Here is a 72,089-nt window from a genome sequence, read left to right as displayed (position 1 = left end):
TGCAGTCTAACATTCAAAGCGAGCCACTCACATACAAGTCCGTCGACACTGTTCTGGAAGCAGATGAAGCGCTTAATTATCCAACAGACTTTTTCAATTCACTCGATCTGCCAGGGATGCCACCGCACGTAATGCAATTGAAAATCGGCGTGCCAATTATCATGCTGCCAAATATCAACCAGCCAAAGCTTTGCAACCACACGTGGCTTGCAGTAAAAAAATTAATGAGCAATGTCGTACAAGCAACAATCTTGACAGGACCTTTCAAAGGTGAACATGTCCTCATTCCTCGCATTCCTATGATTCCAACAGATATGCAATTTCAATTTAACAGATTGCAATTCCCAATTCGATTGGCGTTTGCAATCACCATCAACAATGCTCAGGGCCAATCTTTAGAATTCACCCGTTTACATCTACACACGGATTGCTTCTCACATGGACAATTATATGTTGCATGTTTTACAGTTGGCAAACCAGACAATCTCTATCGCTGCACACACAATGGAACAACAAAAAATATTGTATACCCACAAGCATTGTGAAATTAAACATATTAGAAACGTGCGCTTCCTCTTTTCTTTCTTTTCCATTTAACCAGACTGAGCCACAGCAACGCGTGGCCGGGTAGAGCTAGTTACAAATAGATTTAAGTAAAGGCAATGTGCTACATAGAATGATGCAAAGTGAGCAGCGATTAATACATGATTGGAGAACAGTGACACCTACGGGTTTGAACAAAGAAGTGGAGTGGGGGAATCTATAAAAGATAGCAACAGGGTAAGAGTGAGTATAACCTGTATTGCGGTAACACCGCTTTGCTGATGTCACTTCCGGCATTCCATGGAGGGAGCCATCTTGGCTATTGCCCAGAGATATGAGAGATTGTAGAGAGTGAGGTGAATATAGTTTTTAAGTAGGGTTACCATACGTCCAGATTTACCCGGACATGTCCTCTTTTTGAGGACATGTCCGGGCGTCCGGACGGATGTGGCCAGCCTGCCCCTTTGTCCGGATTTCTGGACAAATGGGCTGGCTGGCGGGGGCAGAGGCGGGCGTGGGACTCCCTTCCCCTCCCCTTACTCTACTATCCCTGGTGGTCTAGAGGTACCTCTTCGCTCTTTGGGGCAGGAAAGAAAGAGACCCCTCTTTCCTGCCCGGAGCGCTGCTGCTAGCTGTCCTGCTGCATCCTGTGTGAGTCCGGCTCTCGGCGTTTCAAAATGGCCGCCGAGAGTTGAAGTCTCGCGAGGCTGTTTCAACTCTCAGTGGCCATTTTGTAGCAGGTAGGAAAATCACTTGTTCTGGCCACTGGAGGACATTTTCAGTTGGTGCTTGGGGATCCCCTGCCAGCTCAGGTATTTATTTTATTTTTTGGGGTCGGTGGTGCGGGGCAGAGGCAGAAAGTGCATACAGGGGAGAGGGGTGAGATTGTATGCAGGGCAGGGAAAGAAAGCACGGGGCGGGCGGGGGGGGGGGAGAATTGTATGCCCACCCAGTTTGGGCTCAGGCCCACCCAGAATACTGTGTCTGGCTACGCTCACTGTTGCCAGGGTTGCGGTTTTCCCGCCCAATTGGGCGGCTTTCCGCGACCCGCTGTGGGAAATTTTTGCCCGCTGCGGGTCGCGGTTTTTGATTTCATTGGGAGGGTTGTTTTTTCTTCGCCGGCTGCGGGTTTTCTTGCCCCGCGGGGGGCGTGGTTAATGACGTGTCAATGACATGTTAACAATGTGTTAATGACGTCGGTGACGTGGGCGGAGTTGGTGACGCCGGGGGCGTGGTTGGTGACAGCAGGGTGGAGCTGATGACGGCAGGGGCGGGGTTGATGATGGCGTGGGTGGATCTGATGACGGCGGGGTTGATGATGGAGGGCGCGGGGGTGTGCGGTTTTGGGCGGGTTTTCAACTGGTTTGGGGTCGGAAAATTTATTTAAACCTGGCAACCTTGGCTACGCTACTGCTTTCCAGCACTTAAAGGCAGTTGTGGGAGGCCACAGGAGTTTATTACTGTGAAGTGGGAGGTGAACTGCCAGCCCTGCTTGCTGCTGGAGTGCCAGCAGGAGGAAAGGTGATGTGTTCATTGTTTTCTTTTACTTGAGCTTTTGAACTGAACTTTACTTAAATTTTTGAGCTGAACTTTACTTGAACTTTTGAACTGAATGGGGGTTTGATTGTGTTTTGTGGAACTGGGTCTGAATTAAAACTTTTTGTTTGAATGGAGTCTGGATTAAAGTGTGGTACTGCACCGGAAATCTGTGCCCTGAACTGGACTTCCAGTTACAACCCCTTTACAATATACATTTTAAATAAAATAAAAATAAATAGTACTTACCTTTTTTCTTGACACAGGCTCTTCTATTGTTCCTCCAGAGATACTGTTTTATCTGGGTGCTTCTTCTCCCTTAGTGCAGCAAGTTGCTGTTTCAAGTCTAGCTAGCTTTGGGGGACTGCTATCCTGGAGTTGGTGGCTGGGTGGGTCACTTAGCCAGCAGCATCCTGGTTTGGTTGGGCCCACTGGTGGACACAGTCAGCCTCTCCTTACATCTCCAGACTCATGTGAAGGAACAACCTCCTTACTCCCTGGTCTCCTGTCAGGGTTGCCAGGTGGAAAATTTTTTTCCCACCCAATCCAGCCTAAAAACAGCCCAAAACCCGCCCAAACTCAAACCCCGCCCCTGACACCCCCACCCCCGCGTCATCACCCCGCCCCGCCATCATCAACCCCGCCCCCGCCGTCATCGGCCCCGCCTCCCCCGTCACCGGCCCCGCCTCCCCCGTCATCGGCCCCGCCCAGAACGTCACTATCCCTGCCCAAAACGTCACTAACCCCGCCCCCCGTGGCCGAAAAAACCGCCCGAAAAACCACGGAAAAGAAAAAAAAGAAGCCCAAAAAACCGCGACCCGCCGCGGGCAAAAATTTCCCGCGGCGGGTCGCGGAAAACCGCCCAATTGGGCGGTAAAACCGCCCACCTGGCAACACTGTCTCCTGTGAATAGGGTTACCATATTTTGTCCCCCAAAAAGGACACATGCCCCGCCCCCTTTCACACCCACCCACCCCTTTCACGCCCTGCCCCCTGTCACACACCCTCCTCTTACCTTACTACTGCCCTGGTGGTCTAAGACCTCTTCGGGACAGGAAAGAGCCCTCTCTTTCCTGCCCGGAGCGCTGCCCTGCATGCATCCTTCCTGTTCGTGATCTTGGTGCCGATTCAAAATGGCCGCAGAGAGTTGAAGTCTCGCAAGGTCACTTCAACTCTTGGTGGCCATTTTGAATCGGTGCTGAGATCACGAACAGGAAGGATGCATGCAGGGCAGTGCTTCAGGCAGGAAAGAGGGGGTTCTTTCCTGCCCCGAATGCAGAAGAGGTCACTAGACCACCAGGGCAGTAGTAAGTAAGGGGAGGGGAGGCTAGCAATCTGCCCGCTTGTCCGGATTTCTGGACAAACGGGCAGATTGGCAAAACCCACCCGGTTGCCCGGACATGTCCTCAAAAAAAAGGACATGTCCGGGTAAATCTGGACATATGGTAACCCTACCTATGAAGGAAGACAGTGGGTTCTGGCTTTTTAGACCCTTTTTATTTCCCTCCACAATTGAAGGTGGCTCTTCCTGTCATGTGATTCATGGAGGAGACCATTCCACATCACATCCATCCAGAGTTTTACTTAGGAGGAGGGACTCCAGTATCACTATGTTTCCATTTTGAGCTATAGAGGGTATATATCTGAGGCCTCTGCTACATATGTAACTACCAACTATTTTCCAGAGGTGGGAGGAAGAAGATTGTCAAGCTAGAAATGTTGCTGTTTTGTCAAACCTGGAGCCTGTATCAGTTGCAATTTCTATGCTAATATCCTTGCATACTTTTTGGGTAGCTTTGATACTGACAATAACCCCGGAATAATGGAGTTTTTCAGATCTGCCTCTCTTCCCTGGAATTTGAGAGCTTAAGCACTGAAGCCCAAAACAAACACTGGAAGAAATTTTCTCTCATGGGACAGGGGTCTGATATGACACAGTTAGAATCCACTGAAAATGGTAAACTAGCAGCCAAATGGAGAAACCCATTAGCTCTTTCCTTACACTTAAATGATAATTTTCGTATAGCATGAAACATTATATCAAGGGAAAAAATGACATTAAAGTCTTGCTGATACATTTTGCGAAATCTGGAACACATTTTAAAGATTTTTTTTTTGTGAAGACATACAATCTTGTATGGTGGATGCATGAAGAACCAGTGACATGTAAAAAAAAACTGGACATCAATGTTCATTTTAACTCTATAATTTATTGTATGTTAGCGTTCATGCTGAGAAAACTGTTTATGTTCTAACTGCTCTCATCAGAATATGGAATTTCATATATTCCTTCTAAATTGGCCTGTAATCTTTTAGGGCTCTTGTTTCATCTCATCCTGCTTGTATAACCTTTGATAACATCAACAAGCTTAAGTGGGGGTGGGGGGAGGGAAGAAAATGTTTAAATAAAAAACCCTTTTTGACAGTACTCAAAGATGACAAATATTTTGGTGATGATTTAGGATGTTATTTCTATGATATACAGTGGGGGAAATAAGTATTTGATCCCTTGCTGATTTTGTAAGTTTGCCCACTGACAAAGACATGAGCAGCCCATAATTGAAGGGTAGGTTATTGGTAACAGTGAGAGATAGCACATCACAAATTAAATCCGGAAAATCACATTGTGGAAAGTATATGAATTTATTTGCATTCTGCAGAGGGAAATAAGTATTTGATCCCTCTGGCAAACAAGACCTAATACTTGGTGGCAAAACCCTTGTTGGCAAGCACAGCGGTCAGACGTCTTCTGTAGTTGATGATGAGGTTTGCACACATGTCAGGAGGAATTTTGGTCCACTCCTCTTTGCAGATCATCTCTAAATCATTAAGAGTTCTGGGCTGTCGCTTGGCAACTCGCAGCTTCAGCTCCCTCCATAAGTTTTCAATGGGATTAAGGTCTGGTGACTGGCTAGGCCACTCCATGACCCTAATGTGCTTCTTCCTGAGCCACTCCTTTGTTGCCTTGGCTGTATGTTTTGGGTCATTGTCGTGCTGGAAGACCCAGCCACGACCCATTTTTAAGGCCCTGGCGGAGGGAAGGAGGTTGTCACTCAGAATTGTACGGTACATGGCCCCATCCATTCTCCCATTGATGCGGTGAAGTAGTCCTGTGCCCTTAGCAGAGAAACACCCCCAAAACATAACATTTCCACCTCCATGCTTGACAGTGGGGACGGTGTTCTTTGGGTCATAGGCAGCATTTCTCTTCCTCCAAACACGGCAAGTTGAGTTCATGCCAAAGAGCTCAATTTTTGTCTCATCTGACCACAGCACCTTCTCCCAATCACTCTCGGCATCATCCAGGTGTTCACTGGCAAACTTCAGACGGGCCGTCACATGTGCCTTCCGGAGCAGGGGGACCTTGCGGGCACTGCAGGATTGCAATCCGTTATGTCGTAATGTGTTACCAATGGTTTTCGTGGTGACAGTGGTCCCAGCTGCCTTGAGATCATTGACAAGTTCCCCCTTGTAGTTGTAGGCTGATTTCTAACCTTCCTCATGATCAAGGATACCCCACGAGGTGAGATTTTGCGTGGAGCCCCAGATCTTTGTCGATTGACAGTCATTTTGTACTTCTTCCATTTTCTTACTATGGCACCAACAGTTGTCTCCTTCTCGCCCAGCGTCTTACTGATGGTTTTGTAGCCCATTCCAGCCTTGTGCAGGTGTATGATCTTGTCCCTGACATCCTTAGACAGCTCCTTGCTCTTGGCCATTTTGTAGAGGTTAGAGTCTGACTGATTCACTGAGTCTGTGGACAGGTGTCTTTCATACAGGTGACCATTGCCGACAGCTGTCTGTCATGCAGGTAACGAGTTGATTTGGAGCATCTACCTGGTCTGTAGGGGCCAGATCTCTTACTGGTTGGTGGGGGATCAAATACTTATTTCCCTCTGCAGAATGCAAATAAATTCATATACTTTCCACAATGTGATTTTCCGGATTTAATTTGTGATGTGCTATCTCTCACTGTTACCAATAACCTACCCTTCAATTATGGGCTGCTCATGTCTTTGTCAGTGGGCAAACTTACAAAATCAGCAAGGGATCAAATACTTATTTCCCCCACTGTAATGTGGTCTTTTTTTTCTGATAGTCATTTTCCTCCAGCAGATCTGGAACCTTTTCTAGCCTTACATGTATAAGAGCAGGAGGTGATATATATTTTTCCAGAGCACATGCACAAGCCTTCTGTCTCACACAATACTGAGTTTCTCTTTTGCACAAGAGTGATAAACAGCATTCTTAACTCCTGTTTTATAACCATCAGAGCTAATACAATTTTTTGGCTAAATTAACTTTTGACTACAGAACACATATTGTGCAAAGGTGAGTGGTAAACAACAAGTTTTATACAGGACTTGACTGAAAAAAAAGACTACATTACATATAGCTACAACCAATACAAAAATATAAACATATAGACAGTTAAACTAAACAGAGTGTGTCTTTAAAAGTTGGAACCTGTCCTGACCCAGGCCCATTTGTGCAGTCAAATATCTCCTACATAAGTACATAGGTATTACCTTACTGGGACAGACCGAAGGTCCATCAAGCCCAGCATCCTGTTTCCAACAGTGGCCAAGCCAGATCACAAGTACCTGGCAAGATCCCAAAACAGTACAATACATTTTATGCTGCTTATTCTAGAAATAAGCAGTGCATTTTCCCCAAGTCCATTTTAATAATGGCTTAAGGAGAAGCTATCCAAACCTTTTTTAAACATCTGGGACATCTATTGGAAATCCATTAATATAGCAAACAGCAACAGTTGTATTCTAGTTTAATTATTTCCCCTGCAATTAAAAAAAAAAATCTTTTAACTGGACTATTCTAAGGAAATCCATTAATATGCACTTTGGATTCTTATGAGACCAGAAAGTGACTGTGAACATCCAAAATGGGGAAAATGTGTCCAATTTTCTCAGCACTGGAATGATCTCCATGCTGTGTCTCTGCTGCTTTTGTTCTGCCACCACTGAAGGGTGTGGTTTCCATTATAAACAGACTGTACTGCAGAGAAATGCCAACTTTAACAACTTTTAAACTGTTGAATGTGTTTTAAATGCTGGCCATGGTGTCTAAACTGTCCATATATATTCAGCACTGTGTTAAATATGTACATTGAGCGGTGACCACTACTAGCTATACAGGTAGTGGTGGTATTGAACTGCTTTCTGAAGAGCTATGCAGTTTAAGTCAGGATGCCCTTTAGGCTTTTCTAACTTTATCCACATGGCTGTCTGGATAGTGGCTGAATATTGCCGACTATCGGTAGAGGTAGGTGGAACGTGCATACTCCACCTTCACTCTTCCTTGGCACTATCCAAATACCCCCTAATTCTAAAGAGTTGGGTATGCAACTTTTCTCTTAGGGCCAAATTCTATAAGTAGCACCTGAAAATTAGTGCTGAAAATTTAATGCACTTAGGTGGTCTTTTACTAAGGCGAGCTGGCAATTTTAGCATGCACTAAAAATAAGAGCGTGCTAAATGCTAAAGACGCCAATGTATTCCTATGGGTGTCTTTAGCATTTAGCGCACGCCTATTTTTAACACGTGCTAAAAACATCAGCACGCTTTAGTAAAAGACCCCTTGAGTGCGATTCTATGAGGGTTATGCATCCTTTATAGAATCACGCATAGTGCATAACTGTGCCTAACTATAGGTGCCTGCAATTAGGCCTGCTATGAGCAGGGCTAGCTGTAGGTACCTACAGTTAGGTGTGATTCTATATATAACACGCATAAAATTTAGAAACGCTCCTAGCCATGCCCAAATAGTTACACATGTTAGGATTTATGTGCAGATTGTTATAGAATATGATATGCGTGTAAATCATAATTAGGGCCAAATAGTGCTGATAATTGGTTATCACCAATTATCAGTGCTGAATGGCTCATTATTCAATTAAAATTATGCGTGTTAAATTGGTGCGCACCCAGTTTAATACACAAGTCTAGGTACCCTATACAGAATTTGGGCATTAGTGTGCAATGTTCAACGTACTATTTTTAGAATAAGGTTAGTTACATGCCTAACTTAGTTAATTAGATGATAATTGGCTTTAACAATCAATACCAATTATTGGTGTTAACTCACTAATTGGCAGTTAAGTGTATAAATGACTTTAGTTGGTATTCTATAAACTGGACATGCAATTTCCATAGCACACAATGGTAAGGAGGCATGGACATGGGAGGGGCATAGGCAGGTCAGGGCATGCCTAGGAGTTATGTGTGTGGGTTATAGAATACTAGCAGTTATGTGACTTGCTGCCTACAGTTACGTGCAAGCATTTGGCTGGTCTTAGTGGTCATGCCCTAAGTTCTGTGTGGAACTCCTGTCATAGAATTTGGTGCTTACATTTTGTGAACTTTTGAGAATTTATCCCATAGTGCTGGGGGGAAGAATTTGTAAGAATTTTCAGCACTGCTATCTGTTAAGTACCATGGAAAATTCACAGCCCAATAGGGCACTTATCTGAATAGCAGCTGCCGCCACCCAGATAAATGCTTTTGAATATCAGGAGGCATACTTTAAGTCAGACATGAAAATGGACATGAGGTAGAAAATCAAAATGTTAACATTTGTGCTGTGAACATTTTTTGTATGTCTGTTTGCTACAGTGCGATCAGTGACACAGTGAGGTCAGAATCAGGCATCAAATGATTTTAACAATCCCATGATAAATTGTAGACCAATTGCACTGCTCATTATGTTCTTACAGTCTTCTAAATAAATATTATATCCACATAAAAATTATAGACATGGAAAATTCCCCACCCTTTACTGTATTTTATAGTGTAGGACAAGGATTCCCAAACGTGGTCCTGGGGACACCACAGCTAGTCAGGTTTTTAGGATTATCCACAATGATTATTCATGAGACAGAGTTGCATGCACTCCTTCCACTGCATGGAAAGCTGTGTCTCATGCATATTCATTAATCATGACAAAAATGAGTATCCTAATTTCAATCTAGTTACAATCAAGTTGTCAGCACCCAACACAAATTTGTGTTTCGCTAATCATGTCTTCAGGGGCGATTGACTACAACACAAAATACAGTGAGGAGAAAGAATGCTAATTAAGAGCAAACTCACTACTCCATTCTAATATCTGATACTAACACACTCGCGCAATCATACCTGTAGATAAACAAAAAGATTTTTGGCTTTTTCCCAGATAAAGCTCCAACCGGCTGAGGAGGAATGGGCGCCTCACTTCTCAGAGAACGCCATGCATGCACAAATCTTACACAACCTTTGACATAGGGGCAGAGCCAACCCACCTATAAACCAGCCCATTCTAGCTACTTGTTAAGCTCTAATCACAATGTTATGCGTAGAATTTACTTAACTTCTAGGACTGACTGCGAATATTCCTTCGTAGTGTATGCTATTAATTGCCCATGCGGGTTAATGTATGTGGGTCAAACGGTGAAAAATATTAAACATCTTGCTCAGTATTTCAGCAATATTAAATTGCTCAAAGCTGAGATCCCCCTAGTTGAACACTGGATCAGTGCCAGACATGACTTGAATGATGTCAGATTTGTAGTTTTGGTTAAGTTTGATCTGAGCAAGGGGGGTAATGTGCTGCAAAAGATGACACAAGTGGAACAGCGTATTATATTCGAATGGAAATCAGTGACTCCTACCGGGCTTAACAAGGAGGTAGAATGGGCTGGCTTATAAGTGGGTTGGCTCTACCCCTAGGTCAAAGGTTGTGTAAGATTTGCACATGCACAGTGTTCTCTGAGAAGTGATGTGCCATTTCCCCAGCAGCCGATTGGAGCTTTATCTGGGAAAAGCCAAAAAACTGTTTAAGTTTATCTACAGGTATGATTGTGCGAGTGTGTTAGTATCGGATATTAGAATAGAGTAGTGAGTTTGCTTTTAATTAGCATTCTTTCTCCTCACTGTATTTTATAGTCATCACCCCTGAAGACGCGATTAGCCAAACACAAATTTGTATTGGGTGCTGATAACTTGCTTGCATGAGGACGTTGAGCAAAAGTGAGGAAGAGGGCTGTTCTGTAAGCTTTATTTGGTGGCACATTTCGGTTTGGCAACTTGCTGAATAACGAGTTGCAAGAAGTAATATTGTGACGCAAAGGCAAATTGAGCACAGTTCAGGAGTTTGTATGAACATTTTTTCCATGATCTTGTGTCATTTTTTGTGAATGGAACAACATCGTTTAATGATATGAAGATGGAACTACCAATGAGAACATGAACTATTTTGTTAGCATACATGTTTGTATTTTATGTTAACATACTGTACATTGGTAGAGACATTAAATATATATATATGTTTGAACTGATATATCCCGATCTGGAGCTCTGAAGAGATATGCTTGAGTGTGTGTAGTATGAATGAAGTTTGGGAGCAGTGAGGAGACTATTGGGTTTTATAAATGTATATATATTTTGTAAGTGGTATAAGACATGTTTAATAAAGTATTATGAATTGATTTTAAGAGTGGATAGTGGTTACTTGTAGTAGTGGTTTCTTGTGCTATATGCATATATATTTTTTTTCTTACATTTGTACCCTGCACTTTCCCACTCATAGCAGGTTCAATGCGGCTTACATATTATATACAGGTACTTATTTGTACCTGGGGCAATGGAGGGTCCCTGCATAATCTTTAAGACCCTGAACCTTCTGCGGTATGAAATACATAGATACTTGGTTATCAGTCTGAATTAAGATTATGCTTCCAAACCATGGATCTCAGGGAAGATAAAGTGCATAAAAAATTGGTTGCCATTCTAGTATGCATAGATTTTTCTCTCTGAACAACCAACATACTTGAGTATGAAGATGAAGGGGGTGAGCTACCAACCCAGAAATTGATGCATTTGTTGTGAGAACGACACTGTGATATTTCTGGAAGGAGCAACTTTTCTGGAGACTTGACAGTTTCTGCCACTAGAGAACACCTTATAAAAAGTAAAATAGTAACATAGTAAATGTCTGCAGATAAAGACATGCACGGGAGGGAGATCACGTGATGAGCTGAGGGGAGCGGACGTGGAACAGCTCTTCTCTACGGCCTAGCCCTCTCACCCGCGCCCCGCATAAAAGGCCACGGGCCCTAATCACCACCCCAAGCGGAGGAGAGTGAAGGGGTCTTTATGGACCAATTTGTCATTCGTTCAGTTAAATATGCCTCCAAAAAGCGGCAGAAAAGACGCGACCTCTTGACAACAAGATGGCCGCGAGCCAGGCTCTCGAGAAAAATTCTGTGGAGTTCACAGACGTGCAACTTCAACAGCTGACTGCAGTGGTGAAGTCCGCGATGGAACCCCAACTCCAACAACTTCAGCAACTCTCAAGCCAACTCACCTCTTTCGAATCGCTACTGGCAGAAACTGTAAAGCGAACGGGTGAGTTAGAGCAGCAGATGTCGGCGGTGGAGGACGAGGAGGCCGGAATGGCGTCGTGATTGATGGACCTCACAGATCTGGTGCAGAAACATACCCAGTTTGTGGATGATCTGGAAAAATCGGTCGCGGCGGGACAACCTATGGATCATCGGGTTCCCGGAATATCATTTATCAGAGGTGTTGGAGAAATGGCTGAAACTAGAATTCGCTTTGTCAGACAGTGTAGAGCCATTATGCCTTGAACGAGTGCATCAAGTTGGACGCAAATCAGGCCCAGCGCAGCGACCGAGAGCAATTATGATAAAAGTCCATAACTATATCCACAAAGTGGAAATTCTACAGTGGATGCGGCAGAAGAGAGACACCTTGGATATCCTGAAAACCTGACTGGCTGGGGTGCCCCCAGGATCAGGTCTGGGAATCACTTGTGTAGGAGGTATAGTTCTTTCAGGAAGCTCAAGCACACATATTTTATGGTCATTGTATATAATGGAACATGACATGCATCAATGTCTTAGGGCAAAAGCTTTTCTTTTCATGCACTTGGTGATTGGCAGCATACTGAGAAAAGCACACAGTTTATTGGAACATATTTGTCACAGGGTCTGGGAATTATGTATAAGACCCTGGTATAGGAGAGGCTAAGTTTAATATGAGATGGAAAATTGTGACCAGGATTGAGTAATTGAGCTAAAGGAGTGACTTCTGTAACTCAAATTGGTAGCTGCCGTGTGTTGAGCTGATCATTAGCTGTTAATTTCCAAAACCTCTAAAAAGGGAAGGGTAACGTGTCATGCGTGTATATGTATTGTGTGCAGGTATTTTCTTTGTCCCTAGTGGTTTCTAGGGCAATAGAGGTTAAGTGACTTACCTAGGCTCACAAGGAACCACAGTGGAAATCGGACCCAGTTCCCCCAGGTTTTCAGCTCACTGTGCTAACCATTAAGCTACTCCTCCATTTAGGGAAGGGATTTTGTTCATGCCCTTTTCACTTGTAGCTCAAGGAGGGTTTACAATCTGAGTTAGAACATGAGACAATGGATGCTTAAGCTACTTGCCCAAGATCACAAGGTGCATCATTGGCATCCCTGGTTCTCAATCTGCTTCTCTAATCATTAAGCTGCTACTCCTCCACTCCACTAAGAATCAATCTGCAGTACTAACACATGCACCCCTCACAGCCATGATGATGAAGTGCAGGACCCATAAGATGTATTACTGGGCAAAATTCAAGTTGGTGGCAGTGAGTATGGGATCCATGGTGTCGTAGAATTGAGAGCTCAGTGAGTATAGACATCTAAAATATCTCAGTTTTAGTCTCTAGGGATGGGCCATCATGTCCAATGACATAGAAAATGACAGTGACATATACCATGTTGCATGTCATTAAGAACTGAAAAAAGCAGGAAAAAACACATTTTGGGGAAAATTCTATAAATGGGCGCTGAAAATAATTCAGTGCTCAACACTATTCTATAAAGGGTGTTCTGGGATGAGCATTCTTTATAGAAGAGCATTGAGTGCCGAATTCTGAGCTCAACTTCGGGCATGAGGACTCACATCAGCTGACATCTGGTATAAATCCTGGCACTCAAATTGAGTGCAGCTTCCTGCTATTCTGTAACACTGTGCACATCTTTTGTGAATGCCTCTACCCTACCCTGCCCTGCCCCTCCCCCTCTTGAGTTTTGTGTGATCCAATTTATGTTCACATTGTTACAGAATAGTGCCTAGCCAGATTGGTACCCGTCATAATTAGTGCCAATTATGTGCTTAACTCCAATAATTAAATCATTGGTACCCATTAACTAATTATTTTGGGCACAGATCTGGGATTCGCACCCAATGTTGGGTGACACTTTATAGAATCTGGGGGCTGTGTTTTTTCATTCCCCAATACTAGTGTGCACTCTTTTGCAAACAGTGAGATCCTTTTACTAAGCCACAGTAAAAAGTGGCCTGTGGTAATGTGGAGTGCATCTTTTGGGTGCGCATTGGGCCAGTTTTTATCACCTGGGGAAAAAGGGCTTTTTCTTCAATGGGCTGGAAAAAGGGCCTGTAGTAAAACTGAAACCAGCATGCACCTATTTATGGCTTGAGCCCTTAATGCCAACCATTGATCTACAGGTAAGGGCTCACATGCTACATGCGCGGTGACTGGTTGGTGTGTGTCAACTGCCAATTAACGCTGGAAACACTGCATGTGGTAGGAAATAAAAAATAATAATTTGTCCATGCATTATGGGCGCATGCCAAATCTGAAATTACCACTAGGGGTGCACGCTAGCCTTGTGGTAGTCTCATTTTGGCGTGCGCTGTATGCACTGCATGCGCACAAAGCCTACTGCACCTTTGAAAAAGGGCCCCAGTGTGCACTATTGGGAAAAAGAGCACACTTTTTCAGAAAGAGAGTGCACTAGTTCCTAATAGTGGAATTATTGCACAAGCATGAATTAATGTGCATATAACCAAATAGAATGAGAAAGAGTGTGCACTGAGTTCTCTGATAATAGTGCACATTATTTAGAAAGAAAGTATACAGCATCCCGTAATGACAACATGGGCAAAAAAACTGGATAAGATAAAAATCCCATGAAATAAAAATTTTGCAGCTGCCCACTAGAGAATGAAATGGGGACGGAGAACAGCAGTAACCGTGGGGATGGGGACAGATCCCACAGGAATGGAGACAAACTTTGTCCCCGTGTCATTTTCTAGTTGGAAGCGTAGAGGGTGGTGGTGGGAAGAAGGGTTATTATAGCTGCTCATTGTTATTATTGTTTTCTATTTGTAATTTATACACAACAGTTGCACAGCATATTGTTCCTTTTTATACTTTAATAAAAAGATTTAAATATAAAATCATAAGTGTTCAAGGCTTCTGTAGATGAGGACAGAGCCCACGGGGATGGGACGGGGACAGAACCTGCGGGGACGGAGACAGGGCCTGTGGAGATGGGGCGGGGATGGAGACAGAACCCACGGGGACGGGGACAAAGTTTGTCCCCGTGTCATTCTTTACTGCCCACCTCATTAATCTGTTGAAAAATTAGCACAGCTTATGGATGGCTGGCTGACCTCATAATTTTAGGTCAAACATCTTGATGACCAGCCTAAAGGTTTGCAGGTAAGTGTGGGATGAATCAGAGGCATTCAGGGACCAGAGCTAAAAGATAACCAGATAACATCGATATTCAGCACTATCCAGTTGTCTCTATCCACTTAAGTAGGACTGAATAAATAGTTGTCCTAAACTTAAGTGTATAACTTATCCGTTTTAGTATTGTATATTCCGCAGTCTGTGTTAAATGGATGTCAGTTGAAAATCTGCTGTACCAGTCATCTAGTTATTTTTAATTAAATTAAAACCCGCTGAATATTTACCATATCCATTAGAAGACATTGTCCCTTTGTTCAGTTGAGTGCCCATTGCAAATGCACTATTTTCCAGTTATGTCTCCATCTTCCCTCTAGAAATTTGTCTGTGGCATCTCCTCAAATGCAGCTCTGAACACCTGTGTGAGGGACCTTTTGACTACATCTTTGAATTCATGGCCAACAAAGACATAGAGGATGGGGTTGATGCAGCTGTTCAACATAGCAAGGCACTTAGAGATTGGGATGGCCACATAGAGGACTGAGCGAGGGAGGCGGTGGACAGATATGCGTGCCAATGCAAATGCATGATAGGGCAGCCAGCAAAGGAAAAAGGAGAAGACCACCCCAGTGATCACCAGAAGAGGCTTACTAGATTTGTTCAGACGTTTTTTCCTTATATTGAAGATGAGAATGGCATAGGAAATCAAGATGATAGTCAAGGGAATGAAGAATTGGTACAGGAAGATACAGACTGTGAAGACATCCGCTTCTTTCCTTTCCCAGTCTTCAAAGATGTCAAGATTTCTACAGGAGCTCCGGTTCTGTTCTGTCGACATTTCTGAGAACACATAAGACCCTGGGACTAAGGCAATGGAAATGACCCAGATAATCAAGCAGACTGTAGATATCATTTTAGTTGTTCTGTAATTTTGACACCAGACAGGGAACAACACAAGAACACAGCGGTCTATGCTGATGGCACTAAGCAGCAGAATACTGGTATAGATACTAAGGCCAAAGGTGCAGTTGACCAACTTACAGAACACAGGGCCAAATGGCCAGTTAAGATCTAAGGCCAAATACAGGACAGTGATGAAAATGAGAAAAGTGGAGATGAAATCTGCGAATGCCAGGTTGAAGAACCAGACAGTGTTGATGGTCCTTCTCAGCTTGTATCCCGTGATCCAGATAACTGTGCCATTCCCAGTGACTCCTATGAAAAATATGAAGCTGAAAGCCACAGCTGTGATTGTCTTCATTGTTTCACGTAACATGGCAATCTCACCTTCTGAATATGTCTCATTCACCCAGTTACTCTCTGAGGAGGATAACAGGTTTCTAAACAAAAAAGAAATATATTAGTCTACCTGAGAGCACTAACCTTTGTACTGGACTTGTTTATTGATAAGATCATGCACTATAATGACTACCATGATTAGGATTTAATGGGATATGCTGTGTTGTACTTCTCATTGTTCCAATCAAGAAAATGACTCCTTGTCATGTTGCAACCCTTGTCATTAATTCTCATTGTAGAATATCACGCAAACACTGCTACCCCTGTATGGAATCCAAAGCAAAATGAAGCAGCAAGTGCTCAAGAGAGCCAAAATTTGGTTGTGTGCATATATAGCCTCATTTGCTCACTGACTCACTGTGGAGAATTCCTGGCTGACCAATGTCCAACAGTTACTTGGTTTTCTTGTTACCTGGCACAGAAATCTAATTAACTGAACATCTAATATTTTATATTGAGTATGTATTTCAATTTTTTAATTTCAATTTATTTATGACCACAGTTCTAGAAGGTCAAAGTGGCATTATATTACATAAAACATATAAAATATGAACTAATCATAAAAGAAATAGTAAAAAGGTGCAGTTAAGAAAAGGGAAAATAGGGATAAGGCGAGGCCAGAGAAAGGGGAGAATTCCTCTGATTATTATAGGGATAGTGATGAGGATGATCATAGTTCTGAAGATGAATTTATGACAAGAAAGTTAATGATGAGAGGTTTATTTCAGGGAGCACAGATTACTTGGAATACTCCAGGAGGAAGGGGTAGGAGGATGCAGTGAGGTTGTCTTCTATGTTTGTGCAGCGCTGCGTACGCCTTGTAGTGCTATAAAAATGCTAAATAGTAGTAGTAGTAGGCCCAACTAGATTCTCTTCTAGGGAGGATGGTATAGCTGGACCTAATCGAAGGGTTAATAGTAAGTGCTGGAATTGTGGAAATAGGGGACATTATTATTTTGAGCGTATAATTGAGATTAGCAATTTACCCTATAATACACCCTTATTCCCTGTGGCAAAAGGTGAAACTAAGTGGAGGACTGTACATGATTTGAGAGATTTGAATGAATTGGTTGAGTCAGAATACCCTAATGTAGAAAGCCCAGCTACTATTTTACAATCTTGTATGATATAATTCATATACAAAATCTTAAACCATATAAACAAAAAAACATAAATAACTAAAGCATAGAACCTAAACATAAATTCATTTAATATGTAAAATCAACCCACAATTAATGCCATAAATAAATTATTATGGTATCTAAAACCATAACATTTCTAACCCATCACTAAAATCAAAGTAGCCGATATATTTTTTTTTTTATTTCAATTTCTGTTTATTGTGAGTCAGATAATCAATTACAGCCAAGTAAGTGTAGAAATAAAGCATTATACAAAATTTGAACTTGTTGTAACAACCAGTGCAACTTATGTTGAGAACATTTAAATCTTTAAAGTAGCCGATATTTAAAACCATTTAACTGGCCAGGAATGGTACTTAACTGGCTATCTCCCACTGAATACTGCCGTTTAGCAAATAGTCAGTTATATCATGCGATATAACTGGCTATCCGCCGATATTCAGTGCATCACCAGCTAAGTTTGATGGCCAAAAATAGCAGGTGTATCTTTTGCTTGTTTAAACTTAACTGGACAGCGATGTTTAGGAGGGACCTTTTCAGATGTGCTAATTCAGTGGATCCTAAGCACAACTTTTGCCTTGAAAAGTCAACTGCTGACAGAGTGAAGAATGTAGGGAGATGGACTAGAGCCAGTCCATCTCCCCACATCTGAAGAGGTTTGTCTATTTTTCACGGCCCTGTGCTCTGTCCCCCGGTTGGCAAGAGGAGTTGGACGTAGCATTTCATACCTGCTGCTTCCTTCTCTACTGGTTTTCCTTTGCAGTCAGAGCCCTGTTTGTGGAAGTTTTAAAATGTATTTTTATTATGAAGGGGGACCCAACACAGTTGTTTGACTAGGTCTCACCAAAGGGTTAATCCTGCTCTGTCTGTCATTTGGACCTGAGATTTCAAGGGTCAGTTGTGCTTACCTCTCTAGCCTTCAAAGTAGAGAGCTGCATGGGAATGGGGTTTACGGGAATTATGTGGTTCCCGCAGGACTTCTGCAGGGATCCTTTCCAAGTCCATGGGACTCCTTCGGGGATGGTCGCAGGTCCTGCAGGGTTCCCAACCTTTTCTTGTGCCATAGTAATTATAATAGCACTAACAAAATTAATGGATATGGTTGATAGCATTGAAATCCCCATATGCACTGAGAGGCTACCGTTGAGTTATTTTACCACAAGTCGGGTTATTTTAGCACAGGGGATGGGCGGGGATGGAAAAGATTACTTGCGGAGACGGGAGGGGATAAAAGAGATTCCAGTGGGGATGAGTGGGGACAGGTGAAATTTCTGTACTCATTCAACTTTCTACTTTAAAGTACCACAAAAAGCCCAAACTGAGATTTAGAACCTGTCACCTTAATTTGCTCCTCTTGTAAGTGTTGTATTACAAAATCCAAAATTTACAGTTGATATGTAATTGCTGCATTAGCCTAGCTAGAAAGGAATTTTTTGAGGGGACAGTGGGTAACATGAGTGGGCACTTTACCCATTTCCTCTTCTTTCTTTCTTTCTTTCTCTCCCTCCCTCTACCCAACTTAACAATTAAAATACTATAGCTGTTAGGGATACCCAAACCCTGCCAGCTGAAGACATCTGGAGTCTGCTGATCCCACTCAGAAAATTGTGGCAGTCAGCTGCAGCAGCTCAGTTAATGTGCAAGAACAGAGCATACCCATGTTGCTGATGTTGGTGGTACAAAATGCAGCCAATGTTTGCTGTGCTTTGCCTGACTGGAGGTGGCAGACTCTAAATATCTTCAACTAGTGGGGTTGGGGATCAAGTTGTTTGGTGGGCCTAGGCCAGCTGAGGTCCACCCTGATTATACCCCTGATTTGCTGGCACTTAAACCAGTGTAATCCCCTGTTAGATTGGGGATTACTAGAAGAGTAAGCTCCCTGGAGACAGCCACTGGGGGGAGTGACTGGGAGGTCCTTGGGTGGCCAGAAGCCCAGCCCAAGGGGAGTGGTTTTCAAATAAAATGCAGAGATAGTGTCCTGGGACTGAAGAGTGACAGGGGCAGGAGATTGGAAGAAGATAAAAAGGCATGTTTGCTTATTGGGGGGGGGGGGGGGGGTCTTTGGTTGCCCAATGGTCCCCTACCACTGCCCTGGAGTAGAAAAAGGGAATCCTAAATAAGAGAAGTGTGACAACTGGTTGTACAGGGGAGTTATGGCTCAGCAAAGTGACAACTGTGGAGGAGGAGAGCTACGGGTGGGCAGAGGAGAGACCCAGCATGGGAGCATGGGATCGGAGCCAGGGAGTGCCCATCCCAAGACCAGGGTGGATCCGAAGTAAAGGTCACCCTGGAGGGAGGTCAGGCCATAGGGGTCTGGACCTGAGAGTGGGAGGGGAGCTCAGCCTTTGGGATAGGCTTGGACTGGAGACTGTAAAAAGTGTATGTGGTCCTGCTGAAAAAAATTTGTAAATATATCCAAGGATGGAGAATACAGGAGTTCCCCTATGGAATACCAGGAGGATTGTGGTTTATGTTTAAACAATTTTTATTGAACAAGCAAAAAAACATTACAACCATAAGCCTTTGAAAGTTGTTCAATTTTCCATTCCATCGACTCCCTCCACCCCCTTGGGAAACCCGAATCTCACATACCTGTATATATTATATGTATAGAACAAGAATAACAAAATTCAAATATTAGAACAGCAAACCCATCAGTGCCTAAGTGGAAGAAGGCCTGGACTCTTAGACCCTCCTCCAGCGATACCTAATAGTCCTATAAATTAAACAATTCTTACTAATCTGATTATCACACAGTACCTTCACCAAATTGACATCCGTCTCTGTCCCTTCTGATTCTGTATCTACTATGTCTCCTTATTCCAGCTTATAACCCTCCCCCCCCGATCCCCACCTCCCTCCCCCCTCCCCCCATCCCTTCGCTCATGTATATTGATAAATATTGTATCTTCATCCTAGCACTACAGTGCATTCAAGACTAAACTTCTACCTGTATGAGTTAACGAGTCTATATACTTCCCCCAAATTTTGAGAAATGCAATTTTCTTTTTGGGTCCACGTTTAGCCTCTTTTGCCTCCCACATTATCAACTGATGGATTGAATTCCTCCAGTTCCAATATTCTGGCCCAGTGTCCATTGTCCAGTGTTGCAGGATACACTTCTTTGCCAGCAAAGTAAATTTGCGAAGTATTAGGGCACCCCCGGGTGAGATCCCCCCCACCGATCCCGAAAGATTCAACAACAACTGTAAGGGTGTGCCTGCTATCTGATAGCCTAGCACGTTTGACAGATAATTAGTTATTTTCCCCCAAAACGCCTTAATTTTCCTAAAATTCCAAAAACCATGATAAAAGGAATTTTCTGTTCTCTCACATCTCCTGCAAATCGCTGTCTGAATCCCCCCAAACTTTGCTAATTGAACTTGGGTCATGTAAGCGCGATGTATAAAACGAAAGGCACATTCCCTATACTGAGCTCCACTGATCATACTTGATATCCCTTTCAACTGCCCAATAATGTCCCATGTGGCCAAGTTAGTTCCTAAGTCTTTTTCCCAACGTTCTTTTAATTGTGTGAGATTTTTGTGACCTGTTTTCACCTACAGTGCCTTGTGCAACCCTGAGATGGACGGTGTTGTCTCTAAAATTCCCTCGAAAAAGTGTTTTATCTTTGTTTCTAAGTGCTGAGTAATACGGTCCTGATTCAAAGACTGAATAAAATGCTTAAATTGCCAAAATGCATATACATCGCCCCATTGTATATTATCAGGCCCTAATATCTGCTCCAGTGTCTTAAGCTTGCCATTTTCACCCAGAACATCCCCTAAACAGGTCAATCCCCGTTCTTCCCAACGTCGGAAAATTGGGTTTTCTATACCTGCCGCAAACATAGGGTTCCCCCTAATAGTTAGAAGTTCCGTTACTCCACTCCCAATACTTAGTCTACCCACTAGGAACTGCCAAGCCTTCATCAGCGGATACAACAGTATATTTTTCCGATATTTCCATGGTATTTGAGGTCTCTCCAAATGTAGTAGTGATTGTGTACTAAAAGGCTCAAAAAGTGCTGCTTCTATATCCAGCAGAGTATAATAGCTTGTACCAAAGATCCAATCCTTAATATGCCTTAATAAACAAGCCATATTGTACATCTGCATATCCGGCAATCCCAATCCCCTCTGTTCTCGACCACCCAGCATCAACTGGTATTTCATCTTCGCTTTTTGTTCGCCCAGCAGAACTTCACCACGAGCTTATAAACATTAAGGTCCTTCTGCATCAGGCATATTGGTATAGTCTGCAGGACATAGAGCCACCTGGGAAATATTACCATACGAACCAGACAAAGTCTCCCTATCAATGGCAGTTGCAGTAGAGACCAACTTTCTAATTGAAGCCTAGTTTGGTCCAACAGTAATTTTTTTATTTTTATTTTAAAGATAGTTTAATATACATAATATTCAAACAAGAATAATAATACACAATTATGAAATATCATAAGGAAAAGAAAAAAAAAAGGAAAAATTAACACATTTCCATCGTCCACAATTTTACAAGAAATGATCCAAGAATTTAGAAAATTATCAAGCTATGAATGAAAATCCCATGCTTTTAAACAAATCTATTTAAATCAAAGACTGCGCCTTGCCTTGTGGACTCACTCCAAGTTGCTATACAGTGTTACATTCAGGTCTAAAGTTTCACAACAACACTGTCTTTACTTTTAAGAAAATTATCCAACTGATTAGGTTCAAAAAATTGGTATTGCTTAGTGTGGAGTAAAATCCTACACACACAAGGAAATTTCAAAAGAAAATTTGCTCCCAGGGCTATTGCCCTTGGCCGCAAAGCAAGAAATGACTTACGTCGCTTTTGGGTTTCCCTGGATAAATCCGGGAAAACCCGTACTTTTGAACCTAGAAATAAAGAATTCAAATGTCTTAGGGAAAGTCTGAGAACTGCATCTCTATCTAATTCTAGTGCAAAGGTCACCAACAAAGTGATTCTTTGGGTGACCACCTCCAAAGAAGATTCCAGGAAGGCCGTTAAGTTCATTGGATTTTGAGGGTTTAAATTTTCTGGGACTGGCCCAGTGCCTTGAATATAATATGCCCTTGTAATCGGTGGCAATGAGGTCTCGGGCATTCCCAGAATATCAACTAGATATTTCTTAACCATTTGTACAGGTGATATAAGAGGTGATTTTGGAAAGTTTATGATACGTAGGTTAAGTGTCTTGGATTGATTTTCCAAATATTCCATGCGCTTAGAAGCAAAGTTCCTTTCTTTAATTAAAGATTGTTCCACAAGTTCCATTTTTTCAACTTTTTGAGAGAGGCTTTTTACTTCAGTCGCATGAACCTCATTAATTTGAATTTGTTTTAATGCAGCTTCAGCTAAAACTTTAATACTTTCTGTATTCTTTGAAATAGATGATTGTAAAGTTAAGAGAGTTGTGGAATTTAAGTCCCAAAGTGACTCTAGGGTCACTACAGCAGGTTTTTCAAAATTCCTCTCATTAAATACCAGGGGAGACGCTTGAACAACTCGTTCCAGGGTACTCACAAGTGCAGAATCTGCCATAGGAGCTGGTTTCTGCTCTGGCTCATCGGGTTGTTCAGGAGATGTTCTTTCTGCCTCCGTCAGGTTCCCTCCCTGCTCGTTCCCTTCACCTCTTCGGGCGGACGCTGCAGGACTTGACTGGAAGCTCTCACTTCCTGGTTGAGGAGGTGCTGCATGAAAGACAGGGCTAAGAGAAGCCCCGTCGCCACTGTCGGTCAGCGCAGAAGCGCTGACACCAGCTGCAGGAGTGGAAGTCAACCCGGCACCAGACGCTATTCCAAAGCGTTCAAGCGTCGACTGGGAGAGCGGAGGTCTACCGCCAGGGTCTGAGGGAACATCCCTGACTTTCCCTCGTCGCTTGCCCATCTCAACAACGGGTAAGGAAGCTCTCTCCAGATCAGCTGAGCGCAACTTAGATCGCATCCGTTAGCGCTAGGTCAGACCGTCGCCATCTTGGATAGCGATCCAACAGTAATTTAATATTAATAGAATAAATGTCCTCAGTTCTAGGAGTTAATTGAATGCCACTTAAGGTAACGAAATGCACCCTTCGCCCTCTTAAGGGGAAAGCTGCCCTGCCATGTCTCTAGTATGTCTACATTACTAGCCAACGCCTCCGATTTTTCTAAGTTTAATTTAAACCCCGAATAAGATCTAAATTTGCTATTTATCTCCAACAAGGCACTCAGGGATTCTACTGGGTTTGTAATCAGAACTAAGAGATCATCTGCAAAGGCAGCCAATTTAAATTCCTGGTTGTTAATCTTTACCCCCCTCACTGCAGGCATATCACAGATGTCTCGAATCAGTGGATCTAGGTAAAGTGCAAATAGTAAGGGCGAAAGTGGGCACCCCTGCCTAGTTCCCCGACCTATTGGAAATTCTTCTGTGCAACTGTCGTTTACCACTATTCTAGCTGTCGGGTTAGTGTATAAAGTTTCAATTGCTCTTACAAACCACCCCTTGAAACCATAGGCTGCCAAGGTCTCAAACAAATAATCCCAATTCACTCTGTCAAAAGCCTTCTCGGCATCAAAGCTGACCAATAGCTCTGGCTCTGACTCCATCCCCAATTTCTCTATTGCCGCTAAGATTTTCCTTAAGTTCTTGGAAACTTATCTTCCTTTGACAAACCCCACTTGTCCCTCCTGTACAAGTTTTGGCAGTATCTTCCCTAAACGTTTAGCCAGTATTTTAGCAAATAGCTTCATTTTGCAGTTCAACAGCGATATTGGACGATAAGATTCAGGTAAGGTCACATCTTTCTTAGGCTTGGGAATTAAAATAATTTGGGCCGTATTTAACTGACTAGGCACCCGCCTTTTTTCCACCCATCCAGTAAAAACCTCCACCAACACAGCTTCAATCTCCGCCCCCATCATTTTATAAAACTCAACTCGCATGCCATCTGGTCCTGGTGCCTTCCCCATTTGGCTATTAACAATTGCCCAGTGAACTTCATCTGCAGTAAAAGGGGCATTTTAATATTTTTGTTCTTTATCCAAGATTGCTGGATGTTCCACTCCCTCCAAGTACATCTTGCTCGGGATGCCCGAGGTATCTTCTGCCTTATATAACTTCTGATAAAATGTTTTAAAAATGTCACGAATCTCCATATCTGTATGGCACAATCTACCAGTCTCATCTTTTAAGGTAGTGACCGATTTTGAGGCTTGTTTACGTGCAATCAATCTAGCAAGCATTTTCCCACCCTTATTGCCATACCTATATAACTGAAACCTGTAATAATCCTGTGATTTCTTCTCTCTCTCATGAATGAGTGAGTTCAGGGCCACTTGGGTTGACATGAGATCTGTTTTCAGCTGGACAATTGGCCTTTCCCCATGTGCTTTTCTCAAAATCCTAATTTGCTTCTCCAGTCTCAAGATTTCCTTGTCTCTAGCCTTTTTAAATTGACTAACATAACTAATGATCTCTCCCCGTAACACAGCTTTTGCTGCTTCCCAGAACATCGTGGGGTCCGGTACAGTGTGTTCATTAAAATGTTTATATTCCCCCCAGCTTTTCATCAAATGTTCTCGGAACCCAGTGTGATTAGTCAAGTAAGAGGGGAATGTCCACCGCCTATTCTTAATTCCCAGTCCCCCCGGTGTCCACTTCACCCAAACCTCCGCATGGTCCGAGATTGCACATGGGCCAATCTGGAGGATTGTGGTTTAAAAAGATTTGCATTCAATGTTGGAGAGTTGATATGGTTTGATGTTCCTGCTTTTGTGAAGTGGAAGAATAAATGGTCTGAGTTTTTTCATAAATTGCTGACTCCAGCATGAACTTTGAACCTGTGTAATTGTCTCTTGAACCTGCAGAGCACCATTCTGGAGCTTGAACACTCACTTCAGCCCGACCTGTGGGATTTTGATAGCCAGCCTTATTCACAGCAATTTCCCTTGTGGATTTGTATCTCTATCTCTTTTGGTTTACTGGGGGAGAAGAGGTAATCTCACTCACTAATGCTTCTTTCCCCAGGTGGAGGCACCAAGCGCCAAGTGAGTGAGGGACTGACAGAGACTGCCTGCGGGAAGCTCCAGCCAGGTTGTACCCTGAATCCAGAAGCACCCAGGACAGGGATGTTACACCTGCAAGATGCAAAATAAGCACACACATGTGTACCATCGCTCACACATGGAACACCGAGTGAAGCCACTCTTGTCTTGCATATTTTTTTTCTAAAATGGCCGTTTCTGCAGTATGTGGCAGCCTATACACCTGAACTCCTGTTTGTTCTTATATGTACTTTGCAAAAGGCTCTGCATTCAGTGACCCTTTCTAAAACACCCAGGAAACTTCCTGTATCTTGACTTAGACATACTTTGTCTGACCTAGATGTTCTAGGCAAAAAAAAAAATAAGATGACTACCGAACAAGCGTATGCCTTTCAGGAAAGCTTAAATTAACATCTCACCAAATAAATGAAGGGTAGGGGGCTGATGGGATGACAGATCGGAAATAGAGATGGGGCAGATGCAAGGCAATAGCCTTCTGTTTCTTTACAAATTTTGCATCTGCTAGTTTTCACTGTGGTTATTGGTATAATTAAGTGTTATTTCCTGTGTTTTCAGATTAGTATTGAGGTTTAGCTCTTGCAGAGTTTGATCCACATTTGAGAAGGCCATATAGGGGAATTGCATTTTATACTGAGTGAGTAGGTGAAGCACTATAAAGAGGTAATTCTATAGAATAGGCGCTAATATTTATGTGTCTATTACATGTTAGACTACATGCTGCACATTCATGCATACATACTGAATATGTGCCTAAGTGCTTTTCTGTAACAACGTGTATATCTCTGATTATACGTAATGTGCAGGTGGGCAGAGACTGGGTGAATCCTAGTTGGGGGGGGGGGGGGCGGAGAATGCACATTTATGTATGTATCAAGCAGTGTTACATGTTACACGCTTGCACTATCTGGCACTTCAGATAGATAATATGGTATGACCCTAACTGAAATAAATAAATAATCACACAGCCTAATGCTATGGCAGTGCTTCCCACTCACACACGTTCTCCCCCATCAAATCTCCCCCGCATCCATTTAGCCACCACAAGACTCCACAAGTTCAAGTTCCTGACCCCCCAACCCTCCTGATTACAATGTTCAACTACCTCAAGTGCATACCCCTCCAATCCCTCTTAGCTGCCCCATCAAACAGCATAACTCAACAGGTCTCTCCCTGACCCAAAGCCCCACCTACATATATAGCCTTCTGAACTCTTTCCCTCCCCTCCCAGGCCTCCACCCAATTGTTGGTAGTACCATGGTCTGGAGCGGAAGCGATCCTCCTCTGCTCCTGCCCTCTCTAAATGGCTGCCATGTGACTATTGCTAGGGGTCATGACAGCCATTTAGAGAGGACTATTGCTAGGGGTCATGGCAGCCATTTAGAGAGGTGCAGCAGGACGACTGAAAGTAGAAGAGGACTGCTCCTGCCCTGTGGTACCACCAATGATAACCTCCAGATAAGGCCCGGGGATGATGGAGCAGCCCTAGGGGTGTGTGGAGAGTGGGGTGAGGGTTCAGAAGGATATATGTAGGCAGGGCATTGAAGCAGGGGCCTGTTAAGCTATGCTGTTCACTGTGTGTGTTGGGGGGGAGAGGGTAGGAGGATCAGATGGGTATGTAGTGGGGAGTTGAATGTCGTAATCCATGGGGTTTGGGGGGTCAGGAACGTGAATCGTAGAGTGTCGGGGAGGGGAATGGATGTTGGGAGGATGATCAGATAGGGGTTGTGGTAAGTGCAGGTATGACATCAGCAGTCATGACAGCATGTAGTACTGAGCCATGTGCTAGCTGTCACTGATGGCCACACCTCTTCTGTGTCCCTATCAATCCCACTCAGTGCATTAAGCAGTTAGTATGGATTTTTGTCACACTAGCTTTTTAAACCTTTTGTTAGAATTTGGCATGAGAAGTTGAGAGCACTACATATGACGTTATTTCATAGTTAAATAGAACCAGAAAAATGCGGTCACCATCTTACTCAGATCAAAACCACTGACCGGTTAAGCCAGTGTCGCTATACTCATATTAGCCCTCTCCTCAAGTCACTTCACTAGCTTCCTATCCGTTTCCGCATATAGTTCAAACTCTTCTTATTGACCTATAAGTGCATTCACTCTGCAGCTCTTCAGTACCTCTCCACTCTCATCTCTCCCTACATTCCTCCCCGGGAACTCTGTTCACTGGGTAAATCTCTCTTATCTGCACCCTTTTCCTCCACCGCTAACTCCAGATTCTGTTCCTTTTATCTTGCTGCACCATATGCCTGGAATAAACTTCCTGAGCCAGTCCGTCAAGCCCCTTCTCTGGCCATCTTCAAATCTAGGCTAAAAGCCCACCTTTTTGATGCTGCTTTTAACTCCTAACCCCCTTACTCACTTGTTCAGTACCCTTATTTTATCATCCCCACCTTAGTAATTCCCTTATCTTTTATTTGTCCTGTTTGTCTGTCCTAATTAGATTGTAAGCTCTGACGAGCAGGGACTGTCTCTTCATAGTAACATAGTAGATGACGGCAGAAAAAGACCTGCACAGTCCATCCAGTCTGCCCAACAAGATAAACTCATATGTGCCACTTTTTGTGTATACCTTACCTTGATTTGTACCTGTCTTTTTTCAGGGTGTACAGCACTGCGTACATCTAGTAGCGCTATAGAAATGATAAGTAGTAGTAGTAGTGTTGAATAATTACAGGTAGTTTAAGTACTATTTAAATATAAAATGTTAAGTAAGCAAGGTTTTAGTACAGCACTAATGTTTGATGTTTTATTAATAGGGGACTTTCCTTGAAACAACTAGTTCAGGAAAACATGAGTCGTCAGATTATGTCCCCGACCCGGCAGTGGAATGTTAATTCAGATGAGTATGAAAGTATTTAAATCTGTTTAAAATTGCCAAGATTATATGAGTGATTAAGTTATGATAGTGATTTCAAAAATACTTTTTTCTCTGCAAAGCCAATGATGAGGCAGGCGTTGTAAAGTCTCGCTGTTGCAAGTCTTGGACACTAGTGAGTTATGCCGCTGAGGAAAGCAGTGAAGTTAATGAATATTTTGGGATTACTATTTTGCATGTTTTCAAGTTTGGTGAATCCCAAATAAGTTTTTTTTTTGCCATTTATATGGTAGTATTTTATAAAATATGCACACACTTCACAACTCTATCTAAACTCTATGTAAATATGGTCATTTTCACTTGTATATCACATACATATATAAAGCCCAAGTTTAGAAAGCTGGTATTTACATGTGTATATCCTCATCATGCATATCAGGTATAAATATCAAGGATGTGTGGTTTGGCAGGGTCAAATGACAGTCTATGTTTTCTAAGGCACATTAGTATTTTTAATGCGCCTTTAAAGTTAAGGCACTTTAAACCAGGGGCGTAACCAGACTTCGGCGGGAGGGGGGTCCAGAGCCCGAGGGGAGGGGGCACATTTTAGCCCCCCCCCCCCGGCGCTGCTGCCCCCCCCCCCCATTTCTGACCTCCACGCTGCCACCACCACCTTTGACCCCCCCCAGGTGCCAACCCTTTCGACCCCCTCTTTTTCGCCGCTGCCAACCCTCCCCCGCTGTCAGGTACCTTTGCTGGCGGGGGTCCCCAACATCCACCAGCCGAAGTCCTCTTCTCCGGCGCAGCCGCATTGCTGATCTGAAAGGGCAGAAACAGAAGCCTGCCCTTGCAGATCAGCAATGCGGCCGTGCCGGATAAGAGGACTTCGGCTGGCGGGGGTTAGGGACCCCCGCCAACAAAGGTACCCGACAGCAGCGGTGGGGGTGGGTTGGCGGCGGGAGGGGGGTAGAAGGGGTTGGTGGCGGTGGGGCCAGGGCCAAATCTACGGAGGCCCATGCCCCCGTGGCCCCACATAGCTACGCCCCTGCTTTAAACACTAATGCACCAATAAATTCCTATGGGCACATTAGTGTTTAACGCGTGCCAACCATTAACGCATGTTAATAAAGCTAACGTGCCTATAGCTTACCTAAGTAAACACAGCCCTACACGTGTATTCTCCATTTCATAAAGGGAATGCATATGTATGACCCAGTGATTCCCAAACTGGGTTCCACAGAATCATGGGGTTCCTCAAACTCTCTTCAGGGATTCCTCCAGAAAATTAGATTGTAGAGCTTACATTATTGAGGATTCCTTGGTGTCTAAAAAGATTTTAGGGTTCCTCCATAGTAAAAAGTTTGGGAATCACTGGTATGACCCAATATTCAAACATAGAGATGCACAGCTGCTCCCTTCCACCCATTGGAGGGATTAAGGCAGTGTACCCCCTTAACCTTCTGTTGCCAGTGTCCCTCTTCAAATGGAAAATAAATACTGATTGCAGCCTCTGTTGGTAATTAGTGGTATGTATACCTGTAGGTTTGCAAAGTAGCAGGTATGTATGTAAGTGTCTGCACTCCCAGTTTCTTCTGTTCAGTGTTTCAACATGTATCGTTGTGAAATAGCTGTTCCTGTTGTAAGTGCAAGCAAAAATACATGTGTACTTTGGTATGTATTTTGCAAAAGGTTCTACGTCAGAAGATCCTTATCTAAAATAAGTATCACAATCGTACACATACCAGTTGCGGTTTCTACATTCTACCTAAAACCATGATATTGTGGTCTGCCTATTTTTTATGCATATAGACCTATGTGCAATTCAGTAAGAGCTATTTTCCTCTTATAAAATATGCTTTATACACAGAAAAAAGCTCCATAAAATTACCCTCAAATTAAATAGCGCTAATATCAGTGCTATTGTTATATGATAAAGCCTTACTGGAGAAATCATTGTCCTAAAGTTAACCAAATAGTTCTATCCAGTTCACTTTATGTATTTATTTATTTGTTACATTTGTATCCCACATTTCCCCACCTATTTGCAGGCTCAATGTGGCTTACATAGTACCGTAGAGGCGATCGCCAGTACCGGTTTGAACAAATACATAGTGAGGTTGTGATAGAGTAAAGTTCATGTGTGACAAACACATTGGGAATTGTAAGGAGGAAGAGTTAAGATATGTCCAGTTCTGGCTTTGATTTCGTTATGTAGCAGGGTTAAGGCATTTAAGTTGGATCGTTAGGGTATGCCTTTTTTAACAAGTTAGTTTTTAGTAGTTTCCGGAAGTTTAGGTGGTCATATGTTGTTTTCAAGGCGCTTGGTAATACGTTCCATAGTTGTGTGCTTATATAGGAGAAGCTGGACGCATAGGTTGATTTGTACTTAAGGCCTTTGCAGCTTGGGTGATGGAGATTTAGGTATGTTCTTGTTGATCTAAATGTGTTTCTGGTTGGTAGGTCTATGAGGTCTGTCATGTATCCCGGGGCTTCTCCGTAGATGATTTTGTGAACCAGGGTGCAGATTTTGAACGCAATACGTTCTTTGATTGGGAGCCAGTGCAGTTTTTCTCGTAGTGGTTTGGCGCTTTCGAATCTCGTTTTTCCAAATATAAGCCTGGCTGCTGTGTTTTGAGCTGTTTGGAGTTTCTTTATGATTTGTTCTTTGCATCCCGCATTGATTCCATTGCAGTAGTCCAAATGGCTTTAGACTAGTACATTCAGAGGGGCATAATCGAACGTGAACGCCCATCTCCATGGGCACCCATCTCCGTGGGCGGCCATACGGAGGGGCGGGACAAATCATATTTTCAACAAAAGATGGCCGCCCATCTTTTTTTCGATAATACAAGTTGTGCGGGGCAAATGCCTAGGATTTGGGCGTCTGAGCTGGGCGCTATCGGTTTTTAGCGATAATGGAAACCGAAGGTGCCCATCTCAAAAACAAACACATACAAGGCATTAGGTCATGGGAGGGGCCAGGATTCGTAGTGCACTGGTCCCCCTCACATGCCAGGACACCAACTGGGCACCCTAGGGGGCACTTTTAGAAATTAAAAAAAAAACATTAAAAGAGCACCCAGGTGCATAGCTCCCTTGTGTGCTGAGCCCCCCAAATCCCCCCCAAAACCCACTGCCCACAAGTCTACACCATTACCATAGCCCTAAGGGGTGAAGGGCGGCACCTACATGTGGGTACAGTGGGTTTTGGGGGATTTTGGAGGGCTCCTCATTAAGCACCACAAGTGTAACAGGTAGTGGGGGGGGGGGGGGGGGGATGAGCCTGGGTCCATCTGTCTGAAGTGCACTGCACTCACTAACAACTGCTCCAGGGACTTGCATACTGCTGTCAGGGAGCTGGGTCTGACATTTAAGGCTGGCATACAGGCTGGAAAAAAACATTTTGAAAGTTCTTTTTTTGTGGTGGGAGGGGGTTAGTGACCACGGGGGGAGTCAGGGGAGGTCATCCCCGATTCCCTCCGGTGGTCATCTGGTCATTTAGGGCACTTTTTTGGGACTTGTTCGTGAAAAAAAAGGGTCCAAAAAGTGCCCTAAATTCTCGCTACTGGCGCCCGTTTTATTCGATTATCGGCCGAAGCTGCCCATCTTTCCTCGGCCGATAACCACGCCCAGTCCCACCTCCACCACGCCTCCGACACGCCCTCATCAACTTTGGCCGTTTCTGCGACGGAGTGCAGTTGAAGGCACCCAAAATCGGCTTTCGATTATACCGATTTGGGCGCCTTTGTGAGATGGGCGCCCATCTCCCGATTTGGGTCGAAATTTGGGCGCCCATCACTTTCGAAAATAAGGCGGCTAGTTTCCCAACTTAACTTTAACTGGATATTCAGATGACATCTGGATAGCTGATTAATATTTAACTGTATATCTTGTCACTGAATATTGGCTGTAGTTTATTATGATAATCAGGGCCTGATATTCAAGAAAAGCTGAGCTCCTAAATTTATGCTTCTAAGTTTGGATCCTAAATATGGGGTCCTTTTACAAAGGCACACTAGAGTGTGATAAACACTAGAGATGCCTATAGAAATGTAAGGGGGTCTCTAACATTTAGCATGTCCTTATTTTTAGTGCACGCTAAAAACACTAGTGTGCCTTTGAAAAAGGACCCCCTATGTGCCGTATTTTCAGCCACACTTAGAAGCATAACTTTTCAGTTGAAATCTTAATGAGCCCAATTTATGAACCTAGTGCTGAAAATCAATACAAAGCTCCTCATTTCCTTTCTTAAACCCACCCATGTTACCTCCCATTTTTTAAGCCCCTAAATTTAAGAGTTTAGTGAATTTTTGAGTTAAAATTTATGCATTCAGCCCTAGTAAATATTCAAAGAAGTCAATTTATAAGCAAAGTTAGGCACATAAATTCTTTGAATATTGGGCCCTCAGTTTTTATGTTGTGCACAGTTAAAGAGGAAATATAGGGGCACTTTTATGAAGTGGCAGTAAGCCCAACGTGAGCTTACTGCTCACTAAAAGGGAAGTACTGCCAGACTACTGCAGCAGCCCAGCATTAGTTTCTTCACCCAGCGCACGCCATTTCCGGTGCTGCAAAAATATTTCAATTTTTGTAGTGCTGGTATGTACCCAGTAGTAATCAGGCAGTGCTGTGCACTGTCTGGTTACCATGGGGTTAGCGCGGGAGCCCTTACCACCACCTCAATGGGTGCATGGCCATTTCTTTAATTTTTTTATTTTTTATAACATTTGTACCCTGAGCTTTCCCACTCATGGCAGGCTCAATGCAGCAGGCAATGGAGGGTTAAGTGACTTGCCCAGAGTCACAAGGAGCTGCTTGTGCCTGGAATCGAACTCAGTTCCTCAGGACCAAAGTCCACCACCCTAACCATTAGGCCACTCCTCCACTAAGATAAGGGAAACCTGACTTTTACTCACTGTGGTAAAAGGGGGCCTCGGTACGCATCAAAAACACGTGCTGACGCCAATGCAGGTCCCCTTTTGCCGCAGCTTTGTAAAAGGACCCCATAGATTTGTTTTAGTTTCTCCAGTGTTACCTAGCATGCAGAGGCAAGTTATTAGATTTACATTTCAGCTTTTTCTATTTTTAATTTGTGGTCACCTATTCTGTATTTGGCACTGAAGGCCTTTGTTTTGCATGTGTGACTGATGTGAACTATGTATTTTCTATGCAGTAATTAACAGCTGTTCAGCTTACTTTGTTTTCCAATCTGCACCTCCCAGAAGGAGGTGTACTAGTGTACTAGGACCTCACTGTGATAGTCTGTGCTTCCTCTTCATAGCTAGGGTTGTTGTTATTTGAAACAAGAGAAGTTAGTACTATTATATTGTGGTAGGTGTGCCACACAGGAACATAGTGTGTATTTCGCAGACTTTGTGTCATATCACAAAGTGTTGATGTTAGTGCGGTGACATCAGAATTTGAATATTCCTTTTTGTGTGGTGAGTAATAAAGGTCCTGATTCTGCTTGATGTCTTTTCTCTTCCTTATTTTTTTCTTTCCTGCTCTTTTCCTCTGTTTTGCTCTTAGTTGTTGATTTTTCTCCATGTTTTACTCTCCTGTTCTGTGTCATCTTTTTCTCTGCATTCTTTCCCTTCTTTATTCTTTCTCAACCTCTGTTTCACTCTGTTTTCTAATTTTTGTCTGTTTGCTGTATTTCTGTCTCACTATCTCTTTCTGCAAGTCTCTAGTTCCCTTTCCGTATTTTCACCTTTATCTTTCTTCCTCCTTGTTTCTTCTCTCTGCCACCTTTTAAAATTGCTGCTGTGTCAGATCCACTTAAAAATCCATTGGATGAGTGCTCAAGGGTTCACAGTCTGCTAAAACACCAGGGATTTGTGGAACCAGCTTGTGGGACCACGGCCAATCTTTCATTTCATTCATCCCATGATGATTTCTTTGTTGGGTAATAAAGCCTTGCTTGAAAATAGTGTCTGACATTTCTGTATTATCTGCATCTTTTGCTATGTTGTGTTTTTTCTTTTTTAAGATGCATGTACCATGTTTTTTCTGTGCATTCCTCTTGCTAATAAAAATATTTTCAAATATGTATATAGGCATGTTAGTTTTTTTTAAGACTGAAATGGTGTTATAGCAGTGGGATGACTTTTGGCTTTTAGGGTCCACTGTAGTTTGAAACAAGTTTGCTTTGGAAAATATTGTACCTGAATGTAACTCACCTTAAGCTACTACTAAAAAAAGGTGTGAGCAAAATTCAACTAACTAAATAAATAAAAATTATTTTGACTATAAATTTTGCAGTGATAAGGCAGCTTTGATCACAGAATATGATAGAAGAAAAGACGCATAAAATCAATCTAGTTTTCCTAATCATGCTGCATGAAGTGTTAGTTAACTTGTTCCAGAATACCCCATCTCAAGGAATATTTGCTGTCTTCAAAAGAAAATTGTATCCATGATACATTTAGGTGATGAGGGGTGGGGGAAAGAATCTTTTAGAGATAAGACCATAGCAGAAAAGTTTTCAGTCCTTACTTTGAAGGATACTGGGGAGAGTCATTCATTGTAGGTTATGATTGGGAGGAACTGAAGCAAAATCAGTATAAACCTTGAAGAGGTGCTAGAGTAAACTGGCATACTATATAGTAGCTAATCACCAGGACCACATGGTATTCACACCAGAGTTCTAAAGGATCTCAGATATAAAAAAATTCTAGGTATTTGTATCCTATTCAAATTTGCTTGAGGAATGGAAGATAGGGAAGGGGACTTTATATACTGCCTGTGGTTTTTACAACTACATTCAAAGTGGTTTACATAGTATAGAGAGGTATTTATTTGTACCTAGGGCAATGGAGGGTTAAGTGACTTACCCAGAGTCACAAGGAGCAGCAGTGGGAATCAAACACAGTTCCCCAGGATCAAAGCCCACTGCACTAACCACTAGACTACTCCAATGGAACACCAGTTTTCAAGAATGGTTCCAGAATGACCAAGTAACTACAAACTTGTGAGTCAGATATCAGTGTCTTGTAAAATAATAGAAGCTATTGTTAAGGAAAAACTTACTGATCATATATAGATAAACAAGGCCTTATGGGGATCTAAATAAATAAATAAATGGGGATGTCACTACAAATTTAGCAAAGGGAGGTAATTTCTTATAATTTATTTTATAAGTCTTTGAAGATTGTGGATAAACATGGATAAATATTAGCTGATTGGTGTAGGGGTTCATTTTCAAAAGAAAAAAAAAATCTCAAAAATGGCATTATGTAAGTGGCATTTACTACTACTACTACTACTTAACATTTCTAGAGCGCTACTAGGGTTACGCAGCGCTGTACAATTTAACAAAGAGAGAGACAGTCCCTGCTCAAAGAGCTTACAATCTAATAGACAAGTGAACGGTCGGTCCGATAGGGGCAGTCAAATTGGGGCATTTGGACATTTTTCTCTGAAATACGTCCAAATCACGATTTTTGAAACTCGGATTTGAGAGTGCGTGGAAGTCACAAGGGGTCATGTTGGGGGTTAGATTTGGGCATTCTCAAAACTTGGACAATTTTCTGCCATAATGGAACAAAGCAAACACTTCAGGGCTAAAAGCTAGACATTTGGTCTAGACCTGTTTCAATCATGTCTAAAAGACACAAAAAGGTGCCCTAAATCAGTGTTTCCCAAGTTGGTCCTGGAGTACTCCCTTGCTAGTCTTCAGGATATCCACAATGAATATGCATGAAATTGATTTGCATACGCTGTCTCCATTATGTGCAAATCTCTTATGCATATTCATTGTGGATATCCTAAAGACCTGATTGGCAAGGGGGGTAACTGCAGGACCAACTTGGGAAATACTGCACTAATGTGGTCTTTTACAAAGACGTGCTAGAGACGCTCATAAAAACGCCCCAAAACTCCCATAAATGTCCATAAAAACGCTAGTGTGCCTATGTAAAAGGGGCCCTAAATGACCAGATGACCACTGGAGGGATTAAGGCACCATCCCATTACTCCCACAATGGTCAATGACCTCCTCTCACCCCCCAAAGATATGAAACAAACAGTAAATACCAGCCTCTAAGACAGCTTCAGATGTTATGGCCAGTCCTATTAGAGTAGCAAGCTCAGTGCAGAAAGGGACCCAGGCCAACATCCAACTTTAATGATACACTTGTGATGGAACGTGTGAGCCCTCCAAAGCCCACCAAAAACCTACTGTACCTACATATAGGTGACACCTGCAGGCATAAGGGCTATTGTAGTGGTGTACAGTTGGGTACAGTAGGTTCAGGTTCATGTTAAATTCATTTGATAAACCACTTAGGGGAAAACCATCAAAGTGGGATACAATCAACAATATAAAAGAAAATCATTATCAGAAAAGGAAGTTCAACCAATAAAAGGAGAGAAGAGTAAAAGATAAAAATATAGCTAAGTTACCGTGCCTCCAAGTCCCAGTCCACAATTTCAATCAACCAGCTAGGGCTGAAAAATGCCCAAACAAAATAAATTAAGTATCTGTATTAAAAGCTTCATGAAAAAGGTGTGCCTTCAATAGACTTTTAAAAGATAACAAAGAGCTTTCCATATGCAAAAAAACCCAAAAAAACCAGGCAACTGGTTCCAGAGCATGGGGCCTATTACATTAAACATCGAGTTTCATATTGAGACCAAAGAAACTTGGCAATGAGATGGCACCACCAGCTGGCACTGCTGATCCGACCGCAGGGTCCAAGCAGGAATGTAGGGCATCAAAAATTGCATCAAGAAATGAGGAGAACCGGTCTGAAGGACTTTATAAACCAACACCAGTATTTTAAAAGTTATATGAAAAAGGAGGTAATAGTGCTGTTGTATAAGTCTCTGGTGAGGCCTCGTTTGGAGTACTGCGTGCAGTTCTGGAGACTGCACCTACGCAAAGATATAAACAGGATGGAGTTGGTCCAGAGGGTGGCTACGAAATTAGTAAGCGGTCTTGCATACAAAAATTATAGGGACAGGCTTATGAACCTCAACATGTATACGCTGGAAGAGAGGAGGGAGAGAGGAGACATGATAGAGCCGTTCAAATATCTCAAGGGCATTTATGTACAGGAAGAAAGCCTTTTTCAAATGCAGGAGAGCTGTGGAATGAGGGGGCATATGACAAAGATAAGAGGGAATAGGCTTAGGAGTAACCTAAGGAAGTATTGTTTCTACTACTACTACTACTACTATTTAGCATTTCTATAGCGCTACAAGGCATACGCAGCACTGTACAAACATAGAAGAAAGACAGTCCCTGCTCAAAGAGCTTACAATCTAATAGACAAAAAATAAATAAAGTAAGCAAATCAAATCAATTAATGTGAACGGGAAGGAAGAGAGGAGGGTAGGTGGAGGTGAGTGGTTACAAGTGGTTACGAGTCAAAAGCAATGTTAAAGAGGTGGGTTTTCAGTCTAGATTTAAAGGTGGCCAAGGATGGGGCAAGACGTAGGGGCTCAGGAAGTTTATTCCAGGCGTAGGGTGCAGCGAGACAGAAGGCGCGAAGTCTGGAGTTGGCAGTAGTGGAGAAGGGAACAGATAAGAAGGATTTATCCATGGAGCGGAGTGCACGGGAAGGGGTGTAGGGAAGGACGAGTGTGGAGAGATACTGGGGAGCAGCAGAGTGAATACATTTATAGGTTAGTAGAAGAAGTTTGAACAGGATGCGAAAACGGATAGAGAGCCAGTGAAGGGTCTTGAGGAGAGGGGTAGTATGAGTAAAGCGACCCTGGCGGAAGATGAGACGGGCAGCAGAGTTTTGAACCGACTGGGTGGTGGAGACGTGGAATGGCCTCCCGGTGGAGGTGGTGGAGTCGAGGAGTGTTCCAGAGTTTAAAAAGGCATGGGATAAGCATGTGGGATCGCTTAGAATCAGGAAGAATTAGGGGTTACAGAGGATGGGCAGACTGGATGGGTCATATGGCCTTTATCTGCCGTCATGTTTCTATGTAATTGGTATATAGGTTTTTGATGGGATTTGGAGGGCTTCCCATACAGTATAAGGGAGTAACGGTGAGATGTGTACCTGGGACCTTTTATGTGAAGTCCACTGCAGTGCTCTCTAGGGTGCCCCACTGCTCTGCTAGGATGTCTGTATGGCCAGTCTACTAAGAAAGCTGGACCCCCATACATCCCAATGGCTTGTTTTTGTGTGTTGTTCCCTTGGATTCTTTTTTCCCAAAAATGGTCCTGAAATTTAGACACATTGTGCACAAAAACATGTAGCAAATGGCCATTTTTGAAACAAACAGTTGGATGTTTTTCTGATTTGAAAATGGCCATGTTTACTACTGGATCTTTGGATATTTTTCCCAAAACGTCCATGTCCCTCAGGCCCTCATGATCAAAAGCCCCGCGCTGTTCCAAACAGCGCCCTAAAAATAGCGCCGGGACAGCGCAGGGCTTTTCTGCATCGATGATCAAAGATAATGCATGCAAATCTAAGCAGCGCTATTATCTTTCATTATCATGTTGAAGTGCGGGATAATTGCACCCGAGCATGCGCTCAGCACAATCCTCCCGCACTTCTTTGACAGGTCTGGGCTGTCAAAAGCCCAAAACTGTCAAATTGACCTGCCGATCCCCCAACAAAGAGACCGCCGCCGCCGCCGCCGGCCAAACCGACGCCCACCCTCCCACCCAGCGATGGGGGGGGGGGGGGCTGGAGGTCCGGTGGACCTCCGGTCCCCCCCCCCATGTTCACGGCTGGAGATCCGGTGGTTCTCCAGCTCCCCCCCCACGAACCCCCAGAGGACTTGGTTGCCGGCTTAAGAAACGCTGCCCTACCCTCCCATCTGCGACGGGGGGGGGGGGGGGGGGGGGCTGGAGGATCGGTGGGTCTCCAGCCCCCAAACCCCCAGAAATCGTTGTGATCCATCGACGGGGGGGGGGGGGGGCCTAGAGGTCCACCGGACCTCCAGCCCACCCCAACTCCTCTCCCCCCCGGCGTTCTCCACAAATCCCTGGTGGTCCGTGGTGACACGTAACCCCACCCTCCTCCCTCCCTCCCTCCCGGCCCCCCTACCTTTGTTGGAGGAGGGACGCAGCCTGCATGCCTCCTCCTCTTCTTTCGACGCCGCTTCAAAAGGCGGCGCCCAGCCACGCCCATTGCATCCTGGGATGCGCTGGGCGGGGCTACATACCATATAAGGGAGCGATTCCCTTACATGGTATGAAGCCCCGCCCAGCGCATCCCAGGATGCAATGGGCGGGGCTGGGCGCCACCATTTTGAAGCGGCGTCGAAAGGAAGAGGAGGGAGGCATGCAGGCTGCGTCCCTCCTCCAACAAAGGTAGGGGGGCCGGGAGGGAGGGAGGAGGGTGGGGTTACGTGTCACCACGGACCACCAGGATTTGTGGAGAATGCGGGGGGGGAGGGGAGGAGTTGGGGTGGACCTCCAGCCCCACCCCCCTTGTCGGTAGATTACAGCGGCCACAAGGATTTCTTGGGGTTTGGGGGGCTGGAGGCCCACCGAACCTCCAGCCCTCCCCCCCAGCGCTGGTGGGAGGGTGGGACAACGCTTGGCCGGAGGCGGCCACGAAGATTTCGGGGGGTTCGGATCGTCGGGGGGGGGGGGGGGGGGGGACCGGAGGTCCACCGGACCTCCAGTCCCATGTGCTGTTGCCCATTCCTCCCCAATGATCCGCAAAAGGTCAATGATTTTGCTGCGGCCAGCGACCCAATCTTTGGCGCGCTGGTCGCTGATCATTGGGGATGAATGCGTTAAGCGCCAATTAGCATGCATTTGCAAGCTAATTGCGCTAGAAGCCCTGTTTAGCATGCATTTGCATGCTACTTGCGCTGAGAGCCCTCGAGTGTGCTGTTTCAGGCGCTCGAGGGCTCTGATCATGGGTCGGCTGCAAACTCTGGCGCTAGCTGTCCCGTTCCACATTCCTACCTGCGCTCCCGTTGTGGGGAACGATGGTCGGCGGCCCTCGCGGCGTCCAGGGCTGTGGGGATGGACCTCCGGAGAAGCCGGCGCTGCCGCGGGTCGGGCCGAGACCGGCGACCCGCTGGAGCGAGCGCCGGCCTCGGAGAGTGGAGCGTTACGCCGGCCAAGATGGCGGCGGCGGCGTCGCCTCCTGTGCCCGGGGCGGACCGGCGCGGAGGCTCCACCTACATCACCCCGGATTGGCGCGCCGGGGCTAAGACTCCGCCTGGAGGGCGGGCCGGCCAATCCAGAGGCTCCATCGTCTTCCGGGGTCGAGTGGGTTGGTTCCTCTCCCGGGGAGGGGGCGGGGCGGCGCGATATTTAAACAGGAAGACAAGGGGACTCAACTGCTTCCGTTTTCGTGTATGCAGAAGCCGGCACAGTGGGTTTGTACGGAGTGCTAGCCGCCCTTGCTAGCTATCATTCAGAAACTGTGCTACTTGTCCTCTCGGAGTGCTAGCCGCCCTTGCTAGCTATCATTCAGAGACTGTGCTACTTGTCCTCTCGGAGTGCTAGCCGCCCTTGCTAGCTACCATTCAGAGACTGTGCTACTTGCCCTCTCGGAATGCTAGCCGCCCTTGCTAGCTACCATTCAGAGACTGTGCTACTTGTCCTCTCGGAGTGCTAGCCGCCCTTGCTAGCTATCATTCAGAAACTGTGCTACTTGTCCTCTCGGAGTGCTAGCCGCCCTTGCTAGCTACCATTCAGAGACTGTGCTACTTGTCCTCTCGGAGTGCTAGCCGCCCTTGCTAGCTACCATTCAGAGACTGCGTTACTGACTACCAGCCAGGTCAGCCGTCACCCCGCGGTTCCAGCAGTCCTGCTGGCCGCCTGCAGCTGGGGGCTCAACACCTGGTGAACGGCGGCCGCCGCGGGTGAAGATTCAGGGTGCACGGCTGTCCTCTGAGGTCTTGCGGGGCCTTAGGGAACCTAAGGGCTCACCACTAGAAACAGGACACTAGTATGGCGTTAACAGCCTCTAGCGCCAGAGTTTGTTTTTGATCATGAGGGCCTCAGTGTGTATTTGAATTTTCAGAAAGCATGTGTAGTGAAATTACTGTACATCATATGCTAGTACTCATATGCTGTACATCATATGCTAAGACTCATATTTTCCTGTTAAGTAGAGACTGTCACTGTAAAATGATTCATATGTAACATGGCTGGTATTTCTACTCTGGCATGACTGGGAGGCATGAAGCATAGCAAGATGCAGTCTAAATGTACTGTTAAGGAGAATCCAAGGTGGCTACTTGGGACGAGTATCATCTCACATTAACAACTGAACTCCAGCCCTTTTTTTCTCCTCATTTCTGTTTCTTATCTGACAGTAAGCATTTGGGAGGAGATTCTATATATCGTGCCCAGCGTTCTGCACCTCAATATAAGCGTATACCATAACAATGTGGGCAACTTAATTGGCTTAACATGCCAATCAGCATTGGTAACCGCACTTAACAAGCAATAATGAGCACTAATTGGCAATAATTACAATTTACAAGCATGACTTGTTAAGTATATGCTGTAATAAACTGCACCTAAATTCTAAAGTGTGCAGTTCAAAAGGGGCATGGCTATGGGTGGGGAAATGGGTGTTTCATGGGTGTACCCAAATTTAGGTGCATTGTTATAGAATATGGCCCAGTCCATGTAAATTTACATGCAGGGATTTACGCCACATTTTCGTTGGTGTAAATGAATGCACATAGTTTTAGGCGCTGGGTCATCAACTAAGCTTATTGTGCCTTAATCTACATATTGTGCCTAAATCTTATAGAGTACGCTTAGGCAAAAATGATTTCCGTGCGGATTTTCTAGGCACCATATATAGAATCTCCCCTTTGACATCTAATGCCAGAGATAGATCACTGGGGAGTTTGGTTGGTCAAGAAGTGCCTCTATTTCCTTAGATCTGAGTGCTTCAAATTCCCCTAACACATCTTGCCACAATTCAAAGTGCCCATGGCTTGATGGCCAGTGGACCAGGTGATACCATGAATAGAGTCTACTGCAGCACTAGAGATAGCTGCAGAGGGAAGTGGAGCTGTATAGCAGGATGTGATAATTCTTGAAGCATCAATGGTATAAGAAGAGAGTCAGCACCAGTTGGAATATAGAGCAAAGAAGCTGTTCCTCAAGAACAGGTACTCTGTGGCAAAACTGATAGGCAGTGAGGGGTCATAAAGGAGTGTCCCAACCGTAGACACCCTCAGTCTTTACCCTGATGGGATTTGAAAAAGTGTGTTGGGCTTGGGCTATCCTCTTCTATTTTACTTTCCTCCACACCGGAGAAAGAACTTGGCTATGGAAATTGAACTGAGTTTGCAAAAGGTTCAATCAGAGGATTTATAGACTAGGGCAGTAAATTTGGAAGATAAAGTTGAGGAGTTTGCTGTATAGTATTTGATCTGATTGTACAGATTATGCCTAGTTGACTTCAGTAACAACATTTTTTTTTTTTTATGTTTCAATGATTTTTATTGACAGCATATCAAGTACAATAACATCTCTTTGGAAAGTACATGGTAAGTCTGTGCTGTCTAACATTATATGTCTATGAAGTCCCCCTACCCACCCTTCCCACCCAACCTACCCCCCTCCCCCCTTTCCTTTTTAACTAAAACAAATGCACAATGACAACATCAAGGAAGAGTATTTGGGTTAGTTAGCAAGTAAGTGCTCTTGGCTGACGGTTTGCAGCGTATTCCAGAGTCTGCCCCAAGTCTGTCGCAACCGCCTTCTGTCTTCTAGGTTCTGGTCGGAGAACCGCAGCATCTTTCCAGTTTGGATAGGTCAATCATCAGTATTCTCCATTGGGTGATATTCGGTCCATTCCGGTCCATCCATCCATTTAAGATCACCTTCTTTCCAATCATTATCGCGCGTTGCAGAAATCCACAGTATCCCGGCAACGCAGGCTTGGCATATTTGTATATTCCAAATAAGAGTAAGGGCTGTAGCTTTGTCTTTCTGCGCCAACATGTCCAGATTGCTTCAAGCACTTGTTTCCAGAAGTGTTGCACTCTCTGACAGGCCCAAAACATATGCCCCAAAGAGGCCCTTGGCGCATCACATTTCGGGCAATTTCCAGATGCCCCATACCCTGCTTTCTGGGCTCTGTATGGTGATATATGTAAACGGAGCACAAATTTGTATTGTAATTCCCAGTATCGCGTGAATGGCGAGGTGTGGAGTATAGAAGTCAAATAATTTTGTATCGTATTATCCGTCACCTCCGATGCCAAGTCTGCGGACCAGTCCTGTGCCCTTCTTGTAGTCTATATCCTCTGTTGTGTCTAATAGATATCTGTGATGGTACCGTAGCGGAACTTCATTTGAGATCCCAGTGTTAAGGCTGTACTCAATGTGTCCTGAACATCTTCACATAGATTACTCCAGCCTACTGATGTAGCATAGTGTTTTACTTGAAGGTAGGCGAACACATCCGAAGCTGGCAATATGTATTCTCTCTGCAATTCTGTAAAAGGACGCATTTGCCCTTCCACAGTTATTAGTTGGTATAGGAATTGAATACCTTTTGCCCGCCAACCGAGCAAACACTCCGGAGGTTGTCCCACCGGGAAGTCTGGATTGTGGTATATTGGCAGGAACGGTGTCGAGCTCGCTGAAAATCCATGCCGTCTGCACAGCCATCTACATGTGCTCTGGTTGACGTCAAAAACAAGTTCTTGGATATTTTAATGTCTGAGTTTGTTTGCCTGTGTGCAACAACCAGCCAGGGTGCAGCTCTGGGAAGGGCCGATGATTCTATGTGGGTTGCTGTGAATTCTTGGCCTCCCACCAGCCAATCCCTTATATGTCTCATGGAGCACGCTATCGTGAGGTACCTTATACTTAATAGTCCAATTCCTCCGTGCGTCCTAGGTTTGTGTAGAACATCTATTGGGAGCCCTCGGTCTCTGGCACCTCGCCACAAGAAGGTCTGGATTGCTCTAGACAGGACCCTCTCCTCTCTCCGTCTTAAATATAACGGGAGCATTTGGAAGGTATATAACCAGCGAGGGGCCACCATCATATTAAACAGGGCAATTCTGGCTGTAAGGGAAAGCGGAGCCCTCCCCCATCTTTGTAATGTACTTCTGGTTTCAGTGAGCAGTGGTATCACATTTTCATTGTAAGCTGCAATGGGTCAGTTGGTATCTCTACCCCAGGTATTTCAACCGCTCATTTCCCCATTTCAGAGGAAACTGCCCCTGCCACTCTGTTTGAACCTCTTTCCTCGTCGGCATGGCCAGTGATTTTGTGTGATTGAGTCTAAAACCTGATATCTCCCCATAGTTCCCCACAACTTTGAGCAGGGCTTCTAATGATGTCTGAGGATCATCTAGGAGAAGCATGAGATCATCTGCATACGCCAGCAATTTAGTCATGTGTCCAGGTAGCGTGGCTCCTTTGATTTCTTTTGTATTTCTTATTACACATAGAAGTGGTTCTAGTGTAAGCACAAATAGTAAGGGGGAGAGCGGGCACCCCCTGCCGCGTTCCCTCGCTCAATCCTAAACTCTTTTGTCCTAATGCGTTAACCAAAATGGAGGCCGTTGGCGATGTATAGAGAGCTTGACTGCCTCAAAGAACCAACCCTGAACTCCCACCCAACGTAATGTCTCAAACATGAACGGCCACCTGACTACATCAAATGCTCGTTCTGCATCTAAGCTAACCAATAGTCTGTTTGTGTCCGTCTCTTTGCGTGCATCAGCGCCGCCAACAGCCTCCGCACATTAGTACTGATTTTCTACCTCTGACGAACCCCACTTGGTCCTGTATGTATAACCTGGGGTAGGCTTAGGGCCAGTCTATCCGCCAGGATTCGAGACAGGATTTTGATGTCAACATTGATTAGTGATATTGGCCTATAGGAGCCGGGCTGCAAGGGGTCCTTCCCTGCTTTGGGGATCAAGCTGATCAGAGCTGTATTTGCGTATTGGGGAAAGGCGCCCTGTTGGACCGCTTCGTTGTATACATCTATCAACGGCCCAATCACCTGGCCTTGGAGCATCTTATAGAACTCGCTTGTATAGCCATCTGGCCCAGGTGCAGTGTGAAGTCTAAGTGCTTTAATACCTTGTATAATTTCTTTTGCGGTTATTGGGGCGTTTAGATCCTCTATCTCCCTTGTTGAAGAATTAGCCATTCCCGATCTTTTTAGGTATTCCGCTGCTTTGTTCTCTAATGATTCTTTTCCCCTGCTTTTTTGTAAAGTAATTCAAGTGCTCTTAAATAGTTCAGCTACCTCATCATATTGGCTGCAGCCCTGCCTTCTGGTGTGCGCAAGCTGTGATAAGTGTTGTTTCCTATTGTTTTTTACTACTTTGGCCAGATAAGCACCGCTTTATCTCCAAATTTCTGAAGCCTAAATTTCCGATATACAAGAGAACGTGTCCATTCTCGTCATGTAAAGGCCTGTAAGTGCTGTTCGAGCTACCATGAGGGCATCATAGCATGTTCGGGTAGGTGTTTTGGTATACATTCTCTTTGCCTCCCTCAGCTTGCGTTCGAAGGCTATAACTTGCTGGCTGATTCTGCGGTTGCGCCTACACACATACGCTATGATATCTCCCCGTAGTACTGCCTTTGCCGCTGACCAGAATAATCCGGGGTCATCTAAATGACACTCGTTGTTCTGCTGGTATTCCTCCCATCTCTCACCTATGTATTTCTTAAAGTCTGGGGAGGAATAAAGGTATGCGGGGAACCTCCATCCCGCGGGTTTCTGAAAGAATGCCTGTGCTTCCATGTCTGCCCATATCATTGCGTGATCGGAGATTTCCTCCGGGCCTATCTGGGCATCCAGCACCTGGGGGAATAGCGTTGGGGACAAAAGAATGTAATCTAACCTAGATTGTGTTCGATGCACTCTGGATGTATGCGTATAGTCTCTTTCTTCCTGGTGCAGTAATCTCCAGGGGTCTATTATCCCTGCTAGTGTACAGAAAGACTCTAATATAGTTCCTCCTGCTTTATCACCCTGTGGCATTCCTTTGGACCTGTCTATCTGTGTATCATATACCTGATTCATGTCCCCAGCTATTACCAAAGGCAGATGTGCGTATTGCTGACATCTATTTAGCAGTTGCGCAAAGAAACTTCTGCTTTTAACCAGGGGCGCATAAACTGCTACCAGTAATATCTCCTTCCCTTGTAGGTTTAATTGTACCCCAAGATATTTCCCTTCTCCATCTTTGAACCTTAACTTGGCTGTGCATGCAAGGGCTTTGTGTATCAGTATTGCTACACCTCCTTTCCTTCCCATTGCTGGCGAGCAGAACACCTCTCCCACCCAATGTCGTTTTAACTTGTCATGCTCTTCTCGAGACAGCCTCGTTTCTTGCAGGCAAGCTATCTGAGCTCCATGATGTTTAAGGGCAGCTAGAATTTTTGTGCGTTTTACTGGGGATGTGATACCACACACGTTCCACGAAACCAGACGTGTCTTTTTGAGTCCTGATCTAGCCAGGGCCTTCTCCATAAGTTACCTTCAGCTTGTTTAATGCATAACACCCCCGGGCGCCCAGCCTCACCCTTAGGGCTCTCTGTTCCGTTTTATTCCCTTCATTGTCTTTTACTATACTCCATGCTACACCCATGTTGTCTCTTCTTTCATGTATCTTTTTAAATTCCCCTCCTTTCTGTCTGTTGCCATACCCTATTCTCCTTCCCTCCCTCCCCGAACTCTCCCCCCCTCCCCATCCCCCCCTTGAATGCTTCCCCAACTGTAACATTAGAGGACACTTCCTTGCTCGAGGCCCCAACAACTTGCATATTATTAATAATTCTTAATAACCCGCAGCAGTGTGTTATCCGCTGCCTTACCCTACACATTCAGCCAGACAAACCTTAGTGCAGCGTCTTCAGCTTTCAGCTGCGTTTTTTGTATTTTCCTTTTGTTTCTTGTCAATGCTGCAGGCAAATTCTTTTGCTTCATTTATGGATTCAAAACTTTTCCAGGTGTTCTCTTGCTTGATCTTAAGTATAGCTGGATATAGGAGCATAAATTTAATGTTTAGAGCAACCAGCTGCTTGCATACTGGGTTAAATTGCCTCCTTCTGTCCTGTAACTGGGCAGAGTAGTCTTGAAATATACGTATCAAGTGTCCGTCAAACTTCACCTCATCTCGCTTTAGTCGGTACCCCCGCAGGATCTCTGCTTTGTGCAGGTAATTATGTACTTTTAAAATCACCACGCGAGGTAACTGTCTGCCATCTTTGATTCGTCCCACGCGGTGCGCGCGTTCTAGGCAGAGCGGCCCTGAGGAGTCCGACAAGGCAAACTCTGAGGCCAGCCAGCGTTCCAGCGTTGTTGCCAATACGCGGTCTCCGATTGTCTCCGGCAGTCCCACAATCCGCAGGTTCGATCGCCGGGATCTATTCTCTAGGTCGTCTATTTTTCCGGTCAGGAGTTCCACCGTACCAGTAAGTTTTTTAAGGGCTGCTTGCGTCGGGTTGTTAGCGTCTTCCAGCTCTGATACCCTTTTTTCCACTTCTCCAGTTCTCCTCATAGTCTCCGAGAGCCTTGTTTCAAAAGCTTCATATTGAGTTGCCAACTTTTCAAATTTGGGCTCCAATGCTGTTATTACCACCTCTGTCATCTGCGCTAGTTGCTCCGCCGAAAAAATCGGCCCGGCACAAGATGGCGACTTCTCAGTCCCAGCCTCCGTTGCTCGCATTTTCTCTTTGTCTTTTTTTGCTCCTCTGTTCGCCATTCCTTTCGCTGGCGTTTCTAAATATTTGTCCATAAATGTTCGGCTGTTTGCCTCTGGCTTTCTGTGCTATAATTCCGGCGTTAGCGGGTTATTTTAGGAGTTTAGAATGCTGGGGCCTCGGAGAGAGCAGAAAACACGTCTTACCCTCTCATCGCACCACGTGATCCCCCCAGTAACAACATTTTTAACTTTAGGAATGAAGTTCAATTTAGGCAGCCTTTCCTTTTTTTTTAACCCCAGCACACATATCAATCTCCATCCTAGATCCTTGATCTCTTTAACTCTCTCCTGTATTGGTTGTTGTTTGCAGCTTTCCTTTAATATTTTTCCTTTTTCTTTCATTTTTGGCAAGCTTTCTTTGTGCTTTCTGAAATCAAATACAGTATAAAGCTTCATGACATAACAGTGGCGTAGCCAGACTGCCAATTTTGGGTGGGCCTGAACCCAAAGTGGGTGGGCACAAATTCCCCCCCCCCCCCCCAGCAAAATTTATTCACACTCAGATGCATTTGTCACACAGGGTAAAGTTCTGCTTTTCAGTGCGTCCAATTTCAGACAATTTATTTAATAACCTAACACCCTTTTCAATGAGCTTTCAGAGGCCAAAACCTCCTGCCTCAGGTCAGTATAATGCTGTTACGGTATCCTCTCCTGACCTAAGGAAGGAAGCATTGGTCTCTGAAACTTTATTAACACCATATTACTTTATCCTAAATTAAAAATAAAATTATTTTCTTTACCTTTGTTGTATGGCCATTTACTTTTTCTCATTGTGTTGCTCCCAGTCTCTAGATTCTGCTTTCCTTCGTTTTCGCTTAACTCTTCTGTCAGGGTTTCCTGGCCATTTGTCATTTTTCTCTCCTTTTTCTTTGCTTTCTTCAATATTTTTCTGCCTCTCTCTGTGTCCAGATTTAATTCATTCTTACTTAGTATCCATTCTTTAATTTCCTTCATCTACTTATGGCTTTTCATCTTTTTCTCACCCTTGTTCTCCCCATGCCCCTTCCTCTTATTCTCCAATCTTTCACTACTCCCCCTTTCCATGCAGCAGCTCTCCTCTTTCTCTCCCCATCCTTCCAGTCTCTCCCCTCTGTCTCCCCATCCTTCCAATAGTCTCCCCTCTTTCTTTCTGCATCCTTCCATTGTGTCACCTCTTTCTCCCTACCCTTCCATCCAGCGTCTTCCCTCTTTCTCTCCCCATCCTTCCACCCATCTACCCTCTCTCCTGATCCTTCCATCTAATGTCTCTCTCCCTCCTTCTAACCAGTGTCTATCTCTCTACCCTTTTCTGTTCAGTGTCCCTTCTCTCTCCACATCCTTCCAGTCTCTCCCCTTTTTCTCTGCATCCTTTCATCCATCTCCCCTCTTTCTCTGCCATCCTCCCATTTGTTTTCCCTCTTTCTCTCCCCATCCTTCCGTTTTCCCTTTCTCTGCCATCCTCCCATCTGTTTTCCCTCTTTCTCTCCCCATCCTTCCGTTTTCCCTCTTTCTCTGCCATCCTCTCATCTGTTTTCCCTCTTTCTCTCCCCATCCTTCCATTTTCCCTCTGTCTCCCCATCCTGCCATCCATTTTCCCTCTCCCGATTCAGGCCCACCAGCCCCAACTCCCATTGCCGGCCACTGCTGCTTTTCTGCTGCTTCGCTCCAGGGGCAGTGACGTAAGAGACGGGCGGAGCCTGCAGAGCCAGCAGCCAATGCTTCGAGGCTGCCTGCGGTGCCGCGGTTTTTTTTAAACATTTTTTCTCGTCGAGTCTTAGCGTTGGCGCTCAGCTCAGTCAGCTGAGCGCTTCTTCTTTTTGTAGCGCCGGCCCTGCTGCTCATCAGGAAAAGCAGCAGTGGCCGGCAATGGGAGCTGGAGCTGGGGCTGGCGCTGGGCTGAAATTGGGTGGGCCTGGGTGGGCCCCTGTGACATAATAGCAGCAGTAGTTTATCTCCTTTTTATATTCAGGAGGCTTTTTATCTTCTTTTAGTCCTCTTAAGGTTTTTGTTAGTTTCTGTTATTTATCTCCTGCTGCAATGGGTCCAAGAACACATTCACCATGGCCAATTGCTGCAACGGGGATGTTATCTTCTCCTAAAGGTTTTGCACTATTGCCACTACCATCTTGAAATAAAGTAACTTGGCCTAATTTACACAGAATCAGTAGCAGAGTTGGGTTTTAAATCCCTCAGTTCTTGATTTGTGCCCACTGTGAAAATTTACTGGCATTAAACATTGCTATCATAATCTTTATAACTGTTAATTCACCAAAGGATCTTACACTATTTTGTTTTTAGGATGGGATGCGTTCATTCATTTTGATCAACATGACAGTAAGAATGGAGATGCAAGAGGTTTTCAAGGAAAGGAAAATGGTCAACTTGGTGCCTGCCACCTTTTTTTTCATCACTTTCCTCTTTGGAATAATTGCCAACAGTCTGTTCCTCTGGGTGCTGGGCTTCAAGATGAAAAGAGCTGTCAACATCATCTGGTTCTTCCACCTCATTTTGGCCAACTTCATCTTCACCATCATGATGCCAATCATTGGGGTCTATTTACTTGTTTACCCACAATGGATCTTTGGGCAATTGATGTGCAAACTTATCAACACCCTGCTGTCTGTCTCTATGTTTGCTGCTGTGTTCCTGCTCACCATCATCAGTACTGATCGTTATCTGCTAGTTGTCCATCCACTGTGGTGTCGATCCCACAGAACCACCAAGTGTGCATCCACCATCAGTGCTATGACTTGGGTCCTGGCATTAGTGTTCAGTGCACCATATCTCATCTTCCGAGTGACCCGCCTAGATGAGCAGAACAGGACTATCTGCTATAACAATTATGCTTTTCCCAATGATTGGGAAGATCTCAACACCCTGAAGCTGAAGAGAAAAGTACAGTGCTTTTTGTTTGTCTTCAGATTCCTCCTGGGCTTTCTTTTACCATTTATCATTATTAGTTTCTGCTATCTTACCATAGCCTCTAAGATGAAGATGAAGAGCCTCACCAAATCCAAGAAACCCTTCAAAGTGATCATCATTGTCATCATCTCTTTCCTTTTCAGCTGGACACCTTATCATGTGTACTACGGCTTGAGTTTATATCCAGACCATTATCCAGGACTCCTAAACATTTTCAAAGTGTTATCTTCTTGTCTTACTTGCATCAACAGCTGTTTTACACCTATCCTTTACCTCTTCATTGGTGAAAATTTCAAGCAGATATTCAGAAGATCCATCATGTCTTTATTTGAGTCAGCTTTTAATGAGTACACAAATTCCATGGACCAGAGTTACAACGATAGGTTAGAAATCTCTGTCCACTCAACTGTTAAAGATCAAATATAGAAGACCTCTCCAAGGTCTAATTGTGAACACTGGAGAAAGGTACAGTCTCATTATCGACTCGTAGATTATTTAGAACACTGAAGTAGGAAGTTGTCAGCATATTAATTTTCTTCGCAACTTTTCCATACTGAAATCCTGTTTTTTCTCACCATTGCCAGGGCTCCTCATCTCCTGTAATGTCATGACAAAGGCCACAAAATCTAGCTCTAGCTAAGTAATCTATTAGTCCTTGTTGAATGGCAAGAAATTAAGAGAAGGCCAACAACTGGCCTGGTTTGTCTTGCCATATGCCCTTGTTCATCCTGTGGGTCAATTAGAGCTGGTAAGAAGAGAATAGCAGTGCTTTGTGCTACATCTGCCTCTTCCTGCTACCTGGAGAAAAGATTAGCTTGAGGGAACAGGAAGAAGGCAATGGACTGGAGGAAGGAAACTGGAGAGGATCAACACTGATGGAAATGAGAGAGAGAAGATGGAATAGAGAGAACTAGAACAGTGCTAACTGTGCCTTTTCCTCTTAGAATCAAGATAGAGATGATTATGAGATGGCACATAAGGTAGCAGACCAGACAAGAATCATCCGTCAATAAATTTATTCACTACAACATATAAAATAACAGTTACATTCCTGACACAGCCATGCTTTGCCCATGTTTGGGCTGCATCAGGGGCATAGAAAGATCAACAGGTGTGTTTCAGCATTGGGGCTCATTTTCAAAGCACAGACTTACAAAGTTCCATAGGTTACTATCAGGCTCGTTTTCAAAAGAGAAAAACGTCCAAAAAGTGACATAAGTCTGCATTTGGACGTTTATTTCACAAAGAAGTCCAAATCAGTATTTTCAAAACCTATTTTTAGATGTCTTTCTCTGAAGTCCGTCAGAAGGACGTCTAAATCTCAAGGGGGCGTGCCAGGAGTGTGTTCAAGGTGGGACTTGGGCGTTCCTAAGACTTAGATGTCTTTCAGCCATAACGGAACAAAACAAAAACATCCAAGACTAAAACTTAGACGTTTTGAGCTAGACCTGTTTTTAAAAAAATAGCTACATTGGGAATTAAACCCACTTCCCCAGGATCAAAGTCTGCTGCACTAACCACTAGGCTACTCCACACAAGAGGTGCCCCAAATGACCAGATGACTACTGGAGAGAATTGGGGATCACCTCCCCTTATGCCCCCAAATCACAGTACATTTTTTCAAACAGCATTTTCAAAAGGAAAAGATAGACTTTTCTTTGTAGAAAATGACCTTTCCTGTTCTGATTTTCCAAATTCAGACTTAGATGTCATATCCAAAAATGCCCCTTGTGTGTTTGACTTGCCCAAAGTCACAAGGAGCAGTGGTGGGAATTAAACCCAAGTTGCCAGGATCAATGCCCACTGCACTAACCATTAAGCCACTCCGCCTCTGTTTTGGACGTCTTGCATTTGGACGGGACGTCTTTTGTTCGAAAATGGACCAAAAAAAAAGGACATCCAAATCACAAGACATCCGTAGCATTTTCGAACACAAAAAACAGACGTCTATCTTTTTTGAATATGTCCTTCTTTCCTGTTCAGAATTTGGACGTTTTTACAAAATGTTCAAATTGTGATTTAGACATTCTATCGAAAATGCCCCTTTATGTAACTTTGCAAGTCTAAGTGCTTTGAAAATATGCCTCATCACTTAATTGGTAAAAGCAGCTCTCTCTGCAGTAACAGCTTGGTGTTGTGGTAAATAAATTTATTGACAGATTTCATTTAATTTATTATACTTTCTATACCACCTTTGCCAACTGGCAGACCAAGGCAGTGCATAGATTAAAATTAATACAATAAAACAGAGCAGGAAAAAGAACAATAAATTGACAGGAAAGATGATTCTAGACTGGTTTGCAACCTTTTGTGCCATCTTGGATCTTGCAGAGTGCCTGCCTTTGGGTTTCTTTGGATGACTAGGAGATTGGATTGGACTTCAATTTATTACTTATAACCTGCCCTTATGTAGGGGCAGTGAACAAAAATACATACATAAAATCACATAAAAACAATTTCAAAACAAATTTTTCATAATACACAATCAAGAAAGAAAATGGAAAATAATGTCCAGGTCCCTTAGATGGATAAAACTAACCTGTTTAAAAAGGCTTACCCTACCGATCCAACATAAATACCTGATCTTTGCAACACAACAAAACTAAAGAACGTAGTGGACATAACACAACTCTTCCGCTGTACGATTCCTTAGTGTGGCTGTGCCACATGAACTTTATCTTACCACAACATCACTTTGTATTTGTTTACACCAGAGTCTGTAACGCCTCTCTGGTACTATATAAACCACATTGAGCCTACAAATAGGTGGGGAAAATGTGGGATATAAATGTAACAAATAAATAAATAAAATTAAAAAGCAGCACCAGCAGGCACATAATACACTAGGCATAACAAGTGTGATTTCAGTTGTTGCTTAAATCTTTGTACATGTCACTTATTTTTAAGTCCACTTGACAACTTATTCCATTCCAACAGTCAAGTTACTGAAAATGTTACGCTTCTAGTTATGTCCAGACATACTCTATTTAAAGCAGGCATTGCAAGATCACAAGACATCAACGATCGTAATTGAAGAGATGGAAGATATTTTTCAATTGACTGCTTTATATATAAAGAAGACTCCTGATGCAAAATATTACGAACTAACAAATGTAATTTATATCTTATACAACAAACAACTTGTAACCACCTCAATTTCTTCAGATATACAGTAATATGTTCAAACCTCAGCAAATCAAACAACAAGTGAACTGCCGAGTTCTGAACTATCTGCATAGATTTAATACAGGCAGTAGGTAAACCCAAGTAGGCTATGTTACAATGCTCAATGCCACTGAAAACTATAGCCTCAACAACTCTTACAAGATCAAGTTTTGGCAAAAGTCTCCACAATTTACTCAGTAAATGAAGTTTGAAATAAGAACCGCAAACCAGTTGGGCATTAAACTATGTAGAACCTATACTGTGGAAATCCTTGAGGATCAGGAATGAGTCATCACTTCTGAAGTTTAAGAAGGAACTTAAAACCTGGTTATTTATTAGGCTTTTCATCAAGAAAGGGCATTTATGGTCTAGCTTAGGCTCTGGCTGGGTGTTGCTAACCTGTACCATTCCTTTCTTATATGCAATATTTTGCTCTTTGTAAACTGTAACTTTTCCCTGGCATCACTTGTGCTATTATTTTGTAAGTTCAATGGATACTGAATAGTGTACGTGTCCATGATGTTTCTGATTAGAAATTAAAGAAATAACATGAAACTGGGTGACAGAGAAGAAGACAGGGATGTGGATATTTGGGGGAAGGAGAAAGAGGAGAGAAACTTGAGAGACTGGCTTGGTGGGGAGCAGAGGAGAGGGCAGTGGCTTTGAGAGTTTAAGGGGGTCTTTTACTAAAACTTAGCTCGAGCTATCTGCAGCAGGGCCCATAGGAATAAAATGGGCCCTGCTGCAGATAACTTGAGCTAATCTTTAGTAAAAGACCACCTAGGTGATTAAAGCTGCATGAAATACAGAGAGATGAGAATGAAGGGCGGAAAACAGCAGAGAGGCAGACCTACTAAGGGGATGTGACAGCTGTAAGGAAAGGTGTTTTAGGATGGAAAAAGTCAGGCTTTCTTGAAAGAATGTATGAGAATCTCTGATATTACTCCTCAAGTTGCTGTGATGCTGGTCCTTTGCTCTTTATACTAAGATAGTTCCATTTCTTAAGAGTCAATTGAGCCAGTCATGATTTACCCCCATCCATGGACTTGTAGTTCCTGTTTTCTTAGAGACATTTTGAATTACAAGGCCATAGGCACAATAAAGGTAAAGACACAAGACCCACACCAGCTAGTAAATGAAAATTGAAACACACAACACAAGAGTATTTATGAAAGTCAAACAAAGTCACTCCAATCAGTCTTAAAAAGTGGAGAAAAAAAACCTCTCAGAGTATGAGCCCATCCCTAAACAGACAAAGTACTTTATACCATCATGGGTCATAGAAAAAAAAACCCCTCTACTTACACAAAAACAGAATGGAGTGAAAGCCATAACGGCATGTAGAAGGAACAAGTTCAGTCGCTATGTGCAAGGTAATTCCAAAATTTGTACTTGAGTTGTACATCCACACACTCGAATATCAAAGGCTTCCAAAAATCCACATAGCACTGTAATCTAAATGAAATGAAGAATGTTCATTTCACTTGCGCTGCTTCAGGGGAAAATGTACTGATCCCTGGCCAAAACTCTCTCCGCCAAGGTAAAACCAGGCCTGAATTTAGTTATAGGCAACTGCCTAGGACACCAAGTTTGAAGGTGTCAAATACCCAGGCCAAAAGAGAAGCATATGGTACTTCAAGGGGGAAGGGGCGCAATGGAACTATTGTCTTCCTTTGCACCTCCTCTGGGGCTCCAGTCTTTGGAGTCTCTGACACCCCTTAGTTCTCCGCTGTCTGGAATCTGCTGCCTGGTCTTACCTATAGGCTCCTAAATCTTAAATGTAGCTGTACATAAAACTAGTACTGGCTCAACCTGTTCCTGACAGCGTGAAGGTCCATGCACACCTCGCGTTAAAGATACCTGAAATAAATTACTGTTTTACTTTCCCTAGAAATCTCTCTACCAACACACTCATGTTTTCTCCCTCTCTCCTCTGTCTCTGAAGGGGTACACCAGGCTATTTTAAACTCTGTCCAAAAATGATTTACAAATAATTTCAAAGAATAAAAGCCCTACCCATCCCACTCAAGTATTAAAATACACCTCTTACACCACCCTATCTAACACTTACTTCTCTAATCCCTCATACATCTTCTGATTATTACTGATTGTATCTAAGATTCTATCATGACCATGTCATAACAACACTCTGTAAGCCACATTGAGCCTGCAAATAGGTGGGATAATGTGGGGTACAAATGCAATAAATAATAATAAATAATAAATATCTCAAAGCCTGCCTTGTATCCTTCTGTCCTGTGGCTGTCTGGCTTCAGTTGTTGAACTATTTTCTGGTGACCCTTCCCCCTATTTACATTCTGTAAAAACAAAGGGTGATATGAAGAGTAAGGGAGCAATTCTATAAGCAGGCATCTGGATGTTGCACGATACGAGCCTATTTTGTAATGGAACCTAAATGGCTAGATTCTATTACAAAATACTAGTGTGACTGGCTATTGGCCATTAAGCTAGTGTAAGTGTGAAGTGCCTTAATATGGCAGGGATGCAAGCAACTTACATAGCTGGGAGCCCAACCTATGTCTCACCCATACTCTGCCACTGTGTACACTCCTCTTGCCAATATGCACTGTACACGCTAGGTACATATTTAAAGAATAGCGCTTAGGTGGAATATTGGCATGCATATGCACCCTTATGCATGTGTATGGGAAAATTAGGTTCTTACCATGATAATTTTCTTTCCTTTAGTCATAGCAGATGAAGCCATTACTATGGTGTTTGTGTCCATCAACCAGCAGGGGGAGATAGAGCACTCAACTTTTCATAGGCCTCATGGCCCGCTAGCTCACTGCCTCTTCAGTATTTGAAGCTTCCAAAGCAGTATGGCAAACCGCAATGGAATAACATGAACTTTCCTCACAGCGACGATGGCCCCTTAACAAGGGCATGAAACTCCAAAAAGGAGGGAATGAACTCATCCTCCTGGAGGGAATAAACTCGTCCTCCACTTTGTAATAAACATGGAGGGAATACTTGCATCCTCCTGGAGGGAATAAACTCATCCTCCCCAAAACATGAACTGGAGGGAATGAACTCATCCTCCTATAACTGTAACAGAATACCTGAAGACTGTTTTCCCGACTCCCAAGGAAGGAATATACTTCAGGAAACAAGAACAGCACCTAAAATCAGAATCACTGCAATACAGACAATCATACAGGGAGGGCTCATGGCTTCATCTGCTATGACTAAAGGAAAGAAAATTGACAAGTGTAAGAACCTAATTTTCCATTCCTTGTCATCAAGCAGATGAAGCCACTTAGTATGGGATGTAACAAAGCAATCCCTAAATAGGTTGGGAACATGCCACACCACGCGCGCTAGCACCTGTGCTCCAAAATCGTGCATCCCTTCCTGGCAGCCACATCCAGCTTGTAATGTCGGGCTGAAAGAGAGCTTAGAAGCCCATGTTGCAGCACTGCAAAATCTCATGAAGAGAGGGTGCTCCAGTTTCCGCCCCAGGAAGAGGAAATCGCTCTTGTGGAATGTGCCTTAAAGGCTTCAGGCGGAGCCCGGCCAGACAGCAGATATGCTGAAAAGATAGCTTCTTTGAGCCAACGGGCAATAGTGGCTTTAGCCGCTGAAGACCCTCTGCGAGGACCTGCAAACAGCACAAAAAGATGATCAGAGGTCCTGAAAGAATTTGTAATTCACAGATACTGCAACAGAGTCCTGCGCACATCCAAAAGGTGCAACTGCCCAAATGAATCTGGAAACTCCTCCTCAACAAAGGAGGGAAGAAAAACAGGCTGGTTTAGGTGAAACGCTGAAACCACCTTAGGCATGAAGGAAGGCACGGTCCGAACCGTGACCCCGGACTCTGAGAATTGCAGAAAAGGGTCTCTACAGGACAGCTGCCTGGAGCTCTGACACCCGTCTTCGCCGAGGTAATGGCCACTAAAAAGACGGCCTTCAGTGTCAAATCTTTCTCTGAAACACGCCGAAGCGGTTCAAAGGGAGCCCCCTGAAGGGTCTTCAATACTAACCCCAGGTTCCAAGCTGGACAAGGTGCCCGCACGGGAGGACGGAGCCAAAGCATCCCTCTAAGAAACCGTGCCACATCTGGATGAGCAGCTAAGGACACGCTTTCAACCTTGCCACGCAGGGAGGCCAATGCTGCCACTTGCACCCACAGGGAATTATAGGCCAAGCCTTTGTGTACACCATCCTGCAAAAAGTCCAGAATCAGCGAGACAGGTGCCCGCAACGGAGAAAGCGCTCTTGAAACACACCAGACTTCAAACTGGCGCCAAATCCTGGCATAAGCCACGGAAGTGGAGCGCTTACGGGCCTGCAGGAGAGTGGAAATTACCTTATTTGAGTAGCCTTTATCTCTCAATTGCGCCCTCTCAATCGCCATGCCATAAGACCAAAGCGGCAGGCGTCCTCCATGGCCACCAGACCCTGTGACAACAGGTGCGGAACCAGAGGTAACGGAAAGGGAGCCTCCAACAGCATCTGTCGGAGGTCCGCATTCCAAGGCCTCCTGGGCCAATCCGGGGAGATGAGCACCACTTCTCCTGGATGCAGCTGAATCTGCAGGAGCACTCGCCCTATCAAGGGCCACGGATGGAAGACATACAGCAAGCCCAGGGGCCAGGGTTGAGCCAAGGCATCCAACCCGGCAGAGCGAGGATCCCTCCGTCTGCTGAAGAAGCACGGAACTTTGGCATTGGAACTGGTCGCCATAAGATCCATCACTGGCTTGGCCCATTTGGCACATATCTGCAGGAATACATCGTCTGCTAGTTCCCACTCCGCTGGATCGATCTGATGCCTGCTTAGATAGTCGGCTTGCACGTTGCTCTGACCTGCAATGTGAGTTGCTGACAGGGACTGTAGATGCAGCTCGGCCCAGTGGCAAATTTGTTCGGCCTGCGCGGCTACAGCTCTGCACTGAGTGCCACCTTGTCGATTTATGTAGGCCACTGTTGTCGTGTTGTCTGACATCACTCGGACAGCCAATCCTTCCAGGGTCACTTGAAAGGCCAGAAGAGCCAGAAACACCGCTTTCAACTCCAGGCGGTTGATAGACCACTCCGACTCGTCGGGCGTCCACAGACCCTGGGCATGCTTCCCCTGGCAATGTGCGTTCCAGCCCTTCAGGCTGGCAGCTGTCACCACTAGGCACCAATCGGGGAGTGCCAGCGGCATTCCCCGCCGCAACATGCTGTCCAAGAGCCACCACTCCATACTGAGGCGGGCCGCAGGGAGCCAAGAAAGTCTGCACTGATAATCCTGAGATACTGGAGACCATCGTTGAAGTAGAGAATACTGTAGAGGTCTCAGGTGTGCTGTCACCCATGGCACCACTTCCAAGGTGGCCATCATCGATCCCAACAGCTGGACAATGTCCCAAGCTCGCGGGCGGGGCATCCTCAGGAGCAGAAGGACATGATTCTGAAGCTTGCACCGCCTTTGCTCGGGAAGAAACACATAGCCCGAGGCTGTGTCGAATCTGGCTCCCAAATATTCTAGAGATTGCGAGGGGGGTCAGGTAACTTTTGGCCATGTTGACGACCCAGCCCAGAGACTGAAGGACTGAAACCACTCTGGCTGTAGCTAGATGACTCTCTTTTTTTGAGTCTGCTCTGATGAGCCAGTCGTCTAGGTACGGGTGAACCCGGATACCCTCTTGCCTGAGAAAGGCAGCTACTACCACCATTACCTTGGAGAAGGTTTGGGGAGCTGTGGCGAGGCCAAAAGGCAAGGCCCGAAACTGGAAATGTTTTCCCAACACTGCAAACCGCAGAAACTTCTGGTGCGGGGGCCAAATTAGTATGTGCAAGTAAGCTTCTTTCAGGTCCAGAGACGTGAGAAACTCTCCTGGCTGTACCGTCGCAATGACGGAGCGCAGGGTTTCCATGTGAAAATGCCGCACTCTTAAGGACTTGTTTAGCTCTTTTAAGTCCAGGATCGGGCGAAAAGACCCGCCTTTTCATGGCACCACAAAGTAAATGGAGTAGCGGCCTAGATCTTGTTCGGCGGGAGGCAACGGGGTCACAGCCCCTATCTGGCACAGACTGTGCAAAGTCTCCTCTACCGCCGCCCATTTGGAGGCAGAACCGCATGGGGACTCCACAAACACGTCTCTCACCGGGGCATCGAATTCTATTCGGTATCCGTCTCTGATCAGGTCCAAGACCCACTGATCTGTGGAGATTTTGGCCCACTCCTCGAAAAAGAGGGAAAGTCTTCCTCCGATGACAGGAAATGAGGGGCCGGCGCACCATCATTGAGAGGGTCGCCCCTGAACTCCAGGCCTTGAACCGGCAACTGCGGAACATTTGTCCGAGCGAAAGGAGTTTCTCTGCTGAAAGCGGGCACGAGAAGTGAACCCAGTAGCACGCCCCGGGCGGTACCTTCTAGCTTCACGGAAGCGAGGTCTGTAAAAGGAGCGGACCGCCTGACCCATAGAAGAAGGCTTCGGCCTATCTTCGGGCAAGCGCTGAGGTTTGGAATCCCCCAGGCCTTTAACAATGTTTTCCAGCTCCTCACCAAACAGGAGAAGGCCTTGAAAGGGCAACTTCACCAACCTTTGCTTAGAGGCCATGTCCGCCGTCCAATGTCTTAGCCAAAGAGTGCGGTGAGCCGCCACTGCTACAGCCATTTGTTTAGCCAAAGCTCTGACCATATCATAAAGGGCGTCAGCCAAAAAGGACAAGGCCGACTCCATCCGCAGAGCCACTTCAGATAAAGTCTCCGCTCCATCACCGGGCTGTTCCACTGCCTGCTGTAACCAAGCCAGGCAGGCTCTAGCAGCTTAACAACTGCATGCAGACGCCCGAACAGTGAGACCTGCCAAATCAAAGGACCGCTTCAGAGCTGAATCAAGCCTGCGGTTTTGAATATCCTTCAGTGCAACACCTCCTTCAACAGGGAGGGTAGTTCTCTTTGTCACAGCCGTGACCAGGGCATCCACTTTAGGCATTGCAAAGCGAGCCAAATGTTCCTCACTCAGAGGGTATAATTGCCCCATAGCCCTGGCAACCTTCAAAGGTCCCTCGGGGTCAGCCCATTGAGCCAAAATAAGCTCTTGGATGGAGTCATGCAAAGGAAAGGCTCGAGCAGGCTTTCTGGTACTAGCCATCCTTGGATTAACAAAGGAGGTTGTGCCACTCCCAGGATCTTCAATCGAGAGGGCTTGTAAGGCATCTGAAATAAGCCCTGGTAGCTCCTTGTGGTGGAAAATCCTCACCGCAGACGGATCATCAAGCTCCTGTGGCAATTCTGCACCCGACTCTGGCTCCTCGGCCCAAGAAGTTCTGCCAGACCCCTCAGAATCCTCATAGGCAGACCCCGGGGGGGGGGGGGGGTAAGGGGGGTGCGCCACACTCAGAAGGGGAATTAGCCCTTCTGCGTTTATCAGGAGGATAAGAAACAGGCAAAGCCAACTCCAAAAGGCCAGGATCCACCGGGGGGGGGGGGGGGGGGGCAGGCAGAGGGTCCGAAGATCTCTGTGGAAGAGCTCTTTTAAGCATGTATGCCCTATGCAGCATTAAAACAAAATCAGGGGAGAAAACCGCTCCCTGACCGCCCGGATCCTGCCCAGGGCTATCAGCTCTATTATTAGCCTCACTCACAGGACCCCCCCCCCCCCGGATTCAGGGCTCTCCGTCGCAACGGAGGCCGCGCTATGTGGAAAATCCAAAATGGCGTCCGCTGTCAGCTGAGCGCGAAAGATCGCCGCTCGCCATGCTCGAGCCGGCTCTACCGTCTGCACAGCACGAATTACAGAGCCCCGCTGCTGATTTGCGCTTGCCACATTTAGAACAGTGCTTTACAGTCTCCGCAGCCATCGCCGAAAACGGCGGTAAAATTCAAAAATGGCGGTTCGCGCCAAAAACGTCCCGATCGCGAGCCCACCCTGGAGGAGTCAGAAAACACTCTTACCTCACTAGACCGAGTATCACAGCTTCGGTCCTGCAGAAGAATCTCAAGAAAAAAACCCTCTTTTCCAAGATCGCTGCGCTAAAGCGCGATGTGACTTTAATTATTTATTTATTATTATTTTTTTTTTACGCTGTGAGGAAAGCAGAAGGAAAAGAGGTAAATAAAATCACTCCGGAGGCTCAGATAAGTGGGAAAGGCAGGGAAAGGCGAACCAATGTGCCTGCATCCACAGAGTGGGAAAGGACAGGGAAAAGCAAGCTAATATGTCCACATCCACGGAGGCATGGGTAAGGCAGGGATAGGGCTGACCTATGTGCCTTCAAAGTGAAGCTGCTATAGCCTCTAACACCCCGGCTAACAACTGGCAAGCCAGGAGCCACCCCCAGGCAGATTTTGATGGAGCTCGAAGAAGCTGCAGCCACCCTGCTTGGGGAGATAAGAGAATATTGAAGAGGCAGTGGAGCTAGCTGGCCATGAGGCACTGTGAAAAGTTGAGTGCTCTCTATCTCCCCCTGCTGGGGTTGATGGACACAACCCATACGTAATGGCTTCATCTGCTTGATGACAAGGAAGCTAGTATTCTATTAAAAAGTCATGGGATAGGAGGCAATGGTTATTGGACAGAAAACAAGGTAGAGTTAAATGGCCATTTTTCTCAACGGAGGAGGGTGAATAGTGGAGTGCCACAGGGATCTGTAGTGGGACCGGTGCTATTTAACATATTTATAAATGATCTAGAAAATGTAATGACGAGTGAGGTGATTAAATTTGCAGATGACACAAAAGTATTCAAAGTTGTCAAAACACATGCGTTTTCTGAACAATTGCAGGAAGACTTTGGAAGCCTGGGTGTCCAAATGGAAGATGACATTTAGGGCCCTGTTTACCAAGCTGCGCTGTAGGCACTCTAACTTTTTAGCACACACTAAAAATTAGCAGGCGCTAACAAAAGAGACACCCATTATATTCCTATGCATTAGCATGCGCTAAAAGGTTTGCGCACCTACAGCACGGCTTAGTAAACTGAGCCCTAATTTGGGCAAATGCAAAGTGATGCATATTGAGAAGAACAATCCAAATCATAGTTACCTGATACTGGGGTCCATCTTAGAAGTCAGCACTCAAGAAAAAGATCTAGGTGTCATTGTGGACAATACGCTGAAATCTGCTCAGTGTGGTGGCAGCCAAAAAAGCTAACAAGATGCTAGGAATTTTTAGGAACGGGATGCAAAATAAGAACAAGAATATTATAAAGCCGCTGTATTGCTCACCTTGAGTATTGCATTCAATTCTGGTCGCTGTATCTCAAAAAGATATAGCAGAATTAGAAAAGGTTCAAAGAAGAACAATCAAAATGATAAAGGGGATGGAACTCCTTCCATATGAGGAAAGGCTAAAGCGGTTAGGGCTCTTCAACTTAGAAAAGAGATGGGGGGATATGATTGAGGTCTATAAAGTACAGAGTGGTGTAGAATGGGTAGAAGTGAATCAATTTTTCACTCTTTCAAAAAGTACAAAGACCAGGGGACACTCAATGAAATTGCATGGAAATACTTTTAAAACAAATAGGAGGAAATATTTTTGCACTCAACAAATAGTTAAGCTCTGGAACTCATTGCAGAAGATGTGGTAACAGTGGTTAGTGTATCTGGGTCTGCTATTGAGATAGACAGGGGGAAGCCACTGCTTGCCCTGGGATTGATAGCATGGAATGTTGTTGCTATTTGGGTTTCTTCCAGGTACTTGTGATCTGGATTGACCACTGCTGGAAGTAGGATACTAGGCTAGATGGACCATTGGTCAGACCCAACATTTGTTATGTTCTTATTTGCCTCCAAATCTTGTTAATCTGATGGTTACAAAAATGCAAAGTATGGCTCTGTGAGTGATTCTTATTTTTCAGGACTAATCCCAGCGTAGTGACACACACATCACATCCAGCAACCCCCCCCCCCCCCCCCACACACACACACACCCCTCTTTCTCCTCACCCCTAGGTGGTCCAATCTTCATTGATAGCAGGGCAGAAGAACTGCTTCTCTATCCTGTTCATCCCAGCAGTTAACAGCTCAGATCAGCTGTGTGACTTGTCTAGTACACTGCAGGTTTCTGCTGCTCTCTGAGAAAGATGCTAGTGAGAAGAGGAATAGGTTAGAGAAGCATTGGGCTTGCTATGCTACCAATGCCACTCTCTGGCTGTCAGCTGGGATCAGATGGCACAGTGTGAGGACTGAGGAGAGAACTGGAGAAGTGGTGGATATGCCTACGAACAGTGGCCAGAGGCATTAATAGATACTTAAAAGAATCACAGCCCAGGCTCATAGACCTTCTTACATAATTTTGATTATTAAAGCAAATACCTTGAGTCTTCTCCACCCCCTCTTCAAAGAATAATATTCTAAAAACAAATAACTAGACATCATACTGTTAAAATATTCATTTTATATGTAAGAATCCATTCAGTGCTCTCACTAGCTCAGTACGCTCCTGGTTTCAGGACCATACCAAGTAAGAATAGACAGGAGGTGCATACCATTTGATTGCAACATCCCCCCTTCTGGAATGGCTGCAATGGAACTGCCCTTATATAAATCAAAGACCTCCTAGAGCAGGGGTGGTCAACCGTGGTCCTTGAGGGCTATGAGACAGTTGGGTTTTCTATATTTCCACAATGAATTTGCATAAGATTGATTCGCATGCACTGCTTCCATTGTATGCAAATAGATCTCATGTATATTCATTGTAGAAAACTTAAAAGCCTGACTGGGTTGTGGCCCTCGAGGACTGCTGTTGCCCACCTCTGCCCTAGAGCATGTGTGAATTTTTTAAACAGGATTTCTGTGGATTTGCAAAGAGAAGCAGTGTGTGTATAGGGCTCAGCCCTTACACCTAGTTGAGTTTGTGTCCAAAGTGAAGCCTCCCTTGAGATTTGAGTTTATGTCTCGTGTGAAGTGAGTATGAAAAGACAGAAGATTAAGGAGTGGAGCAGTAGCTTGACCCTCAAGCCAAAGGGGCAAGGAGGCAGAAGCCCCTACTCAAGATCTAGTCTACTGGAAGAGGGACTGTATTCAAAACTATTCCTATTGGGAAGAATCTGTGTGGAAGGGGAAACTCTTTGCCTTAAAGGCCTGAGAATTATTGAAAGAGATCACGGACAGATAAAGGAAGAAAGTGGCATTTACTCAATACTGTACAACCTCAGGATAAAAAGATTACCTTGAAGCAATAATTGTTTTGTACGTATCTTGAGTAAAGAGAGCTGGAGTACCCCATATCTGTCTCTGAGTGATTGAAGGGATCAGGAGAAATACATCTATTGTGGGAGCCCTGGAGTGTGAATCAATTGATGAGAAACTCCCCTTACATAAATAAAATATTAAATTATGGTGTCACCAGTAAAAGCAACTCAACTTCACTGCAGTGCCAACTACTAGGTACATTATGAAGTAATACAAGACTCAAAGACCATAGCAAATGCCTTGCTAAAACAGCACTGTCTGGCAAAAACATCATCAGTCTATGAAAAGGCATCACTACAAATTACATCAGGGTTTAGAATACCAATACATCTCCTTCTGGAAAAACAGAACAAGCAGGACTGGTACAGATTTCTACACAGAAATTACATGCTAGCAGAATTACTCACCTCAGTCACACACTCAAACACAGGCAGATCCTCAACAAATAATAGAACAAGGGACTGCAAGCTAAAAATAAAAATAGGCAGACAAAAACTGAAGGAAACCCCATAAAACCAGGCTGTATTCGCAACACAACATTAGAGAAATAGAAATGTATTTCCTCCTGTACTGAGCAAAATACAAAGACATCAGAGATGTATGTTTCAAAAGCTGACATATTTCAATTATTAAATTAAAACTTATATGCATTTTATCTATCTTTGATTTCTAGGCATTTTATTTTCCTGTCTTCTTTCATGCATCCCCTACACCTGCCCTGACACTAATCTTGCCCTTTTAGTCTTTTCCTCAGTTTTTGGTTTCCTGCCTCTCTATTAACTCAGATTTCTCCCTTTCTTCTCCCTTCCAGTCTTCAGTCTCCCTCTTTTTACCTTTCACTTACCTACCAGCTTTATATCTACTTCTTTCAGGGCCCCTTTTACTAAGCCAGGTAGGCGCCTATGCACGCCCAACGAGCACCTAATTGGAGTTACCGCCCGGTTACCACGAGGCCCTTGCGGTAATTTCAATTTTGGCACGCGTCCACTACGCACGTCTGAAAAATATTTTTTATTTTCTGGCATGAGTAGCAGATGCGCACCAAGTGGCATTTGACGTGTGTAGGTAATTACCGCCCAAATTCTTTACTGCTAGATCTATGGCTGGCGGTAAGGTCTCAGACCCAAAATGGACGCACAGCAATTTTGATTTTGCTGTACGCCCACTTTTGTGGGGAAAAAAAGAGGCCTTTTTTATAGGTGCACTGAAAAATGGATTGGTGCGCACCCAAAACCCGCGCCTACACTACCGTAAGCCATTTTTCTGCACGCCTTTGTCAAAAGACCCCTCAGCTCCTTCTTAGCTCATCTCCTCACTTTCCCTCTCTCTAGTCCTCCCATTCCCCTCTCTCTCTCTTTCCCCAGCCTCTTATTCACTTCTGTCTTTCATTAACTCCCCATTTCCATCCTATGTACTCACTCCCTTCACAGACTTCACTTTCTTTCCTCTGCTTTTCATCAGCTCACCAGCCCTGGCTATTTCCATGTTGGTCATCCCTTCTCTGCTTTCATTCCTTTTCTTCTGTCTGTCTCTTATCCCAACTCAGGGGCAGATGCAGCAAGCTGTGCGGTACAGCTGCAGCTCTACTGAAAAATACTGCACAAAAAATACAGCGACATGTTATAATCAATAAGCAGGCAAATTTCTGCCGAAATGTCCAGCTCTCTGATAAATATCACCTTTCCTGACAGTTACTGAGCGGTGATTGACTCAGGCACTGACAGGAATTTTGTCTGTCCAGTCCTGTCCCGACTCTCGAATAACCCTGGTGTCTAGTGGCACCCCTCCCCCTAACCTTACCCAACCTGACCTCCTCCCCAAACAATCCCTGGTGTCTAGAGCAATCCCAACCATTACCCTCCATTCTCCAACTAAAACAAGCCAAATTTCCTGGTGTCTAGTGGACCCTGTCCCTTCCACCCCCACTGCCACCCCTTATAATAAAAGCTCAAGATGGCCGCCGACTAAAGGTCACAAGAGTGACCAGCTCCGGGGACCCGAAATCCCCATGGGCAACAAACAGGGAATCGGCCCGTTCGACCCGACCGCCGGAATTAGAAGAGGACGAGGAGGCTGGATGGACCGCCAGACGGGCGGTATCGACCAGAGGGAGTAGGAGAGAGCACCGGACCACCTCCCGATCATCCTACCCAGACCAGGGACGGTGAGTCGACAGCGGCCTCCCCCCCCAAACAGCAGCGTTGCCCTGGTCCGATTAAAGGTCAGGGAAGCTATCGCCCCGTGGACCCAATGACCCTGCAGGCAACGACTGGGACCGACCACTCAATGTGGCGTCAGACCCAGTCGCTTTGCCGGTCCGAGCCTTGGCACCTTAACTTCGGCCTGCCACGAGGGAGCAGGAACACCCACCGGCACCCATCCAAACCGCTGGTGCCGTAGACCACCTTGTGCTCCCTATCCCTGCAGAATATTCCGAAGAGCTTCAACCGGCCAGCCGCTAGATCGGGGCTACAGGAGAGGAACAACGCGAGTGCACTGTACACATGGCCACTGAGTCGTCGGAGGACTGACCAGACCGCAGTCCCAGATGGCTGCCTGGGTAACCCGATCTGGGAGATTGGAGAGGCGTGTGGCCAACCAGTGTCCTGGGCAACGCTATCTGACGACGGTTCGAGAGGGGCCCCATCCCCTGTCTAACTGAGAGCAAGAAGCAAACTGGGTAGCGTGCTCACTGCCTAAATCACTGCCGGCTCACAGGTCGACTCCAGCCTTGCTGAGTACCTGTGATGCTATCTCATGAGAGAAGGACACAGGACCTGTCCTCGGATGTCACCAAACGGGGCTTAGGCTCACTACATTGCACCAAAGATTACCACTAATGTTACTTCCCAATCAGAATAATAGAGCCATCAAGTTGGAGGAAAAACCTATCAACTGACAGCATTACACATCAAAGACTCCCCGAAAACCCAAGTTCAGCGGATCTCCATCTTCAGAACTTATTGGCTTTTCCGCAAAATAACAGGAACCGGTTCATCCACGGTATGAACGTGGAAATATATAATTATATTGATGGGACATCTGGAGCAAGACTCAGAAAATATTAAACTTTCTAACGCTCTACACTAAACGCTCTACTCTAATCACAATGCACACCGTCAAAGTACTCCTAGTAATCTACTCCTTATCGTTAATCCACCTAACCCTCACCACCTCACTCGCAGAAATTAACACGATACTCATACTGCACAACTACCAAAGACTAAATAGATATACCACACCTCACCATACCGAGAACAACCAAAATGAAGGAAGAACACAAACGGACACCCCCAACAGAAGGGAAAAAAAATCACAAAAAACCCTCACAAACTATGAAATGACAACTGACAAAAGTCCACATAACACCGAACACAGAAGACCTACACCAAACTATTCAAGTAGGCTACACTAATGCCATATCCGTAGTAAACAAAACAACAATAACAACAGACTGGATCATGTCAGCAAAGCTTGATCTACTCTTCATCACTGAAATCTGGATCCACAATCAAGAGGACCCAATCATCCTAAGCTTATGCCCTCCAGGATATAAAATCACTCACTGGACCAGAAAGGAAAAGAGAGGTGGAGACATAGCGCTTATATACCGATCTCATTTCACCATCGAAACCACAGGTGAATCCATAACAACCCAACTCGAAATAGCCTCGATCAGAATCAAACACAAAACCCTGCTCGATCACCTAAATTGTGTCCTGTTCTACAGACCACCATGCAAATGGAATGAAAGCCATTCAAACTTCATGGACTTCATCTCAAATATTTGCATACCCAACTCCAATGTATTAGTATTAGGAGACATTAACCTTCAGCAAGAAGACCCAAACTCTACCAATGCACGAGAATGCAAGGACTTCCTTCAATTATGTGATCTCGAATGGCCACACATGCAATCAACCCATTCGAAAGGACACACACTCAACCTCATCTCATATAAACTATCCATGGACCAGAACCTAAAAATAACAGAAACTAAATGGACAGAAACACCATGGACCGACCACTACAAACTAAACCTATCCCAAAAATGGTGGAAAAAAGGTTCTCTCCACAAACGAGAACACACATCCTACACCACGAGAGGCCAATTAGACGCGGAAACATTCTGGAAACAGATATACAATAATGATTGGACTACACAAACGGACTCCATGAACTACCTCTCAGAATGGGACAAAAGATGTAAACACATATTAGACGAAATAGCACCCTTACGAACAAGAACCTCACGCAAACACAACTCGATACCATGGTTCAACGAAGAACTGAAAAAAAAATTAAAAACACAATCCAGGAAATTGGAACGCGCATGGAAAAAAATAAAAGATGATCATACACTTAACGCATGGAAACAACTACAAAGGAAATATAAATATGCAATAAGACAGACCAAGAGATCATACTATAAAACTAAAACAGGGCCAGATTACAAAGGCACAAAGAAACTATACCATCTCATGAACAAATTACTAGACATAACGCCGATCACCACAACCAATACTGACATCCCATCTGCAGATAACCTTGCCAAGTACTTCAAGGAAAAAATTGCAAACCTACGGAAAATGCTACCGCAGGACAACACAGATATTGAAAACTTCATCAATGAACTGGACCCATCCCCTGGTGAACACCCAGTGGACCAAATCTGATCAAACTTCGCTCTTCTCACCGCCGATACAGTCACCCAAGCGATTAAGAGGTACTCCAATAGTCATTGTCAATTGGACACATGTTCCAGCTACCTAATAAAATCACATCCCACTTAAACTTCATGCTTCAACAAGGTACCTTCCCTAAAGAAAAAGGCAACATCTTACTCACCCCAATACCAAAAGACACCAAGAAAAAAACCCAAATGACATTACCAACTACCGTCCAGTAGCATCTATCCCACTGGTAGTCAAACTAATGGAAGGTTTGGCAACCGAACAACTTAATGATTACATAGACAAATTCACAATACTACACGAATCACAATTAGGATTCCACCCCCTACATAGCACCGAAACAGTATTACTCTCTTATCTAAATTCAAGCAGGAAATAGCAATAGGTAAAAGAAGGAACACTGAGTTCCTATGGTGTGAGCTGCAGTAGTATCTGATGATCCCCATAAAAACAGCTGATCCTTATAACTAAGTTGGACAAAAGTGACATAAGATTGATTGAATGGCACTCCTGGTTAGAATCTTTATAAAATAAATCCTGGTTAAATATCTATGAGGTTACAAGATTTATAATTGAAGTGCTATTGTTTGGGACACTATCCGCCTTATTTTCGAAAGAGAAAGACACCCATATTTCGACCCAAATCGGGAGATGGGCGTCTTTCTCCCGTGGGCAGCCAAATCGGTATAATCGAAAGCCGATTTTGGGTGTCTTCAACTGCACTCCGTCGCGGAAATGGCCAAAGTTGACGGGGGCGTGTCGGAGGCATGGTGAAGGCGGGACTGGGGCATGGTTATCGGCCGAACAGAAATGGGCAGCTTTTGCCGATAATGGAAAAAAATAGCCGTTTTTAGCAAGAATTTAGGGCACTTTTTTGGACCCTTTTTTTTCACAAACAAGTCCCCAAAAAGTGCCCTAAATGACCAGATGACCACCGGAGGGAATCGGGGATGACCTCCCCTGACTCCCCCCAGTGGACACTAACCCCCTCCCACCACAAAAAAACCAACTTTTAAAACTTTTTATTTCCAGCCTGTATGCCAGCCTCAAATGTCATACCCAGCTCCATCACAGCAGTATGCAGGTCCCTGGAGCAGTTGTTAGTGGGTGCAGTGGACTTCAGGCAGGTGGACCCAGGCCCATCACCCCTACCTGTTACACTTGTGCTGGTTAATGCTGAGCCCTCCAAAACCCCCCAAACCCACTGTACCCACATGTAGGTGCCCCTTCACCCCTTAGGGTTATGGTAATGGTGTAGATGTGGGCAGTGGGTTTTGGGGGGATTTGGGGGGCTCAGCACACAAGGGAAGGGTGCTATGCACCTGGGAGCTCTTTTACTGTTTTTTTTTAATTTGTAAAAGTGCCCCCTAGGGTGCCCAGTTGGTGTCCTGGCATGTGAGGGGGACCACTGCACTACGAATCCTGGCCCCTCCCATGACCCAATGCCTTGGATTTGTTTGTTTTTGAGATGGGCGCCTTCGGTTTCCATTATCGCTGAAAACCGATAGCACCCAGCTGAAAAACGGCCAACTCCAAGGCATTTGCCCTGCACAACCCGTATTATCGGAAAAAAGATGGGTGCCCATCTTTTTTCGAAAATACAGTTTGTCTCGTTCATGGAAACAGGCACCCATGGATATAGGCGCCCATGGAGATGGGCGTTCGCGTTCGATTATGCCCCCCTATGTAAAGTATACTGGTATTCAAGTCCACACATATACAATATATGGTCCATTAATTTGAATATATTCCTATGGGCATCTCTAGCGTTTAGTGTGTACTAAAAATGCTACCACACTTTTGTAAAAGACCCCTATAGTTTGTTTATTTCATGATTAATGATTGTATGCTGCTTACATGTGTTACTTGATAAGTGGTATATTGAAACTTGATTTTATTCTCAAGTGCTCATAAAGTAGAGTTTGTGGTACAGAGGCAGGAATGTGGTTACCTTGCAGATATGCACTGCAATGTAAGAATTAGCAGGAGAGCTTGCAGTGGCTCTCGTTAACTGTATCTGGGACTCCTGTGAATGGGTCGATACTGTGCCAGGACCTTTGGGATCTTTCTCTAGACATCCATCACATAGCACTTTCAAACCTTTAGCTTTTTGGAAGTGATTGAATGGTGCAAACCCTAAATTAGGGGTTTTAAGTTTCATAATATCAGTGATGATGAGTTGAACAGCACTGCACGTCCCTGCTCAAGATTTGAGTAGGTGGAAGTTAAGGTGCCAGCTCAAGCTGCAAGCATGAGCTGTGGGTAGAAAAAGGAAATGGGGGGGGGGGGGGGGGGGAGTCTGTGCAGAGTCTTCAGAACCCAACCTCTAATTGTTACAGTCATAGCACTTGGCAGGTGGTCAAGAGAGCATCTGTGACTTCCAGTATATAAGAGATATGTGAGAGCTCATAAACCCACATGAAAGGCTCCCTTAGAAGCAAAATCTATGACTGAGCAAAATGAGCTATACCTGCCTATAATGAATGCTCCTTCGTAGCCACAAGCTGCTAACCAAAAATTGAAGACATGGAGTGAAAGGAAATCAGAAAGGGCCTCCCGACTACTTGTGATCTCTTTAGCACTAGTGTAGGATCTCCACAGCTGCTGTTCCATTTCTGGGGTTATTCCTGCAGCTCTTT

General features: G+C 44.7%; 2 protein-coding genes across 2 annotated transcripts; one reads left to right on the top strand and one right to left on the bottom strand.

Moving 5' to 3' along the window:
* Positions 1 to 14,950: 14,950 nt before the first annotated feature.
* On the bottom strand, positions 14,951 to 22,964 carry LOC115476790 (chemokine-like receptor 1). The gene is made up of 4 exons (XM_030213369.1): positions 22,545 to 22,964; positions 21,845 to 21,895; positions 17,747 to 17,789; positions 14,951 to 15,897 (listed from the first exon to the last, which is right to left on the bottom strand). The coding sequence occupies exons 1-4, from the start codon at positions 22,962 to 22,964 to the stop codon at positions 14,951 to 14,953; spliced, it is 1,461 nt and encodes a 486-aa protein (XP_030069229.1).
* Positions 22,965 to 49,844: 26,880 nt separating this feature from the next.
* LOC115476789 (probable G-protein coupled receptor 33) lies at positions 49,845 to 50,864 on the top strand. The gene has a single exon (XM_030213368.1). The coding sequence runs from the start codon at positions 49,845 to 49,847 to the stop codon at positions 50,862 to 50,864; it is 1,020 nt and encodes a 339-aa protein (XP_030069228.1).
* Positions 50,865 to 72,089: the final 21,225 nt, after the last annotated feature.

The sequence above is a fragment of the Microcaecilia unicolor genome, chromosome 8, assembly GCF_901765095.1.
Source record: "Microcaecilia unicolor chromosome 8, aMicUni1.1, whole genome shotgun sequence".
Lineage (NCBI taxonomy): Eukaryota > Metazoa > Chordata > Amphibia > Gymnophiona > Siphonopidae > Microcaecilia > Microcaecilia unicolor.
This window is presented reverse-complemented; position numbering and strand designations above follow the sequence as displayed.

Excerpts from the sequence above, each read along its gene's own strand:
- LOC115476790 (XM_030213369.1), bottom strand. The coding sequence starts at position 22,964 with ATGCGATCTAAGTTGCGCTCAGCTGATCTGGAGAGAGCTTCCTTACCC. Across the intron at positions 21,896-22,544 it reads CTATGGCAGATTCTGCACTT|GTTCAAAAGTACGGGTTTTC; the intron begins GTGAGTACCCTG and ends CTTTATTTCTAG. Across the intron at positions 15,898-17,746 it reads AGTAGAGAAGGAAGCAGCAG|AGAGTAACTGGGTGAATGAG; the intron begins GTATGAAATGCT and ends TATCCTCCTCAG.
- LOC115476789 (XM_030213368.1), top strand. The coding sequence starts at position 49,845 with ATGACAGTAAGAATGGAGATGCAAGAGGTTTTCAAGGAAAGGAAAATG.